Raw genomic sequence first — 72,089 nt, 5'->3', positions numbered from 1 at the left:
TTGATTGCAATGGCACAAACTTGGCTCACCGCAACCTCCACCTCCTGGGTTCAAGTGATTCTCCTGCCTCAGCCTCCCAAGTAGCTGAGATTACAGGCGCCTACCACCACACCTGGCTATTTCTGTATTTTTAGTGGAGACGGGATTTCACCATGTTGGTCAGGCTAGTCTTGAACTCCTGACTTTATGTGATCCTCCTCCCTGAGCTTCCCAAAATGCTGGGATTACAGGCATGAGCCACCGTGCCTGGCATGTTGTAACTAAAATTTAAACCTAGGATTGTTCAACTGAAAAGTCCATATACTTTTTACTGTACCATGTGTCCTCAAACATCTAAAAAAAAAAAAAACAAAAAAAGCTAAAAAGCCTAAATGCAGAGTGGAGTGGGAAAATAAGAATAGTCAAATAGTAGAAGACACTTCAACCAAAAAATAACATAAATTCTTCAGTTTTAAAAAAACCAACATAAGTCTAGCATATATTTCTATATTTAGAAATACAATAGCAAAAACTTATGCTATGTTTAAATTTCACTGGTTTTAACTTTCAAATTACAATATATTTAACAGGTTATTGATCTGTTCAGCGAGTTCACACACATTGATGATCATAACAGAGAAAACCTTGACTAACAAACTTAGTGTTCTCTCTATTAAAATTTTCAGATGCCTTAAAGTATTCATCTCAATGGTTATAATTAATTTCAATATCTTCTGCATTAATTCAGTCGTTGCAAATTCTGGTAAAGTGCAGCTGGTGATTCAGTAAATGAATAATTAGGTAAGATAGGAGACTAAAGCAGAGGCTGTGTATTGGCAGCCTCTAGTGTAACGTGTGGTTGTGAGAGAAATGTTGGGTAAGTTCATCTAGGTTGCACTGAATGTGTCTGATCAGAGCTTTAGCTCAACAGGTTGGAGAAAGTCACACTGTGCCCTGGGGAGAAATAAGTTAAACGGAACTGAATTAAAGTTTATTACATTGATCAGAGAGTATGCTAATAAGCAATCTACTTCCCAAGTCACACTGTCTGACTTGATTGAAATGGACATGGCTGACACCTGCAAATGAGTTTTAGACACTTGATGTATAGACATAGAATCTATTTGAGCAAATCCAAACCAAGCCAAAGTAGGTTAAACTGATGTGTAAGTCATGTTAATGTTATCTAGACCACATACAGAGAACAGAACTCAATGTGATAAATGCAGGCCTGTGTGATATATGCATCTTGCTAACAAACAAAAAAAAAGTCAAGTGTTTAGTTATTTATAAGTCAATAAACACTGTTGAACAATTATCACCAGGTCAAGTTGTAAGGAAAGACTGAACCAATGGAGAATTAAGCAAGAATGCTAAACATGAAAAATTGGAAATAATAAATGAGCACAATAAAATTGGGCAAGCCTGATCATAAAGTCTAACATCCCTTTCCAACCTAAAATTCTAATACCCCAGGGTTACACTTACTTTGATATTTGAAAGATAACTACTTATTATATATCCCTCTGCCTACAAAAAAAAAACAACTTGTAAATATGAGCAAAAAAAGTGAAAAAGAGAAATTAATAAAAACTTATTTCTGATTTCATAATATAGCTAGGCTTCTGTGACTAAATTGGAACATCATTCCCATTTTTGTATGTACAAAAACTGTTGTCTAAAAACAATGACCTTCCTCTGTTTTTGAAATAGACTTACTGAGGTATATAATTTGTAGACCATAAATACAATTGTACAATTCTATTTTTTTAGCAATGCACAACATTGTGCGATTATCACAATGATCAAGTTTTAGGGCATTTCTGTTACCCTAAAAAGACCCCTCATGCCCATTTACTATAAAATCCTGCTCCCACTCTTAGCCCCAGGTAACGTCTCTATACATTTACCTTTATTGAAAAGTTTACTTAAACAAAGTCAAAGAAGATATAGAAGATGGTAGTCTTTTGTGTCTGGCTTCTTTCACTGGGCATAATGCTCTTGAGGTAGATCTATATCGTAGCAAGTGTCAGCAGTTTTCGCCTTTTTGTGGCTGTATAGTATTCCATTATATGAGTACACCACATTTTGTTTATCCATTTATCACTTGATGGACATTTGAATGGTTTCCAATTTGGGGTTCTTACGAATAATGTTGCTATGAGTATTTGTGTATACAAGTCATGTGGACATATGTTTGCATTTCTCTGGGGTAGATATTAGGAGGAACATTTCTGGGACATAGAGTAAATTTGTGTTTAACTTTTTTAGAAACTACCAAATTGTTTTCCAAAGTGGCTGTACCATTTTTTATATTCCCACCATTGATGTGTGAGAGTTTCTTGACACTCTCACCAAAATTTGATATTGCCTTTTTAAGTACACCCACTTTAATGGGTAAATAGTGCGCTCTCATTGTGATTATAATTTGCATTTCCCTAATGAATCATGATTTTGAGAACCTTTTCATTTGCTTAGTAACTTTTGGATGTCTTCCTTGATGAAACAACTATTCAAATATTGCACCTATTTTTTATTTGGGTTGTCTGTCTTATCTTTGAATTGTAGGAGTTATTTATATATTCTGGTTGCAAATACTTTCTTAGACACATGCTTTCCAAATATTTTCTCCCAGTTATCATCTTGTCTTTTCACTCTTTCAAAGGTGTCTTTTGAGGAGCTAAAATTTTCTTTTTACAAAGTCCAGTCTATCAATATTATTTCTTTTATGGATCCTGCTCTTGGCATCACATCTAAGAAATGTTTGTCTAACCCAAGGTCACACAAAGATTCTCTACTTTTTTGACTTCTATCAGTTGTATTATGTTAGCTTGTACACTTACATTTATGGTTTTTGTTGTTGTTTTTCAGGTGGAGTCTCTGTCAGTCAGGCTGGAGCGCAGTGGCACCAGCTTAACTCACTGCAGGCTCTGCCTCCCGGGTTCAAGCGATTCCCCTGCTTCAACCTCTTGAGTAATTGGGATTGCAGGTGCACGCCACCACACCCATCTAATTTTTGTATTTTTAGCAGAGATGGGGTTTCACCATGTTGGTCAGGCTGGTCTCAAACTCCTGACATCAGGTGATCCACCTGCCTCGGTCTCCCAAAGTGCTTGGATTACAAGCGTGAGTCACCATGCCCAGCCTATGATTCATTTTTATTTCATTGTATATGTGAGTTAAGGCTTTATACTTGCTTTGTACATATGGATATACCATTGTCCCAGTACAATTTGTTGAAAAGGCTATCCTTTCTCCCTTGAATTAGCTTGGCATTTTTGTTAAAAATCAACTGACTATAAATGTAAGGACTTCTAGACTATCCATGCTGCTCCATTGATACATATGTTTATCCTTACACCAACACCATGCTGTCTTGATTACTGTTGCTTTAGAAAAAGTTTTAAAGTTGGGTACTCTAAGTCCTCCAATCTTTTTATTTTTTCAAAATTGTTTTGGTTATTTTAGGTTCTTTGCAGTTCTATATAAATTTGGGGTATTTGTTTTTCAGTTTTTGCAGAAAAAAACTTTCTGGGATTTTGACAGTGATTGTGTTATTATCTATAAATCAATTTGGGGATGATTGCCATCTTAACAATACTGAATCTTATAGTCCATTATGTAGTCTTTTTATTTATTTAAACATTCTTCATTTTCTGTTAGCAAAATTTTACAGTTTTTGTTGAATATGTCTTGCATCCCTTGGTTTATTTTTGAATGTTTTTATGCTATCGTGGATGGAATTGATTTCTTAATTTCATTTCTTAATTTTTTTCTTATATATAAAAATACAATTTTTTTTTTTTGTCCTGTGACCTTGCTGAACTTGCTTGTAAGTTCCAGGAGGTGTTTTGGGGTTTTTTGTTTTGCTTTGTTTTAGTTTTTGTATTTTTTTTAGGATTTTCTACATACTAGATCATGTTGCTTTTTGTTTTGTTTTGTTTTTCTTTTCAATAATTTGCCTGGACCCAATCTGGGTAATCTTTCTTCCTCCTGCAATGTAGGAACTGGTGCCTCTGCTCAATTTTTTTAACCTGGTTTCCCAGGGGTCACCCTGACTTCATAGCAGCCAACCAATACTTCAACCGAAAATGTGTTCAAACATCTTGAGCTAATAAAGTCTTCCGCTCTTTACTGATGGATCTGTGTGTGGGTTATAGAGCACTTTCTAAGCTTCCCTGGGCTTTTACTTTCAACTAAAATCTGGATTATAGCTCAAGTGAACAGCCTCTCAGTCAACCAGGGAGTGTGCAGAGCTTCTCTAGCCCCTGACTTGTCTCATTTCCAGGATCTCGTTATTAAACATTTTGCTTGTCAGCTGGTCTGTTTTTTTTGCCCTAAACAGGACTATAACATTAGCTCAGAAGATCTGTGGGCTTTCTTCATTCATTTTCTTCCAAGCTTGTTATTTTTACTGACACCACCACTGGGCTTAAATATTTTACCCTCCTCTCCATGTTAAGCCAGCCCTCTCTCACAGGGAAACTGATGTTTTCCACAGTTACTTCTGTCCTGACTTTACCGCTGCAGCCAGGCTGAGGAAAGAGGGCTGGAGAAGGAAACAGTCCCAGGCAAGACCACCACCAACTCCCACTGTTTATACCTGATATTCAGCAATTTTTATGAATAAACATTTCTCAATTTGTTGTTTGCCTTTGGTTGATTTCTAGAGGTTATTTTTTACAATTTTATCCAGTGTTACAGTCAGTTTTGAAGAGTACTTGCCAACCTCCTTCCCTCCACCATCAAGAAAAGTGCTGTCTCTACCTACCTCTCTTTTGTTCCTTCTGTGATGCTCCCTGCTTAATTTGGTTGAATCGTCTCAGCCTGTTTAGTGATTTTTCAAACTTTTTCTTCACTGTTTTTAGTCATTGATGTTATGCCTTTTTTTTCCAGAATGCATTGTTTTCATTTTTATACTTGTGACTTATTAGGCATATTTTTCCTTTCTTTCAAGCTACTTAGCCTTTGGAAATAATTTGCATCAGAATTTAACTTCGCATACAGGAATATAATGCACAGTTGTTTTCTTCTTTTAAAAAAATGGTAAGGTACCCATGTTTAATCTTTATCAGAATTTTATATATGCTCTTGTCATTTTGAAAAATTATCTGTAACCGTCTTATTTAAAAAATGGCAAACTCAAAGGAGTAATTGAAGAGATTTTAATAAAAGGATCATTTATAAGGTTATAGCATAGTGGCTCTTAACTGGGGTGGTGTTTTTCCACTTGGACATGTGGCAAAGTTTGGAGACATTTTTGGTTGTCATGCTGGGAAGTTCCACTGACTTCTAGTGAGTAAGGGCAAAAAAGATGGTGCTAAGTATTTTACACTACACAGGACAGCCGTCACCACAAAGAATTGTCTAACCAAAATATCAATAGCGCCAAGGTTGAGAAGCCATGATTTAAGGAAATCAACAATAAATTATAAATCTCTTAGGGCAGGGCTCCCCAGGGCAGGGCTCCCCAACCCCAGGTCCAAGGACTGGTACTAGTCCATAGCCTGTTAGGAATCAGGCCGCACAGCAGAAGGGGTGCAGGGTGGGCAAGCTAGCATTAACACCTGAGCTCTGCCTCCTGTCAGATGAAGTGAAACAGTTTCATCACAAAACCATCCCTACCCGCTCCCTCCGGTCTGTGAAATAATTGTCTTTCACAGAACGAGTCCCTGGTGCCAAAAAGGTTGGAGATTGCTGCCTTAAGGAGTCACAAAGGGAATTGTTACCCTCAGGCACAAAGGATCAAGGTAAGGGGGCTGTTACCAGATCCCAATTAGAGTCACAGTATAGAAAGAGGCCATAAGACAGGACTGATGCAGCTTGTATAGGGCTTAAGTTTATACAGTTTGGAGGATTCTCTTTAAGCAAAAGAATACAACATTATAAATATGAAATTAGCCATGAAGATAAATAATTTAAAGTAAAAAATCACAAATGTTTAAAATCTAACAAATACCACAAACAAAACAAAATCCAGGAAAATGGCATAATATCTCATTAACAGACATGGCTTTGGAATACTTTTTTCCTTACATTTTCACTTTTTGGTTGCATATCCTGATTACTTCTTTGGTTTTCTTTTGGTTTAGTTTGGTTTTTTTGGTTATTTTTGTTTTTGAGACAAGGTCTCCCCCTGTCAGCCAGGCTGAAGTGCAGTGAAACAATCACAGCTCACTGCAGCCTCTACCTCCCTGGGCTCAGGCAATCCTCCCACCTCAGCCTCCCAAGTAGCTGGAACCACAGACACACACCACCATGCTGGGCTAGCTTTGTATTTTTTGTAGAGATAAGATTTTAACCATGTTCCATCCATCTCTCTGTCTCTGTCTCTCTCTCTCTCTCTTTATTTTTTAATGATGTAGTCTCGCTCTGTTGCCAGACTGGAGTGCTGAGACACAATCTCAGCTCCCTGGTTCAAGCGATTCTCCTGCCTCAGCACCCACGTAGGTGGGATTACAGGCACGCATCACCATGCCCAGCTAATTTTGGTATTTTTGGTAGAGACAGTGTTTCACCATGTTGGCCAGGATGGTCTCGATCTCCTGACCTCATGATCTGCCCTCCTTGGCCTCCCTAACTGCTGGGATTACAGTTGTGATCCGAACCCGTCTACTATCCATCTATGTCTTGCTAAGTCACCCAGGCTGGAATGAAGCAGCCCAATCATAACTCACTGTAACCTCAAACATTATAAATTTAAATGTGTTTTTCATCATTGATAGTTTAGAAAAGTTTTTTACAGCTTTACAATTTATATTGCTGATATCATACATTTTTGTTTTGTTTTGTAGTCAAATTTAGGAAATCTTTCAGCAAATTTTTTTCACATATCAGCTGTAAGATTATAGGGCATTTCAAGCTTTCTTGTGTAGTGACTAATGTTCAATACCCTGAATTGAACATTAGTCACTACACAAGAAAACCAGTTTGTTCTAACTATCCTTGTTATATTGTATCTTATTGTGAGCTTTGTGGTATCTTCATCAATGTCAATAACTCATGACAAAGCACCAACAGATTTATGTCTTTCTCCAGTGAATCTATGTGATTCATTCCTGTTTGTTAATTTGATTATAAAACAATTAAAGAGTCTATTCATTCTTTCTATTCATAATTTACCTCTTCTTAACAAAATACAGCTTTTGGTATGATCTGAAATAAATTTTATTTCTCAATATCAGAATAGTTTATGTTAATTTAATTACTCAAATTGTCTCTTTTGCTTTATATTTTATTAATTCTTTAATACAAATTGTCTCTCAGGTGTTTTGTTTTGTTTGAAACAGAGGCTTGCTCTGACACACAGGCAGGACAGCAGAGGCATGATCTCAGTCCATTGCAGCCTCAACCTCCTGGACTCAAGCAATCTGCCCACCTCAGCCTCCCGAGTAGCTGGGACTACAAGTGTGCTCCATGACACCTGGCTAATTTTTGTATTTTTAGTAGAGACAGGGTTTCACCATGTTGCCCAGGCTGGTCTCAAATTCCTGGGCTCAAGCAAACCACCCACCTCAGCCTCCCAAACTGCTAGGGTGACAGGTGTGAGCCACTGTGTCCAACCTGTCACTTTTAAAATAAATATATAGAGAGATAATAAAAGCAAGTATCCTTCATTTATGCCCTAATCAGGAGTCTCAATTTTCTCACATGCTTTATTAAAATGCTTGAAAATGTCTTTTCAAATATACTTCTCAACTTCAGAATATTCTTTTTCTATTAACAAAAACATATAACCATGTGAACACATTGTTGGAAACTCTCTGTGGGCCTTGGATTGGCCTATACATGTGATGGGCTCTGACATGTAAATTTCATTCATTTCATGGAAATTCTCATCTAAATGCTGTCACTCCAAAATCTTGGTCCAGATAGGAAAAGTCAGGGAAATAAATACCTCAACCTCTCTCTATTGCTGCTGCCTTCTATTGGCCAGACCCAACCAGAATTCAGAGGGTAAGGAAGATTTAATGATGCAGTTTGTCTACAGCAGCCTCCTGGGTCATAGAGCAGGGCCAAGGATTAAAGAGCAAGTCTGGAGGGGTGAACAAAAAATAAGAAAAGCAGTTAATTGTCTTTAAATAATTACTGTCTTTTAAAACTTCTATTTTGCAGCATTTATGCCTTATTTCGGCCTTCTGTGCTTGTGTTCGTAGAGAAGAAAAGCAAAATAAAGAGCATGATTGGCACTTACTTACAGAAATCACTTCCTCAAGAAGCACCTGCTAGCCTAAGTATGCCTGTGAATACTGTACGATCTTGGTTCAGCAAAGCATATTCATCCCCTAATACATTCACATATCATAATCATTTTGAAAGCTTCAACACATGTCTTCTAATGGTGTCACTCTATATAATGAGATATGCAAATTAGAATGTTATAGAGAGTCTTAATTGCATTATATCATTCAGAGTTGTAAATGTTCAGCTAGTTACAGCCCAGGTAGGGCAATCAGAAGAAGAAAAGAAGAAAAGAAAGATTATTTTGGCTGTTTGACCCAAAAACGAAATAGACTTACATTGCTAATGGGCATATTAATATGCTTATCAGACATCTATTGTAACAGTGGGTTAACAGGGATGGCCTCAAGAGATGTATCAGCATTTCCTTATAAATGCTTTATGAACCCTGGCTTCAGTGTTTTGGGGCCCCCAGGCACTATTTCATATATTGTTTTAACGCTTATTATAAATCCAAAGGAATTAAAAAGAAAAACTTAAATCAAATATGGGTTGTCAGGTAGAGTATGGTAAGGTATAAGCATATCTGCTACAAAGAAAATGTGTTCCTTCATACACTTGACATGTAACTCAATTATTTATAAAATGTGATTTTCCAGAATTCTAAATTCTGACATGATTTGGGAAGATATGAAATTGATCTTGGGAACCTTTCTTCATGTGAAAATAGGTGGATTCTTTTAGGTATTACCAACTTCTAAGCAAGCAAGGAATCTCTAACAGATTGTCATACAAGACCACAGTCATATGTCAATCCATGTTTATATCTACATCTCTGCCATGCACTACTCTATGTCTGCAAGATCAGATTCTAAGAGCAGCAGAGTTTTGAAATAAATAATATCCCAGATATCTCTGTTCTTCATTTAAAAACCACTATCATCCTCTGCAATTACTCCCATCTCACTCCACCATCAAAGCCCCATCACAACCACCACTATTACTGTCCCTTTTACTAAGAAGCCACTGTGCTGGGGCCATGTTCTTTCAGGGTTGCCTTTTTCTTGTTTACTTACTGTAGTCTTTTGGATGCTCTCTGTCTGGAATAACTTGCTTTCAGTCTCACACAGGTCTATTCAGTCATGTTGGAATTAGTGAAATTTCCCCTAAGACGATACAGTTGCATGATTTGATACTTGAAAAAAAGCATGTATTTATTCACTTACCTAATGAGCAGTAACACTTGGTTGTTTCACCATTATTTCACATTGAATGCATTCAAAATGATCTCATTGGTTTTCCAAGACAAGACACCTGAATTGAGCTCTATATTTCTGTCAGTAGCATTATTTTCACATTTGTCAAATCTCTTAATTTGTTATTTGTTCTTTTTTCCATCTTATTCACGCTCCATAGCAAATTAATCCATAGGTTACATTGGAGTTTCTCTCTAAATGTTTCTCACATTCCATTCCCTTTGTTGTCATTCCCTATCAAAACCAGCACTCACCATTTCATGCCTAGTTTATTGTATGAGCTTCATAAATCACTTCCATTCAATCTAGTCTACAAATTTCTTCAAAATTAGTATTCCAAAAATACAATTTTTGTGCTACTCTTCTGCTGAAATTCTTTCGTGGATGTCCAATAACTGAAAACAGTAGTTCAAACGCCTCAGTTTAGAACATGTTTCACTTTATCAAAATCTATCCCATGTCAGAATTCTCTCATTCCCCCAACTGTCCCAGGATTGGCATGGGCAATCTGCACCAGAGGCAAGTCAGAGTACAACAAATAATGCACTCAAATTCAGAGAGGCAGGAATCAAAGCCGAAGACACGAAAATTTAGAGTTTAAACCTAGTGAAGAGACACCTACAAGTGGATCAGAATCAAGGAGCAGCTCCTAAGAATGAAAGACCTTATTGATTTACATGATCAAAACCAAGGAAGATGGCCCTAATCCAACCTTCAAATCTTCACTTGAATATACTACCCAATATAAGTTTTCCACTGAGGGCAGTAGTGGTTCTCAGACTACCTACAATACTTGTTAAAACAGATTTCTTGTTAAAACTACCTACCTATAATACTTGTGTCTCTGAACTACCTACAATACTTGTTAAAACACATTTCTTGTTAAAACTCCCAGTGTTTCTGATCCAGTAGTTGTGGGGTCAGAAAATTTGTATTTCATTTCCAAATAAGTTCCTAGGTAAGGCTGATAAAGCTAGTCTGGGGACCATACTAGCTTCAGTGTGAGAATCAGTGTCCTAGGTAAACACATTATCTGCTCTCTCTTAAATGTAAAGACGCATTCTGAACTCCTACAAACTGGCTAGGATGGCCACTCCACTTCAACCCAATATATGGCCTACTCAGACTACAATCTTACATGTAACTCTTCTTCTGGTGCTTACATCTTTATTGTCTGTGTCTAGAGCACTGTTTTGTTTTGTTTTGCATTTTAAGAGGCACACAGGGAGAGAGAGAGTTATTGAAAGTACACATGGTAAACTTGGATCTTAATGTTGCCTCCTTGGACTCTTATCGTGTCTCCAGTGGTGTGATTTTAACCAAATAATTTAAGCTCTCAAGGTCTCTTTTCTCATTTGTGAAACAAGGATAATAATATACTTTTGTTTTATGCAAAGATACCGAAATTTTGTCAGTTTTTCCACCTCTACTAGTTACTTTCCAGTTATAGAGTCTTGGTATTATGATTACCATTTAGAGCCTTTTCCTTGCCTTCTCAGTCCTGGAGGACAACATGGCCACAAAACATTTGTTTTACGGGACCTTATAAACTCTAGTTATAAAATTTCCAAGATAAAAATGCTCTGGTGATCATTAAATGTAACCCCTCCATTTGAACTCATTGTCAGAAATAACAAATTTGGTACATGATATATATCAGACTCAATGCACTTTTTTGATCCCACCTTCTCAGGTAAAAGCTTTTATTGAGGTTAAAATGTCGACATTTGTGTGAATTGGTGCAGTTAATGGAGAAGGGGATAATTTGGCTAAGAAAGTCAGAGAAACACCACACAGGAATTCTTATTTAAAAATATAAATTCTATCATTACTTAGTCCATTATTATATCTTTGCTTCTCTTAGTCTTAAAAGCCAGTGGCCCTGACAATCTATTGCTCAGTAGGAAACTAATTAACAATCATTTTATTATGCTTGTGATTCTGTGCATCAGGAAATCTGGGCAGGGCACAGCAGGAATGGTTCGTCTCTGTTCCATGATGTCTAGGATCTTACCTGGGATGGCTCAAATGCGTGTATTATAGATGGCTAGGATCATTCAACTAGGACTGTATGTCTGGGGCCTCATATTCTTAACGTGGCATCTGCTAGGGCTGGAATGTTTACAATAAGTTTCTTCACTCACACACCTGGCATTTGTGCTGGGGTCACTGAATCAACTGGGGACTGGTCCACATCTCTCTCTCTCTCCACACATCTCTCTGCGTGACTGGCTTGGGCTTCCTTCCAACATGGCTGTCCAGGGTTAACTTCAAACATTTCTGAGTAGCAACAATTCAGGTGAGTGGCAGGCCGGAGGTGGACACTGATTCTCTTCTTCAGTGGACACTTCTAGGACACTGATTCTCTTCTTTACTTATGATGCAAAGTTCTCACATGCTCCTATAAACTTTTCTTTAGTCCATGTTTTATTTTATATTATGCCTCTCACTTATTAACATCATATTAAATCCTACTTATATGGTCTGAATGTTTGCATACCCCTAAAATTCACATATGAAAACTTAATTCCCAATCCAATTGTATTAAGAAGTGGGGGTTTAGGAGGTGATTAGGTCATGAATGGGATTTGTGCCCTTATACAAGAGAGTTGAGAAAGCTTGTTGGCCCCTTCTGCAGTGTGAGGACACAGCAAGATGGTGTTATCTATGAAGCAAACGAGCAAGCCCTCACCAAATATTGATCTTGATCCTGGAATTTCCTGCCTCCAGAACTGTAAGCAATAAATCCCTGTCGTTTATGAGTTACCCAGCCTAAGGTATTTTGTTATAACAGACTAAGACATATACTCTGCATTGAATCCTAAAACCAGCTCTGACAAATAACATTGTAATATCGTAGTAAATATTTGATGAAAATTAGGCAGCACATCTATGATAAGTAATCATAGTAATTTCAGAGGCTCACACCTGTAATCCCAGCACTTTCAGAGGCTGAGATGGGAGGATCACTTGAGCTGGAAGTTCGAGGCCAGTCTGGGCAACAGAGGGAGACTTAATCTCTTCAAAAAATAAAAAATACAATTTTAAAAAATAAGACAGGCATAGTGGCACACACCTGTAGTCCCAGCTACTCAGGAGGCTGAAGTGGGAGGATGGCTTGAGCCTGGGAGGTCAAGGCTATAGTGAAATGACATCATGCCACTGCACTCTACCCTGAGTGACAGAGCAAGATCCTGCTTTTTTAATTAATTAATTAAAAAAAAAAAAACTGAAAAAGGGAGCAACCACTCTGGTGCCTAACTACCAAGTGCCAGTGTCAAATCCTGACTTCAGCAATTGTTAGCTGTGTTATTTGGGGCAAATTACTTAATCTCACAGTGCTTCAGTTTCCTCACCTCTAAAATGAAGAATATAAACATACCCTCTCTACAGGATTCTTTTGATGATTAAATGAGTGAATGCACATAAAGGATACATTGCGAGCTCTCCATCAATGATAGTTGTAAATAATTATTCATTGATTAATAACTGACCTGTTCTCAAAGAGTTTAAACAAGCCAACTGAATAAATAAGACATTGTATATGTAAACTAATTGCATACTTATGATGCTATTTTTCTAGGAATAGTAAACAAAGCAAGCATCTCCTGAACAAGGAAAAATGGTGATTCTCATCTGTAACTACTATCCACTAAAATGAAATTTTTTAAAGACTCACTACTGAGAGGTGACAGCTATTAGTGAGAAAAAAAAAATTCTACAACTAAAAAAATACATAACAGTGTGGATTCCCTGTTTAGTTGTCTATATTTTCCACTAGATGAGCAAGCACTATGTCTATCTTTTTCATTTTAATTTCCTGCTCTAGCATATTGCCTGGCACATACTAGGTGCTCAATTCACTGTTAAATGAAATAGCACTAAAGTCTTGAGTAGCAGAGTTGATTGTACAAAACAATAAACTCATATTTGCCTCAGCAATTTCTTTTGTGGGGTGATTTTTCAATATACTTATTATACACATCAAATTATATTACGTTCCGACATATGTTTTAGGCCAACCAAAGACAATGAAAGTAACAAGAGCATATATGCAATATTGTTTACAAGTTGGAAAAGGGTTGTACACCTTGTGAAGATTTCATACACACACAGGCAAAGACTACAAGTATTTTTAAATAACTTCTATAAGCTTCATTTGTCTGGAAAAAAATTATGTATCCAGATTTTTTCATTCTACAACAATGTGAAATAAATATGCCTCTCCCCTGTGCGTACTTCCTTGCAGGCACTGCTCATGATGCAGTGTCTCTGTTGATTTTTTCTGAATGCTTCATTGGACTAAGAGTCTATGTCTTTCATGTTTGTGTCTCCCGGTATCTGGTATACAGAAGAAATCTTTATGTTATTTGTTTAATTAATTTACTAATACCTTATTTTCTATATGAATTTCCCCTTAGGCATATTTCACCACAGAGAAAATCATATTTATCTAAATCAACATCTTCAAATAAGAATGAGAATGACTCGGTTTTCATTGTCAGTGATCACCATGGCCCTCCAGATAACGTTAACAATATTTACAGGATCTTGTCTGATTTGACTCCTGCTTCTGTCTCCATGCCCGTTTTGTGCCATTTTCTACCTCACGATGTCTCTCAGACTCCAAGTGGGATGTATTTCATAAGTTGGCTAACCAGGAATTCCTTGAATTGGATCAGAAAGAAAAACTTTAAGTCTCTAGCTAGCCTATTATTTTAAAAAGGAATTTGAGGTAATAATTTTTTTGCCTGTTAGGGATCAATAAGAAAGAATGCAGCTTACTCTACAAGGGCTTCAGTGATGGCTCCTTTCTCTGATTTTTGATTGTTCTAAACATGATATTATCTCATCCTTGAATTATAATTTATTTTGATTAGAGATTGATTCTTTCTTAGTAAATTATGTATAACCTTGAAATAGATACATGGACAGCTACAAATACATGATTTTTAAGCAATAGGCGTTACATTTGTTTTTTACCATAAGATTTCAATGAAATATAAATGGCATGATTTTCATGGACATGTTTGCTTTTTTCTAACCATAGTTCAGTGCTTTACACAACTTCATGCAATAGCAATTTACCTATCTTTGTTTTAAAGGATGAAATCTTCACTTTTGTTCAATCTATTGCATTGCCTAATTCTTTGAAAAACAAATGCTTATTTTTAATATGAGCTATATTTTCATATGTACCAACATTCATTTGCTCTTCCTCTTACATAAAAGATCATAGTTTAAATATATGAACATTTTTGTATAGCATTTTTGTTTTTCTTTTCTCTAAGAAAGACTGAGCATTTACATTATCCTGCTTGAAAAAGAATGGCATGAAATGGACACTTTTTGATGTATAAATAAATTAGCTTTGGAATAACAGTGACGTTTCTCTTTCAAAATTCCCTACCCCTGATTTTTCAGTTTACCTTTACAGAAACTTAAAATGAACAATTATGACATGCAATAATAATAATAATAATAACAATAAAGCCACATTCTACAAACATCTGCCTACAGAAAAATTCATAGCCTTCGAGTGGAGCATGGAATCTGATGCTCTGAAATGTGACCCAGACACACAAAAGCTGACTTTAAAACACAGACCGGGTGCAGTGGCTCATGCCTGTAATCCCAGCACTTTGGGAAGCCGAGACGGGTGCATCACAAGGTGAGGAAATAGAGACTATCCTGGCTAACACAGTGAAGCCTCGTCTCTACTAAAAATGCAAAAATAATAGCCAGGCATGGTGGCGGGCACCTGTAGTCCCAGCAACTCGGGAGTCTGAGGCAAGAGAATTGCTTGAACTTGGAAGGTGGAAGTTGCAGGTCGCACCAAGGCACTCCAGCCTGGGCAACAGAGCAAGACTCAGTCTCAAAAGTAAAATAAAATTTAAAAAAAATCGAAACATAGTAACACTTTGTGGATCCGGGTTATCTTTTGCAAAAGATTTGCCAGCAGCAAAATACATGGCGAATCTGAGTCTGAACTCAAGAGTCGGAAACTAAGAGGTGATACAGAGAACCCCAAATGGGCCTCTTCTTAAAGAAACCAGGGAGAAAATTTTTGCAATCTACCCATCTGACAAGGATCTAATACTTAGAATCTACAAGGAACTTAAACAAATATACAAGAAAAAAAAAAAAACATCAAAAAGTAGGTGAAGGATATGAACAGAAACTTCTCAAGAAAAGACATTTCCACAGCCAACAAACATATGAAAAAAAGCTCATCGTCACTGGTCATTAGGGAAATGCAAATCAAAACCACAATGAGATACTATCTCATGCCAGTTTGAATGGCAATTATTAAAGTCAGGAAACAATAGATGCTGGCGAGGTTGTGGAGAAATAGGGACGCTTTTACACTGTTGGTGGGAGTGTAAATTAGTTCAACCATTTTGGAAAGCAGCGTGGCAATTCTTCAAGGTTCTAGAGCCAGAAATACCATTTGACCCAGCAATCCCATTACTGAGTATATACCCAAAGGATTATAAATTATTCTACTATAAAGACACATGCACACATATGTTTATTGCAGCACTATTTACAACAGCAAAGCCTTGGAACCAACCCAAATGTCCATCAATGATAAAGAAAATGTGGCACAAATACACCATGGAATACTATGCAACCATAAAAGACGATGAGTTCATGTCCTTTGCAAGGACATGGATGAAGCTGGAAGCCATCATTCTCAGCAAATTAACACAGGAAAAGAAAAGCAAACACCACACGTTCGCACTCATAAGTGGGAGTTAAACAATGAGAACACATGGACACAGGGAGAAGAACATCACATACTGGGGCCTGTCAGGGGGTGAGGGATAAGCAGAAGGAGAGCATTAGGACAAGTACCTAATTCATGCAGGGCTTAAAACCTAGATGACAGGTTGATGGGTGCAGCAAACCACCATGGCACAAGTTTACCTATGTAACAAACCTGTACCCTGCACACTCTGCACATGTGTCCCAGAACTTAAAGAAAAGGAAGGAAGGAAGGAAGGAAGGAAGGAAGGAAGGAAGGATATCAAGGAAGGAAGGAAGAAGGAAGGAAGGAGGAAGAAGGAAGAAAGAAAGAAAGAAAGAAAGAAAGAAAGAAAGAAAGAAAGAAAGAAAGAAAGAGAAGGAAAGAAAGAAAGAAAAGAAAGGAAGAAATATGCAACATAAGGATATTTTCAAAGAACCAAATGTTATCAGCTACCAATTTGTGATGAGAGAAAAGAATATCAAAATCCTTTAAAACCTTTGTCTTCTCAACACAGGTCAGTAATGCACAAGTTGTTTGTTTGTTTGTTTGTTTTTACATGAACCATTGTTGAACAAGTTTGTATTCTTTACAGCAGTAGATATTTTTAGTTTCAGTATAATTCCTCTTTATATGAGTGAACTTTTCTCCATTTTAGAAAGTTTTCAAGGATTTAAAAAATTTAAAGTCTCATATACTATTTATTCTTCCACAATAGCATTAAAAAAAAAAAACTAAGTCATTCACATGGGAAAAACCGGAACTCTTGATCCTAGGTTGAGTCGCATGTGTCTTAGCTGATTTATTCCTGCTTCTCTCTTCTCACTAATCAAAACTGATTATTAGTCATTGCTTGAGACTTTCATAGCCAAAGGCTGTTGAACCAATCTTGATAGATTTTCTTTATACTCTGTACTTGATGTATTCTTCAAGAAAGGCAGAACGTATTAGAAAATAGTAAATGACAAATAAGTTTTCAATTAATACGTTATAAAACATTCAGCGATTCTTGTGCCTCAGCTTCCTGAGTAGTTGGGACTGAAAAAAAATGCTGCTTGTTGCATGATTATAAAACCAATTCTCATGCTAGGATGATCATAATTTTTAAAGTATGGATTACAGTGTTAAAAAATATTCAGAAGCCACGGCATTAAAATAAGGGATGAGTATCAAAGCTATCTATAGACTCAACGCAATCCCTATTAAAATCCCAATACCATTTCTTACAGAAACATAAAACATAATTCTAGGCCAGGCATGGTGGCAGGCTCCTGCAATCCCAGCTACTTGGGAGGCTGAGGCAGGAGAAATTGCTTGTACTCGGAAGGTGGAGGTTGCAGTGAGCTGAGATTGCACCACTTCACTCTAGTCGGGGTGACAGATACAGATTCCATCTCAAAAAAAAAAAATAAACAAACAATAAAAAATAAAACACAATTCTAAAGTTCACATGGAACCATAAAAGGCCCTGAATAGCCAAAAACATTTTGAGAAAGGAGAGAAAGCTAGAGACATCAAAATTCCTGATTTCAAAATATATTGCAAAGCTATAGTAATTAAAGTAGTATATGACCAGGGATGGTGGCTTGGCCAGGCACAGTGGATCACAACTATAATTCCAGCACTTTGGGAGGCCAAGGTGAGCGGATTACCTGAGGAGGTCAGAAGTCTGAGACCATCCTGGCCAACACGGGGAAACCCTATCTCTACTAAAAATACAAAAATTAGCTTAGCTTGGTGATGCATGCCTGCAGTCCCAGCTACTCAGGAAGCTGAGGCACGAGAATCACTTGAACATGGGAGGCTGAGGTTGCAGTGAGCTGAGATTGCATCACTGCACTCCAACCTGGGCAGCAGAGTAAGACTCCATCTCAAAAATAAAAAGCAAACAAAAGTAGTATAGTACTGGCATAATGCCAGACATATAGCCCAATGGAACAGAAAAGGTATCCCAGAAATAAATCTACACATACATACATACAACTCATCTTCCACAAGGGTGCCAAGATTACTCAGTAGTAAAAGGACAGTCTCTTCAACAAATGGTGTTAGGAAAACTGGATCTCCACATGCAAAAATTGAACCCTTATCTTACATTGACACAAAAGTCAACTATAAATGGATTAAATATTTCAACATAAGACCTGAAAGTATAAAACTTCTAGGAAAAATTTTAGAGAAAAACCTTCATGATATTGATCTTGGCGATTTTTTCATGGATATGACCCCAAAACCACAGGCAACAAAAGTAAAGATAGACAAATGGGACTAAATCAAACTAAGAAGCTTCTACACAGTAAATCAAAAAATCAACAGAGTGAAAAGGCAACCCACAGAACAAGAGGAAATATTTGCAAACATATACCTCATATACCTGATACAGGGTTAATTTCCAAAATATATAAGGAACTCTTACAATGCAATAGCAAAAGAAAAAAAAAAAAGACTGATAACCAATTAAAATGAACTGAAGACTTGAACAGACGTTCCAAAGAAGACATACAAATGGCCTACAGAAAACATAGTCAAGGTACTAATCATCAGAGAAATGTAAATGAAAACCACAATGAAATCCAATAGCCTCACACCTATTAGGATAGCTATTATCAAAGAAAAACAAGAGAAATGTTGGCAAGGATATGGAGAAATTGAAACCTGTACACTATAGGTGAGAAATCAAAATGGTGCAGCTGTACCTGGCACAGTGGCACACACCTGTAGTCTCAGCTGCTTGGGAAACTGGGGCAGGAGGATTACTTGAGCCCAGAAGTTCAAGGTTGCAGTGAGCTATGATGGAAGTACTGTACTCTAGCCTGGGTGGCAGAGCAAAATCATGCTAAAAAGAAAAGAGAAAAAGGAGAGGAGAGGGAGAGGGAGAGGGAGAAGGGAAGAGAGAGAAGAGAAGAGAAGAGGGGAGAGGAGGGGGAGGGGAGAGGGGAAAGGAGGGGAGGGAGAGGAGAGGGGAAAGGAGGGGAGGAGAGGAGAGGGGGAAGGGAGGGGAGGGAGAGGAGAGGGGAGGAAGGGGAGGGGGAAGAGGACAGGGGAGGGGAGGAGAGGAAGGAAGGGGAGAGGGGAAAGCAGGGGAGAGGAGGTGAGGAGGGGAGGATGGGGAGGGCAAGGGAGGGGACAGGGGAAGGGAAGGGAGAGGAGGGGGAGGGGAGGAGGAGGAGGAGGAGGGATGGGAGGAGGGGGAGGGGACAGGGGAAGGGAAGGGGAGGAGGGATGGGAGGAGGAGGGATGGGAGGAGGGGGGACGGGAGGAGGGGGGACGGGAGGGGGAGGGGATGAGGAAGGGAAGGGAGAGGAGGGGGAGGGGAGGGAGGGATGGGAGGAGGGAGAGGGGACTGATAAGGGAAGGGGAGGGGGGATGGGAGGAGGAGGGATGGGAGGAGGGGGGATGGGAGGAGGGGGAGGGGAGGAGGGGGAGGGGAGGAGGGGGAGGGGATGTGGAAGGGAAGAGAGAGGAGGGGGAGGGGAGAGGGGAGGGGAGAGGGGAGGGGAGGGGAGAGGGGGGGGAGGAAGGGGAGGGGAGGGGAGGAGGAGGGGAGGAGGAGGGAGAAGAGGGGAGAAGGGGAGGGGAGGGGAAGGGAGGGAAAAGGGGAGGGGAGGGTGAGCTACATTGAAAGGATGGAGGAAATTGAAATGAAAAGAAACAGTGGACAGTAGAAACAGTTTGGAAGAGAGCACATTTCTCAACTGTCATAATGAGAAGTCAATAAATAATGTCCAAAATTGAGAAATCAAGAAATAAAAATGTAATAAATATGTTTAGCAAAACCACTGAAAGTGATTCTTTCTAGGAAGAGAGACTAGGAAATGGGGAGAGGTAATGTCAAGAGACTCCTGTACTTATAAGCCTTTACAAATGATTTATTTAAATCATATAAATATATTGCTTTAATTAAAAATTAATTTCTATATTAGGAGAAAACTATATATTGTATGTATTGTAACAGGAGAAAGGAAAGGTTCTTAGGTTCTTGAAGTTCTTACATTGGCTGGTGCAGCACATAGGTGAAAAAACCAAGATGAGATATTTAGAGTTTCTAGTAATTGATCTGTCTCCATAGTGCCTATTGCCACCACCCTAATGCTCAAATCTAAAATTGAGAATCGAGTTATATTCCTCTCCTTTCCTTTATCTTTCACAGCTAGTCCATTTCTGAGTTGTTATCACGATTTCTGTAAAATGTCTCTTGTATTCATTCTTATTCCCTGTATCCCCACTGCTACTGCCTTAATTTATGTACCTATCTTTTCTCCAAATATCTACAACATTCTCCTAGGTCTTCTGTTTCTCAAATCAACTTCTCACTCTTCATCCATTTCCCATGTGTAGCCAGAGTGATTTTTATAAAAATGTAATCAGTTTTTTTCCCAATTTAAGGTTCATAAATTGCTTCCTATTGCCTATTGTCAAAATATAAAATAAACTCCTTTATATGGTGTCATAGTTTATTTTCTGTTGCTATAACAAGGTACCAGAGACTGGGTTACTTATGAAGAATAGAAGTTTGTTTTGGTTCGTGGTTCTGGAGGTTGAGAAATCCAAGGGAATGGCACTGGCAAGAGTCATCCTGTAATGGAAGGCATTACATGGTAACCTATCAAAAGAGACAAAGAGAGAAAATGGAGCCAAACTCATCCTTTCTATCAGAACACATTTACAAGTTAAATAATTCACTCCTCAGATAACAGCATTAATCCCTTCATGAAGGCAGAATTCTCATGGCCTAATCATCTCTTAAATGTCCCTTCTCTCAACACTGCTGCATTGAATTCAATTTCCAACACATAGACTTTTGGGGAACACATTTAATTTGCAACATATGGCTTGCAGAATCTAGATTCTTTATATCTGTCCAACTTCATTTTCCATTAATACCTCTTGAGTTTTACATACACCAGCATTTCCCAGAAAAATCCTAGATCTCATATCTTTATGCCTTCAATTTTTCATTTCCTTCTTATCTTAGAAGCAAACTCCTACCTTTACTACATCCAACATATGGCTCATAGGCCCCCATTAGAGTGTTTGTTTTCATGTATGTCTCCCTTACAAGATTGTAAGATGGCTCAGATAAGTGACTATGGATTTCCTTTGTCTTCCCAGTATCCCTACCCTCTCACACATACACAATTTGCCATCAAAATTGATCAGATAAATGAATCCAAAAGAGGATCTTTACATGGAATAGCAGTACAAACCACGAAGTACAATGGGAGAATCAACAAGGGGGGAAAGCAGAATTGAAATAGAAAGTAATTGTATTCTCAGAGCTCAATAAGATTGTAGTAATCAAAGTAATAATAGCTTACCAAGAATTAATCACTAATCAGGCATTGTTCTAAGCATTTCATACATTTAAACCTCGGAACTACCCTAAGAGATCTTATTTTTATTTCATTTACTGATGAAGAAACTGAAGCATAGATAGGATAGGAAAATTGCCCATGGTAACAGCTAGTAACTGGCAATGCTCAATAAACATAGATGTTTGGTCATTTACCAATTGTATTAGTCCACTCTCACACTACCTAAGACTGGGTAATTTATGAAGAAAATAGGTTTAAATGTCTCACAGTTTCACAGACTGTAGAGGAAGCATGGTTGGGGAGGTCCCAGGAAACTTAAAATCATGGCAGAAGGGAGGAGTAGAAGCAAGCACCTTCTTCACAGGAGGAGCGGGGAAGGGGGAGAGAAGAGGGAAGTGCTACAACACACTTTCAAATAACCAGATCTCATGAGGATGCTGTCATAAGAATAGCAAGGGAGAAGTCCACCCCCATGATTCAGTCACCTCCTACCAGGGCCCTCCTCCAACACTGGATTCAACATGATATTTGGGTTGGGACACGAACCAAGCCATATCACCAATGATGCCTAGTTTTACTTCAGTGCTCATACGAAGTGCCAAAAATCCCAACGTATCTTATAGGTGATACAATGCATTGCATTATTGAGTTATACAGTAACGACTATTTTGCATTTGGTCAACTTTCACATTCATATCCAAATCTTTGGAGCTGTTCCCCTAGTAATCCTAAAAGATTCTAAAGTTACCATTCCAGTGGAGGGTGCTTCTTTCATTCTTTTTTCTAAAATACGTAATTTTCAGCAAGGTAACTAATTGAATTCCCAAAGTGCTCCTAATATGAACACAAACTAGGCTGATCCTTCCCATGAACATTCCAAATTGATCAAGACAAAAGGGAGGAAGATACGTAAACAGAGTCTGGTATACACTTTTGGAAAATAAAAGCTCAAAGACAAGGATTCACCCTATTGAACATGCCAATTCCTATTTCCACATGCCTCAAGACCCTGGACCCTCAATGGGAGTTCAAAGTCCTCAGAATGATGCAAAGCTGGGCACTGTGGCTCTGTCTACTTGCTTATGTTTTACCTTTCTGACCTGGCCTGTTTTAAGCAGATGAACTTTGAACCTGCAAATAAAGTTTTAGTTTAATTACTAAACAAATGTTTTGCTTGTCTTTGGTTAGGTATATCAATATTTTTGCCCTAATTAGTGTCAGAGCAACTTAGTATCTGTATATGTAATAATAAATGTTGACTGCCTCAAGCATTTTTTCTGCATTGTGTTCATCTTTAGAACATAGTCAGTATTTATAAATCCACCAAGAAAGTGTTAAGCAACAAAGCTCACCATTGTCAAAAACTCTCACATTCATATCAACTTAAATATTTCTTATTCCTTGGAAAAAAATCAGTGGAAGTTATTCACATATGTTAAAGAATCATCTCAAAAAACTACTTTTTCTATAAATAAATACATTTTGTATAAGTAAGCCAAATGTACATAATGTAATTTAGCTACACTTGGCATCCTAAAACACTTGGGAGAGTATTCACTAAATCATTCACTAAATGCTATAATATTCTGTCACTGTATCATAATATTTTATATGCAAAATATGCCCTTCCTAAAGTGGGCCTAAAAACAGTCATTTCTGAGACGTTTATCTGGAATATAAATGTGTTAATGCACTACAGGGTAAAACACTGGAATGCCTAAGAATTTGCACTGAGCCCCAGAAATTTATCAAAAGATAAATCTTTCATTCCTTTTAATGGGATATTCAAAGTAGTTAGCATCTAAATATTAAAGTGCTCATAAAAATTGTTTTCAAATTCCTATCCCTTGACAGGTTACCCTTTGTTTAGTTGGAGTTAAAATGGAACATTGTCTTTGGCACCCAAGGGAAGCAAGACAATATTGGGCAAGAGAAAAAAGATAGCCTTAGTCAACCTGGTGAGATCACTTCAAGCTTTATCATTTTACAATTCAGGAAACAAACAAGTGCTTATCTTTCTAAGAAGATAACAAATGTTAACTGCTTCGAAAATGAATAAAATTCACAAAATAGACATTATAAATATTGCACAATGATAACAATAATCATAATAATGTTCTCATACCCAAAGAAAATTCAGATCTTGTGCAATGACGTCTTGAATTTGGAAGGATCTAGACAATTCACTCATACAATCCCATTGCATAATTATTAGTTTCCTTAATGTGGCCCCTCAGCCCTGGCTGAACTTGCCATGTGCTTTGAAATAGACGAAAAGGAACCACAAACAGCACAGGAAAAAAAAAAAAAAAAAAAAAAAGAAATTACATAATCACTTCAGGAAGTCTAGTAGTCAAAAACCTAGGCTCAAAATAACATAAAGTATAAACTGAATAAAAAGCTTAACATGCTAAGTGAAGGGTTGGGACTAAGACTCCACACTGAAGCCATGACACACTAGAAAATAAAAAGAAATTATTAATTATGTTAAAAACAGCTCAATATCACTTGCAACAAATTTCTGGTTATGGTATAAATTAGAATAATAAAAAGAATGTGCAGTTAAACATTCTAGAACCCGGGTATAAGCACTATACACAGAATAATCCAAAATTCATCATTCCTTTAAATGATTAGAAGAATTTTTAAATGTTTAGAATAAACTAATTATAAAACTGGAAACAAAAAGCAATACCCTCCTCTCTCCACGTTGGAAGTTTTAAATTTGCAAATAGTTATGTTTTGTGTTAGAAAAGTTTATAATTAGTCTTATAAGAAAAAGTCAGTGATTGCCGCTTTCTTTAATTAATTTTTTGTGCAAAAGTAAGGTCATTCTGACCGGGCACGGTGGCTCACGCCCGTAATCCCAGCACTTTGGTAGGCCGAGGTGGGCGGATGACGAGTTCAGGAGACCAAGACCGTCCTAGCTAACACGGTGAAACCCCGTCTCTACTAAAAATACAAAAAGAAATTAGCCAGGCGAGGTGGCGGCGCCTGTAGTCCCAGCTACTCGGGAGGCTGAGGCAGGAGAATGGCGTGAACCCGGGAGGCGGAGCTTGCAGCGAGCTGAGATCGCGCCACCGCGCTCCAGCCTGGGCGACAGAGGGAGACTCCGTCAGAAAAAAAAAAAAAAAAAAGTAAGGTCGTTTTTCTATCGAATCACTAAGATAGTAACACAAGTAAAGCAGTTTAACAATTATAAACGTTTGCTTACAGCATTGTCTACCTGTGTAATCTCTTCTCTATCACTTTTTAAGACGGAAATGATTAAATTAAATCTCTGGGCTGAAGAGAGTTTGCTAAAATAAAAACAGAAATTATAACCATTTACAAAATGAAAAAAATACATACTGAAATCTTACAGCATCTTCTCCACTCAATAAAGCTGTCTAGTAAATATCATTCATTGACTTTTATCAGGACAATGCAGTTTTTAAAACCGATCTTTCTTTAACAAATAATACTAATAAATAAAAACACTTGGGATATCTTACAGCAGAGTAAAAAGGTACCATGTAACATTTTGTCATCTTGAAACTAAAATTATGTGGAGAGTTTTGGTATAAAACAGACCTAATAGCAATTTAAAGATAGTACAAATAGAACCAGTTGGATATAACTGACCACAAACCGTCACATATGTACTGGCTATACACAACAACAACAATCCTTCAAAAAGAAAAAGCAAACGTTGGGATTTTTTTTCTTTTTTTCTTCCGATCAGTACAGTAAATGCACCATAATTCAACGTTCACTACCTAGCTTAAGAGAAAATATCTATGTGCACCTCCAAAATGATACCTCACTGTTAGAAGCTTAAATTATAAATACAGGAAATATCAGTTCAAATAAAGACAGACTATAAGTCAGTACTATCATGGAATCATACACAGGACCCTATCCAGAAATAATTACACTCAGCCTTCTGCAGCATGCATGCCCTGGAAGCCTGCATATGTTGGCTTCTCAGCAGCCTGACAGCAGGCAGTTTCCAATTGCATGGAGAAGTGGAGAGAGCTCATGTTAATGAGATTCTCCTTCTGCATCTCTCTACCTCACATACTGCATCTTCTAGCACAGGAAAATCACTCTTCTACTAAGACAGAGAAAGCAGGAGATCCTTATGGGCCTTCAGTTCACTTACATTTTTTATTTTTCTACCATTAATGTTTTTCAAAGCATGCATGTGCCTCCTTGACCCTAGAAGAAATCTTTTCCTTTGCTTGGCTTCTAATATAGAGTGCTTTGTAATATCCTTTCCCTCACTTCCATGTTTACATAACTTAAAGTGGCCACTTCATTTCATTCATTCTTTTTCCTTCCAAGTTGAGGCACGTTTCAGAAGGACATGACAGGAAAATTAGTAATCAAGGACAAATAAGAACACTTCTTAGTTCTTTTATCAATTTGATAGTGAAGGTTGTCCCATCAACATCATTATGAGGACAATTGTTTCATGAGGGGAATATTTTATTAAAAGAAAACATTAGAATCCTCTTATTACACTGACCAAGCTAAGATTATCCTACTATAGAATATATGGTCGAGAGTACATGTAATGCTAAGAAGAGCTGTGAAAGTAGGAATGGTCCTATTTTTAGGACAGCTTCATTTAACATTCACTCTGACCTTTATTGGAATGTGTCATATTTAATTTAAACTACATATGAAGCTCCTCACATTCTAAATTGAAGTAAACTATTGGGTTTTCCTTTCTTTTCCTCCTTCTCATTTAAAAGTTTTCCCAGTAGTGAATAAGCAGTTTCCTTTTGCATTTTGAAAAACAGAATAATAATAAAGCAATGCAGTTTACCAATTCCTCAAAATTGCTTTCATTATTTTATAAGTAACATTACTGCAAATTATGTTTTCATAATCTACCTAATTATTCTTTACTTATTTCTTTCCCTATACCTCAAAATTCTTGCCACCTTGGACCAATCTAAACAATTCATCTCCTACCTTGGTATTTACACTCTTCAAGTAATCATACATGGTTTTCTTGTCTCTCCTCCCCACTCTGCTGCCTGTCTTGTTTGGGTAAGCAATACGTAATTGGTTCTTTTAATCTGTCCTCACAAGTCAATTGCACCAGCCCCTTAATCATTTTTGTCGTGCTTCTCTGAAATCTGTCCAATTTGTCAACATCCTTCTGGTGCTGGGACATTCAGGACTGCATGCAAGATTCTGGTACTGCCTCATCAATGCTTTATACAGAAAAAAGATGATCACCTCTCTTGTTCTCTTGGTGAGAAGTCTCTGGGCATGCAGCTTCAAAAGTATATACGATTTTTTTGCTATAAATTTATACAAAATATTTCCAACTAATTTTTTTCTATAGCCTTCATTCCAAGCATTAGCATTTTACAAATATTTCTCTTGAGCTCATACTTTGTATTTCAAATTTGTACTGAGATGTGTATTAGATATATTTGCTTTCGTCTTTCTCAGCTGAGAAATGCTTTATTTTTTCCATGTATGCCTGACCTATCTTTGTGCCACTGTATTTCTCCAGCGTCACCAAGATCTCGATTCAGCTCCATTTATGAGTGTAATTAATATGATCTTTGCCCATTATAAGGGTTATTAATAATAAGGTTAAATAAAAACCTTATAACAGCACCCCCACTGAATCACTCCACACAAGTCAGCTTATTGCAGAATAACAGTTCATTTTATTTATGGTCTCTCAACCAATTTTCAGCACATGTGACAGTGCCCATGTTAATATGAGTAAGATTTCAAATAAGGTTTTCTGAAACTGTTTCATGTTCCTTTTAGTCACCAGTTTTGATCAAAAGGTTGTTAAGTTTGACTGCTGTGGTTCAGTCTTCAATTTTGGAAGTTACTGTTATTAGCTAGAGGAAAAAAAATTATTAGGCTATTCATAGTACCAGAAGATTGATTTCTCTAAGTAAAAGCCATAGGAATACAGACTTTTAAAAATAATAAGCATTCATTGTAAAATCATATACATTTAATAATATGCCTAGTTTCCATATTTATGGTCCTGTTCCACTAAGTTATCATCAAAATTTATGAATATGTCCACATAATGCAAGTATTTGTATTCAAGTAACAGAAAGGGGGAAAAGTGCTTATTTACAGCTTCTTGTTTATAGTACCTGCCTTTCTCTCATACATTGCTACTTGCAATCTAATGAATGATGCATTTCTTACCCACACCAACTTTCCTATAATCATCAAATTCTATAACTATTTTACATGATACTACATTGGAATGCTTATTTTGAATACATGTTAAGGGAAATTAACTCTAGGAAAGACAAGCACTTGATTTTCTTTTTCTTGCTTTTCAGTTAAGTACAGACAAGAAATGTAATGAATGAATCAACAGTACATATTTTGATGAAAGCAATGTTGAGCATACCAAACACTGCACATTCAAGAAAAGCCTTGCATTTTTCCTAACTCATAACATTGAAAATGAGATTCACAATCTTGTTAGTGTCAGACTATAATCATTCACATTGCTCTACAAATCAAAATAATATTTTAAAAGAGCAGCACTGCACTTTCAATGTTGAAGTTTTATGTTGTTTTGTGTTTTATGAATGAAATTTTGCTCCAGAATATCCTCAAAGGGATGTGAGAGACATCGAGGCTTTGTTAGTCAAGAACAGAACATGGGAAGGTACTCTTAGATAGTGCATGCAAGTTGGTCTCTTGATACCATTTGAATTGTAAGAAGCAACATTAAATACTTCTGCTTACTGAAAGTAAACTTATGCTATCCTGGTCAAACCCCAGGCCACAACTGCTACATGTGTCACAGAGGTGATGTGTTAGTCTCCAGGGAGAGGGTACAAAGGATAGTGCACATAAAACTTCCGCTCCAGAGGAAAAGAGCCCTGACACCCTGGACAAAGAAAGTTGCCCCTCTGTCCTCCCACCTGAAGGCACAGTGCTGTCCTGGCATGTGACAACAAATGGAGATTAAAAACAGGAGAAAGATCTGGGACAAAAAAAAAATGTCAAAGCCTTGGAGTCACTTACAGTCTTAAAGAGAATAACATTTAAAGGGAAGCCACATTATAAGTAACACGGGCTTTAAAGAGGGAAAAGGTAATTAGCAACATCTTAGTTCTGAATTATGAAACTTTCAGCCAAATCTATCATTAGTCAAGTTAGAATAGAAATTAGAATAGACTGTATAGCGTTCGGTTTTATCACAAAGGTAAAAATGTGATAGCAAAAGCTTTTCAATCAAAATTTTTGCCTTTTCTAATACTCAAAAAAAAGTAGGATGGTAGTCATAAATGTGAGAAATCCTTCACCAAGAGTTAGTTTTAAACTCACTTATTGAATTCAACCTAGAGAATTAATATAGAAGATGATACAAGAGGAGATGAGCACAGTAGCAAACATATATCCTATTGAGTGAATGCTATTGACATCTGATTCTACATATACTTAGGTATGTGTTTTTTACATTATATTTACCACTAGGTCACCCAGATTTTCAGTTCAATTGGCAGTTCTTTACTAGGGGCCCTTTTGTTCCTTCCAAATATAAGTGGAGGACAAATTTAAATGCTGCTCAGACTGATTTTTAAAGTCTATATTCATTACCCAAGATTCAGGCGCACAAATTTCTTGGCTCCAGAGAGCACAATCATTCCATAGAATTGCTTTACCTTATTTACTAATCCAGGACCACTGCAAGTTGGAGATATATGGCGTGTATCAAATATATTTTATCATATATTGCTTTTTTTTAAAATCAAAAGTATCTTTTTTATGAATTCCTCTTTTATGCTTGTAGTATAAAAATCAATAATAACCTAATTCATTAAAACATTATTTGCATAAGTAACGAGCAAATCATTCATCCAATAAGCAGACTTGGCGACCCCAAATATAAACACCAAAAGCTGCATTTTAGTAAGAAAATATGCACTATTGGGGGAAAAATGCAAGACAGACAGAGCAGTGCACCATACATAAAATGTCAAACATGTCAAAACACTCATGAATACCAACATCTCCCACCACACCACGACGAATTTTAAAGGTTATTTAGGGCTCACACATCTACAAGTGCAGATTTTACAGCAGCGGACTGTATTTTTCTCAGATATATTAAAAATAAGTCACTGATGTGTCAATTGTTTTCTATGTCATTTCCACATATGTGGCCCATGTAGAGAATTCTGCCCAGAATTTCTGAGAGCAGGACAATTACACAGAACACAGACTCCTGGCACCGAATAGATTCATTATGGATTTGTTAGAAGCTTGTTTTTAACTGTATCAATTCAGTATGCAGAGAGGATAATTAGTCAAAAGACCAAGAAAGCAAATGTAGCTATCTTCATTCCTCAAAAATAGAAACCCCTGTTAGGGTCTCCATAATTCAACTTTTCAGAACTTCATTTCAGAAAGACACTTTGAGAACATGTCACAAGGCTTCCTTGTCCCTAAATCACTGATTATGAATTATTTCCGGATAACCGCAGACAAGTAAGTCTTATAAAACAAGAAGCATAACACATGCAGAACATACTTATCCTACTTCTAGCTCTCAGATAAGTGAAGCTTAAATTAAATGTCAAAGACGAACAAAATCTATTGTATAAGCAAACAGCTGACCTAAATCCACTATATTTTGTTTGTCAAGTGTGTATATTCTAATAAATTTTATAATATAATAAGACTATTTTTGCCACCCTTTGACCACACCAAGTTAGATGCAGACAGTCTTCTGAATAAATATTGCTCTCTGCTTGACTGTCTAAACAAAATCTATTTATATCATTTGTTAGACTGTGAGAGTATCTCTTTAGAAAATGTTAATAACAGCTAAACACTGTCTACCACAAATATAGAAGAAGTAGAGAAAGAATAAAAGGTTCATGCATAGCCAGCTTTTCATTTTTACAAAGTGGCCTGTTCAGGACTGTGAATTAACTAATATGCAATTTGGTTTTCCCGATAGGAAACCTAGAAGCTTGCTGAAAACTCAAATGATTAATATAAGGAAATTCAAACAGCTTGAGGACGAAAAACAGTTTTCTTTTTTACTACCTTTAATATGACTTTCTCAATGACATAAACACATGCAGCAATAATTCCTACTCTTTTCTTGGGCAGCAAAGCAAGCAACTCAGAACTCCTTTGCCCATAAACTACAAAAAGCAATGAAAATAATCCCTTCTTTAAAATTTCGGTGAGAAGAACATTATGCTATTATCACTACCCCACTGTGGTTTCATGTCAATGCTCCCCTCCAGAAGTCTGAACATGCCTGAAGCAACATCCTCAACTCTCAGCAGGTGAGAAAATCTTTAGTTTCTGCAGAAGCATAAAGGAACAATCCTTCTGGGACAGGAAGTGCTAAAGTAAGGCACTTGTAAGTTCATGTCCTAGTTCTCAGTTCGAATTCCAATTCTTCCATGTACTTACAGGCCAAGATACTAAACAATACCTCTGAACCTCATCTCCTCATTTGTAAAATGGAAATAATAGTGCCAACGTCATATTTGGAGTTGAAAGGATTATATGATATGAGATCTGGCTTTGCAACATATAGTAGACAGAGTTATTGTAATGGAGGAACATCAGAAACCATGGAATGTGTCCTCTGTCTGCCACCTGCTTCTGCATTTCACAATGGCCCAAATCTTTGAAGGAGTCCACATCACCCCTGCCTAAAGATTGCAGCACCTCTTAGGAAACAAGCTCTCTGACTAGAATGGAATGATAGGAAATGCAAGTTTCCATGCCAATTATTTTGTTCCTTTTAACTCCTTTATGACATACCTTGAAACATCTGTGTGGTCCTCATTAGCCCAGAACTTCCCATACTTAGAGTCACACTCTCCTAACATAGTCCTGCTATGGCCTCTATATCCAACTTTCATCTTATACCTACCTGCCTGCCCAACACCCAGCATCCTCCATGTGCCCTTTTTATTCACTTCCATAGATCTCTTCTTACTTTAAACTCATTCACATTACTGTTGGCACCCTGGCCATTTTAGTCTTCTCCTTCTCATCTCTGCTTTCAACTCTAGGACTCTGATTAAATAAATCCTCTAAATTGCCTCTTCCTCTTCCAACTTATCAGTCCCTGCTCACCTGATCATTCACAGTATGGTTCATTATCTTTACCCATCCCTATTTTTCCCCATTTCCCCCAAAAGCTTTTGCTTCCTCCCTCATGTTTGGCAATAGCATATAAATGAGAGGGCCTATGACATGGACAATGGGACATTCACTACCGTCCCTTTTCTCTAGCTTTCCTCTATGCCTTTTTTTTTTTTTTTTTTTCTATTCACTCTCCTCCCAGGTACCAGGTTCCTGAGGAAGATGAAAAGGAGGTGGCTACATGTGCTTATGTGTTTGTCCTCCTGGCCCTTCCTCATGACACCCACCTGGCTTCAAGCGGATAACAGGCCAGAGGATGAGATACAAAAGTCCATTGGAGTGGTGACCAAAAATGAACAAACCAGAGCGAAGAAAGAGGACTGGCCAGAAAACTACAGTAGTAGGCCAGGTATGGTGGCTCATACCTGTAATCCCAGCACTTTGGGAGGCCGAGGCAGGTGGATCACCTGAGGTCAGGGGTTTGAGACCACCCTGGCTGACATTGTGAAACCCCCTCTCTACTAAAAATACAAAAAAAAAAAAAAAAATAGCTGGGTGGGATGCCAGCACCTGTCCAGGAGACGGAGACTACAGTGAGCTGAGAAAGCACCACTGCACTCCAGCCTGGGCAACAGAGCAAGGACTCCACCTCAATCTTAAAAAAAAAAAAAAGAAAAGAAAAGAAGAGAAAACCATAGTGCTGAGATTCCCTTATCAGTATCTCTCAATAAAGGCAGCCTTTTCTCTCACTTCCTGCACAATGTGATCCTCAGTAGAGACACTATCAACCTTTTTAACTGAGATCCCCCCCATAAACATATTTCACAGTGTCACCCAAGAAAAATTGCAGCAAACAATGCTTGGACCTCTTATATTTTTGCTATCCTGCAAAGCCCTCATAATTTCTATTCTGTTATTCTTTCATTTCTTTAGAAGAAAATTCTGATGGCAACCCAATATAATAGCTTTGAACACCACTAATGGGTCAGGACCCCAGTTTGAAAAACACTGGCCTACTTGCAGCTTATTGATGAGGAGTCCTCTCTCTGTCCTTACCCTTCTCAAAATCCTAATTTAATTTGAGTTTGTCAAAACAATCCTCTCATCCAAGCTTCCAGAGCCAAGAAATCCTGGTAGACTCAATCCCTCTGGAAGTTCCTCTAGTAACCGATGAAAGACTTCTCACACTCGCAGCAGCCGCCCTCTACTCTACCAGGGACGTCTCTAGCAAAAACTTGGGCTCTGTATCTGCTAGAATGGGTGACACATGTCCTGGACATCCTAGTTTATCTAAACACAGGTTGAGACAGAAATAAGAAAAAATAGGAGAGAGAAAGATTAAGTGTAGGAAGAAGAAATGAGGAGAAAAGCGTTGAAGTTGAGCTCTCCTACGATCCAGGTGCTGGCTCGGCGCTGTGTCCAGTTAAACTGAGCGCGACAGGGTTCAGCTAAGCCGAGAAGAGGGCAGCGAGCGACCCGCAGTCAGCATCTTGTAGAGAAGAAGGAGCGCTCCCAGCCGCGGGAAGATCAGCATACTGGCGGCCCCAAGGGCCCTACAGGCGCAGCACTGATCTGGCCACTTGACTAGACGCTTGCTCCAGCGCTCGCAGGCCTAGGGCTCATTACACGCGTTGCGACGAGACCTTAAAGCAGGGCGGGGACGCGCAATCTATCTTCAGAGCTTTGGGTCGTAAGCACACGCGTGGAGCATGGCTGTGGCATGGGCGTGTGGGTCCCTCTCCTAGATCTCCACTAGGTGCGGACGCTCCTCTGCCCAGCCCTTTTGTGCGCCCTCACCACAAGAAAAAGAGTTTTCCCCAGTGTCGCGTGGGAGGTCGCCCCAGCCCAGCTCAGCGCTCCAAGAGACCGGAGACTGATCCGGAATCGTTGGGTGCAGGGAGAAGCAGTACACGCGCTCCACTCCTGTGTTCGTGCCCTAGCGCACCTGACCAGACTTAGAGGCGACTGCAGCCTGTTGCGCCCTTCGCCCTGAGGGTGGGGGGCGCGGGGGTGTAGAACAGCTGAGAAGGACGCAGGGAGCAGCTGGGGAGGAAAGGGAGGGACACGGAGAAACAAAGTTCACCCAAGTGAATGCGTCCTAATTGCTCCAGGGCTCTCTCTGCAAAGTCTACGACTGCAAGCCGCAAAGTCAAACTATGCCTCCAAAACGCAGTGGGCAGAGCAGGAGGGCTTGTGTCTCCACTTTCGCCGCAGGGCGGATCGTGGACACAAGTCCTCGCCAGTAATTCCGGAGCCTCGAAATCAGACTGTGGTGGGAGGAGGGGTTGGGGGGTGACTAATAAGAAGGCGTAGAGGTGGGGGTGGGGAATACGCGGCAAGAACCCTGCTTTCCGGAGTTCTCCAGCCACTGTCGGCAGGGCCCAGAGCTCACGCCGCGGCTAGGGACCAAAATTGCGGCTCTCTTCGAGCGCCCCCAGCGTGGGGTGGGGCCCTGCTTTCCCGCGCCAGGACCGCTCCACCAGGCGCCCTCCGACGGAAACTGGACTTTTCCCAAGGAAAGGCAAAGACAAAGTCGGAGGAAAGATCCTTCTTGCGGCCCCAGCTGTCGCCCCTAATGGTCTCAGGGAACACACTAAAGGAAAGTGACTTTAAATGACAGTCTTGCCATCCTAAACAGTTATGTGCAATATTTTGGTTTCTAGCAAAATTTAAAAGTAAAATGGGGATTTCCATATGTTTATTTTATTATTAAAAACGAATTACTAAAAAGTGATGACCTATTTGGAATTCATATCTTGCTTTACCAGCAAAGTCAGCCAGTATCGACTGAACACAATAAATGCAGGGGTGCGAAACGTGATTGCTCAGGTTCTGTCGGATGCACCAATCTAAGCAGAACCTTTCCCGAAGACTTGGAATTGGGTGCGCTTTTTTTTAAAGTCTTGGCTGAGCCCTATGGGGAAGAAGGGTTAACTGGGCGCCGGCTGAGATCCCAAACCCTCTTCCTCCTCCATAAGACTCCGAAATTGAGTCAGTCCCGGCCTGTAGTTGCCTGGGAAGCTTGGAATCCTGAGAAATTCCGGGGTGCGCCCACGATGCAAGCGTTCCTATTCTGACAGCGGGGACAAGTGGGGAGGGGACCTTACAACCTCCTTTGGAGAAGAATGTATAAGAAACTCACTCCCAGACCTCTATTCAATAGTCAAAATAATACTGAAAAAAACTTTTTAAATCTCCAAGAATAGATACTCTCCTTTCCCCTTCCACCTTGAGGGAACCTGTCTCCATTTTTGACCTCGATTTGACAGCGTCGGGACTTGAGACAAGTGCCTCTTCCACAGAGAGAGGCGAGGCCCAGACGGGGAGCCCCCCAGCCTTTACTCTCGGCAGCCACCTCGGCGCTGCCGCGCGGCGGATACAAAAGGAAACGGACGAGCGTGCGAAGCGAGGCGGGGAGCTGGTGGCTCGAAGATGCGCAACACGCGCGATGCCTAGAAGTGCTCTGGTGTCACTCTCCTGTATAGGACCTGGCGAGATGGAAATGTATCCTGTACCGGAAGACTCTATGATCAAAATATTGCAATGAAATTAAACTTTTCCCTCACAGACCTGTTTGTATCTTGGAAACATTTCTGCAATGCCGACGCCTAGGTTTAAAATACAATTAGATAATTTGATATTCTCGTTGCCGCACTGACACCGAGAAAGCCAAGAGATTCTCAAGGCAAAGTGAAATTGAACCTTCAAATGACATTCTTAAGTTTGCAAGAATATCTATATCTCCCTGTTGTGCTCCTTGCATGCAGAGAACCAGTGGCCCGTAAGACTCATGACCGGTATTTTTAGGGGAGGAGGGACCTAAACTATCTAAGAATGGAGTCCAGTGCCAGAAAGAAATACACAAGATAAGGTCGTTGGGTGCCGCTGTCACTGCAGGGCACTATCGGCTCCCTGGGCCGTACATATCTCTCTTGTGAGAATCAGTGCCCCAAATACTCTCTCTCTCTCTCTCTCTCTCTCCTCTCTCTCTCTCTCTCTCTCTTTCTCTCTCTCTCTCTTTCTCTTTCTCTCTCTCTCTCTCTCTCTCTCTCTCATCCACCCATCCACAGCGGAAGGCCAGCAGGGCACCCAGAGAAATTGTGACCGTCCCCTGTACGGCAGAAAGGCAGACCTCAGGAAGGAGCAGGGGACACCGCTGCTCACTGCTCACTCGAGGTTTGAATTAAGGGCATCTTTCCATAAACTCAAAATGGGGCTAGATAGCAATGACTTAAAATTAGACCTTCCCTCAGAGCTGAGAACTGTATGGTCATGTCTTCGGAACAATGATCATGTATTTTCCATTGCTGGAATGATGCACAATAACTGAAATGCTTAAGAGGACGTGGGAAGACGAGGGCGGTATGAAGCCCTCATTATAAAGTTTAATCTCTTTCTGAAGAAGGTCATGCAACGTCTGGCTTTTGGCAATGCAGCATGTCTGTTGCTTCTTCTCACTTGACTCCTAGAAACATTAGGACAAGAAAAGCCCTCAGATGCATATGGAAAGATGCAGGCGCAATGCATGCGACGCTCTTTACCGGAGCAACTCGGTGCGCGGCCGCGAGTTTGACAGCGACTCTGTGAAACAGAAAAGGCACTAACCAATTTGCAATTTAGGAATCACAACGGAATGTTCGGCGAGCCGGTGTAGTGGGCATGCGGACCTGGTGGAGCGACGTCCCTGCCTCCTCTGACCCCAAATTCCCGGGAGGCGCACTACCCGACTCCCCCTTGGCCTTGGGTGATGCGCCGACGCTTCCTTAAGGGAGAACCAGTCACAGAGTTCGTTTCTGGGTTCAACTCTGGGGGATTGTGTGACGGAATGTCATTGTCCCGGGGCTGCAGACACCTGGGGGATGAGTGCTGAAGGCTCTGCAGATTCCCAGCATTTCTAAAGAGCCTTTCTCTTTCTCTTTACTTACTGCTTTGTGGCTTTACTTGGGCATAAGATGTGAAAATAAAATGATATGGCTAGTCTCATCTTTTCAAGAAAGTCAAGAAATTGAACATTTCGTTATTATTTAATCTCTTATGTGGCCACCCTATTTGTCCCTCAGTTACCCGGAGAAAAACGCATCTTGTAAAAATAACCTTATATTACCACCGAGACCTGCATTCTCTCTTTTTGCTGACCTGCAAAACGTGTCTTTTAAAAAGAGGAGAAACAAGCGAAAGAAAACGTGAGTGCTCTCGTGGCAATTTACAGTTCTAACTCTGCATTTTAAAAACAATAACACTCTTTGTAAATTTCAGTGACCCCCAAGGCCATCTGTAATTCACCAGGGTCAGCAAAGGAGACCATTCCCACCTTATGCTCACTATGAATTCACAGCTACCCTAAGGCGAAACTCCTTGGACCTCATCTGCCCAAGGACAAGGGTTCTGAGCGGAAGCAGCTTCTACAGCATCAGTTTCCTTTCTTTTTTGAAAGTTCGTGCTGGGTGGAATCCGAGAGGCCTGGTTACAATTTGCTTATACTAGGCCCAGGACCCAACACACAGATATTTTATCATGTACCTGAGAAAGTTATAAGGGATAAATTCTATTCTAAAACTACAAATTGCACCTCATCACCATCCACTGAATGAGGAAAATAAAGAATTGTAAGAAATACCTCTACTGAGTTCTGCTTTGTGCCAAAGTGACCCAAGGCCCAAAGGGCCTGAACTGCTTAGCCCTTTCTCCATGACCCAACAATTGTAAATTGAGAAATTGGAAAATTGGAGATTACGTACAACACTCCTCAAACCTGTGTTGACTTCTTGAGTCTTAAAAAGATACTTCCTAATCACTGTGCAAGACAAGTACTTGACAAGACTCTGACCTTGTTCAAGTTCAAAAGCTTTTGGGTCCCCAGAACATCTCTCCTGAAAGCTACACTTACTTGCAAAGTTAACAGAAGAGTTGAGATATTCTAAATTGACTCTAAAAATATTGGTCGCCAGACTGGAAAATTCTGGTTAAGAAAAAATATTTTACTGAATTATCTGGATAACTATTTTGGTTCACCTGATTTCTTTTGCCAGAATAGATTTAGGCTGTCAGTTTGAAATTCAGATACTGAATAAGTGACCTATCCCAAATTAATCTCCAACTGTGTATGTTATGTTGCCATTCAGTCATTATTTTTTCCTGATCCAGAAAGACGACAAAATTCTGTTCATTTACATGGTTTATTGTTGTAAACATTAAAATTGTCTTTCTCAAAGAAAGAATTTATCAGAAAAAAAATCAGCGTCTCTAACTGTCATACACCATAGAAAAAAAGGCAGTGACTCATATCATGTGCCATACTAGAAATATACAAAGAAAAATACTACAGAATATGGCAATATTAAAATTCTTACTCAAACAAAATAATAAATTAACTGACAATTTTAGACATAAAAAAATTCAAAGTGCTCAGTAATTTCCAGGGAGTTATGTATATTATAAGCACTCTGGAAACAGTCAAAAGCTGCTGCATGCAAGTTTTGTTTAGCTTTAGACAACAAAATAATCAAGATATAAACTTTCTTTTTATCAACATCAACGATACATACAACACTTACAAACAAGGAATGTTGGACGGTGTTACAAACACTATGTGTCCCTTTTGTCAGGATTTTCTGATGTGTAATACTTGTGCCCACCTATTTTACAATTGAGAAAATGTTTAAGCTCAGATAACTACCAATCTTTATAAAATCTAACAGACTACATAGTGTCTGAAATACTATTTATATAATATAGACATTACTGAAGTAGCAAGTGCCTATAACATTTTCAACCTAGAATCAACATGCTTGTCCCTTTTTATGTATTTATTTTCTTTTTTTTTTTTTTTGCAAACACACTTATCTTTTAGAATTTGTAATATTTATTCATAAATAGGCACAAAATAATTTAAAAAGCCAAACTGCATTGGGTAAATTTACAAGCCTTTGCCTTCTTCAACTCATGCCACCCACGCAACATTTAGTTTTACTATATATTACAGCTTTCTTTACAGCAGAAAACTTTTAAGTATTGTTAAAGGGCAATACTTGTGGGTCCCCTTAAGGGGTGTGTGTGTGTGTGTGTGTGTGTTACATTTGTCTGAACTGCAACAACCAAGCATGGCCAAACATTTCCCATTATACAGTATATCAATCTTTCTTCTGAACAATAAACTGATTTTTAAACTGATAATAAAAAGTTTATACCACTGTATTGTGTGTAGTTCATGTTCTAAATCCAGGATGCCCCGGAGCCAAAATGCCCTTTCAGGTTCTGCCTGCAGGTTAGGAAATAGCAACAGTTTTTGTTTGTTTGTTTTCTTTAGGGATCAAGGGGGCTGGGGGGGGTTACAGAAATGGGGGGCAGCTTGAGCTGAGACAGCTCACAGGCCTATCTCTGCCCATGTGACTTGCCCCCTCTGGACAGTTTCCGTTATCTTTCCAGTTCCTTTGAAGTGCTTGGGAGGAGGTCTTAGAAAGGTAAAGTGTCCAGGAAAAGTTTGTCAATTATTGCTGGCGGTGGCACCAAGTCTTCCAATTTCAGGTAGAAAATGCGCTGTAGCCCCTGTGTGCAAAGGGTACGAAGTTCTGGGAGCTTCCCCAACAGTTTGGACAAATAATTGGGGCGGTTCAACCCCCCATTGTTGAAAGTCACATGGTCTTTCAGACAATTTACAATCTTGTTTTGCAGTTCTTCCACTCTCTTGGGTTCCTTGAGCCCGTGTCTCTCTAAAGAAAATATAATCAGAAACAAAAGAAGAATGTACAAGACAGTTAGCTAGTTGGCAAAACCAAGGAGAATCTGTGACAAGGGCAAGCCAGGACAAATCCTGATAGGCAGTTCTGGAGGGGAAGCGCCCTGCACCTGCAGTACTGACCTGTGACCATAGCCAGGGCAGCAATGCAGGAGAAGGCAGAAATGTCGATGTTCATATTCTGCAAGTTGGAGGAGAATTCAACAATGGAATCAATCCATTCCCCAAAGCCACGAACGCATTGCAACCTGTGCAAGACCACCCCATTGCAAAAGATGAGTTTACCCTCCACTGGGTTGGACCTGCAATTAATACCAAAGAGAGAGAGGGGAGAAAAAGAGAGAGAGAAAAGCTAAACAACTAATTACTTGAAGAGCAATAAATGAGGGATTTAAGAGGCACCTAATTACTGAAGAGTTAATAAAATGTAGACCAGTGGACCTTGAAAGGGTTTAATTTCATAACAATCAAGAACGCCCCCTATCCCACCTCCATTCCATTCATCCAAGGCTTCTGGGCTCGTTCCTTCCCTTGTCTTTTTTTGTTTTCTTTCTTTTTCTTCCTTTCTCCGACTTTCATTTCCTATTCTTTTTCTCTACCCCACCCTCTGGTTTCCCTTCATCCCTTTCTTTTCCTTTCTTGATTTCTCTCACAGCCTCCCTGGATTGTCTCCTCCCTCCCTCATTACCTGTATGCTAATCGAAGGACAAACAGTTCTAAGAAAGCTGATTCAAAAAGCAGGTCCTGGTCGGCTTTGGGCAGGTCTGCGAAGCCAGGGATCTTCTCCGCCCAGCCCCGGATGATCTCCATGGAGCCAGTCAGGAGATCATAGAATTGCTGGATATGCTGGGTGTCATCTCCACTCATCTGATAGTCAGGGTTCGCCTGGAACTGGAATTTCATTTTAAAAAGCACTTAATGAGGTTCTCTAAAATATATAACCCGTGAAATTGCTAACCCCGTTTCTAGTAGGGGAGCCAGGTTTTTATAACAATTAAACCTCTCTCTGACCAGTAAGGAAATTAGATGTTCCGGGGCAATTAATTCAATTAGGGATGGTGCTACGAGGTCGCTGCTTTAAATATGTAAATTACCATTTCCATACAGACTAAATACAGTGCCATCCAGCCCTGGGAAACGCTCACTCTTATCTCCACAAAACAATTGACACGTTAGTATTCATGCTAGTCCCAGAGTGGGCCTCGAGCTGAGACGCCCTTTTGCAAATCTTAATAAAATTGCAGTCACTACCAGGTTTGCTCAACATACTTCCTCCAATTAAAGCCCGCATATTTTTCACAGCTGGAGTAAAAAAGATCTGACCACTTGATCCCCCACCCCACTGCCATTCTTCACACCCTCTCCTTCCCTTCCCTGACCCCCAGACAGGCCCTACATCCTTCCCCAGCACAGTGCCAGGAAGGATGAGGATTAAAGCATCTACCTCTATGGAGGACTGGGAATAAAGTAGATCGGGGAGAGGGGAGTTCCTACAGCCCCTGGATTTCATGGTAGAGGAGGCACTGGGGTATATGGAAGAGGAGGGGCGGAGGGGTAGTGGGGTAGTGGGAATTCACACAGCTTCAAACCCTGTGGCATGTCCCTCTTCTCCTTCCTCTGTCCTGTCCTCATGTCTATGCCCCCAGCTACAATCCCTGGCCAGAGCTGTGAGGCATATAGTCTTGCTTGCCTTCTTTACCCCATTGAATGTGAGGGTTAATGGTGGATGTGGGGGGGGGGTCCTGCCCATCTGTCGGTTTATCCACATGATTTCCCCCCACCAGCTTCTTACCCTGGAATAGTCCAGGCTGGTCATAGCCGGGTTGGAGTCGACATGGGCCCTGACGAGGGCACTGATCAGACTCACCGGGGGCGAAGGGGGAGAGGGCTCCTGTGGGCTCTTCGGTTTCGAGGGCAAACGACCTCTCCGGCCTTTTAAACTGTCTGTGCGAACCACTGCAAAGGAAGAGCCCTGTTAGCGCCGCTTTTCCGAGCCCAGGCCCAGCTGCTGCCTCGGTCCCTCCCCGGGGAAGGCCGCAGCCGCGGGGCACCAGGCTGAGCGGCTCAGGGCCCCACTGCTTGTAAAGCCTTTACTGACGAGAAGCATTAAAAAATGCGGGGTTATTTTATGTCTTCCTCCAAATGGGTCGTATAGTTAAAGGAGAGAAGGGCCTGGCGGCCTTCTCTAGGGGAAGCAGGGCAAGCAGGCAGCTGCTGGGTCCTGAAGGCCAGACTGAGGGGGAGCCGGAGAGCCCAGCACCGGGAAGTGGAACGTGATGCTGGAGTATGAGCAGTGGTTTCCTAAGGGCGCAAACTGGAGGGTCGGCAGCTCCCCTCTACCTACCTTCTTTGACCATCCCAACAGCCAGGCACTTCTGAAATCGGCAGTACTGACAGCGATTCCGGCGACGCTTGTCCACTGGGCAATTTTTATTTGCTAAACACACGTATTTTGCATTTTTTTGCACTGTGCGCTGCAAAAGGGGACAATATAGACCAAAAATTTTTTTCCTTCTTTTGAAAATCAGGCAACTCGGAGAAAATTTCTGATATGTGGCTGGGGTTTACGATTCCTGCCCACAAACAAACACATACACACAATTCCATTTTATTTTTTTCTCTTCCTTTTCTTTCTTTCTTTTCTTTTTCCTCCCCCAGGGCATTTAACAGAAGAAAATTGATAGCGTTAACATTTGAGCTAACCTTGCCGCTCCTTGCTGTGTTTTATATGCCAAGAGAAGGAGAAGGAGACGCTCAGTAAATACAAATCCGTGGGCATTCATATTATTTACATTCCTTGGAGACCTTCTCTATTTAAAATGATAAGATTATTCAATCAGGATGGCGAAATAAAGAGATCACTTAATTTGACCATAGGGAATTCTGTTCCACTTGGTTAGCTCAGACACGGTTCTCTGTCCTAACCAATTTCATTCTGAACAGGGAAGACAGCTCCTAGCACATGCAAATGACCCTCTTCCAACTCCGGCTCCAGCAACTTCGGGCGGGGGCCAGCCGGGTCAGCTCAGTGCGAGGGGGATGCGACCCTGGCCTCCCAGTCTTTCTGCTTCCCTTTCTCAGACACCCGGAAGTCCCCGCCGCAGCCCGTGGACTCCTGCAGGGTAGCTTCGGTGGACCCCGGAGAGCGGGGCAGTCCTGGGAGAGCTGGGGCTGGGCTGCCAGCACCAAGGCGGAGGCACTCCGGGGTCCCAGGCACTAGGGGCTCCCTACCTGCCTACTCCACTCAAGCCACCGCTCACCTTAAAGAAGCCTTTGCAGCCCTCACAGGTGCGCACGCCGTAGTGTTGGCAGGCCGCGTTGTCCCCACACACAGCGCACAGCCCCTCGTTGGAGGGGGAACCCCGCGACGGCGGCGAGGGCACCTGCGTGTCGAGCAGCTGCGACGCGTGGCCGATCTGCAGGCCCGGGAAGCCCATGGACGCGGGCTTGCGAATGGGGTTGGGTACAGCAAAGGTCTGCCCGTCCACCACGTGGTGGCTGCTGGCGGGCTCCGGGTTCATGGGAACGTGCAGGGGCCCGTCGAAGCGCATCTGGCAACTAGACACCGGGGTGCCAGGGGGCGATTGCTTAAAGGAGAAGAGGGAGAGGCGGGAAACTGGCGTTTTCCTCTGCTCGATCATGTGCGTAGTGGCCACGTAGTTCTGGTGGAAGTTGTGGAGAGACCCCGGGTCGTCCCACATGGGGCTGTGCTGCACCTGGAAGCCGGGGGTAGTGGGCGTCGGGGGCGAGGAGGGCTTGTAGTAAACCGAACCGGAGTGCGGCATCATCTCCTCAGACTGGGGGGGCAGGTGGCTGTGTTGCTGGTAGTTGTGCATCTGAATGTCTTCTACCTTAATGGAGGACTGCTGTCCGGACAGGGGCATTTGGTACAAGCAAGGTGGCTTGACGTCGTAGCCTGTGCTGTAGTTGTCCATAAAGGTACTGAAGCTGGGGAGAGAAGTGGTGGCAGTGATTTCAGTGTTGGTGAGGTCCATGCTAAACTTGACAAACTCTGGAGTTAAGAAATCGGAGCTGTATTCTCCCGAAGAGTGGTAACTGTAGCTCTGAGAAGCGGGGCTGGCTCCTTGAGGCGAGGACCCATACTGCGCCTGAACACAAGGCATGGCTGGAAATGAAACAGGGTGATACACACTCAGCCTGGTCAACTGAACACTTCCTCCCGGGCTCGGGTACACCTGGAGCTACACCGGCAGCCCGCGGCAGTCAGAGAGCGTATGGGGGAGCGAGAGGAAGGGCAGGAGAGGGAGAATGCTGCAGAACAACAGTGTAGGATGTGGAAAGACTGACCAAATAAAGACCCAGAGCTAAAAAGCTACTGAGGGTCCACACCCCTAGGTATTTCCAAACATCTCCTCCATACCACCCCCCACACCTTTTTACAGTCAATCCCACTCAGATGAGCCTCTTCTCTGAAGCTCAGATTCAGCAGTCTCTTTCTAGAAATGACCATCTAGAAATGAAGTTGAATTTCACGATGAGAAAGTTGTTCCCCAAGGCGATGGGTTGGGCAAACCTTAAGTTACAGAGTTTGCCAAGAAGATCGCCTTGTCCTGTTTCTTAATGTTTGGGGAACTCCGGAGAGTAAAGGAAAGAAATGAAGTTGCACTAACCTTCAGCCGAGTTACAGGCGTTTTCGAGGAAATTAAAGGTGGACAGTGTCGTAATTCAATGAAGGACAAAGTTTCCAAGATTTTTAGAAAAGCAATGGGGAGTCCAGCCTGTCCAATCTCCTCCCTGAAATACAGACACAGGAAGCTTCAGGGTATCTTCCTGACAGAGATTCAACTGGGCATATGTAGACTCACCAGGCAGGCCCTTCTATGCCTTCCCTGTTCATCTCATTGGAAGTGAGTGGGAAGCCATTACCAAACACAGCACTTAAAATGAATGTATAAAAGAAATGACTTGAAACAACAGAAAATACCACCCATTGCACTGTGTAAATCCTTGCAGAGAGAGGATCCTGCAAGAGGAAAGTTAGTCCATGAACTCATTTAACATTTATGATGTAATGAACTGGCCCCTTTGCTATAGTGTAGGTGGAGAGGTCATTTCCATCTTAGGTTAATTCAGGACCTCAGTTTGAAGACTAGAGTCTGAAAATACAGCATTGGAACCTTCTCTTGCATTTTTTTTTTTTTTTCATGTGGTGAAATTGCCTTTTCTTTTGGTAGAGGGGAAGAAAGTAGAAGTCAAGAATATAAAATGAGAAAACAATCTTCCCCCTTATAAAATGTTAGAAAGACCTTGACTGAGAAGGCAATTTGAGTGGAAGCATCCGCATTTCTAAGGTGCTTTTGACAGAGCACTGGGATTGGAGCTGCAGATAAATTGATGTTCACTTTTCCAGAAAACTTGTCTTTCAGCATCTTTAATGGCCACAAGGTGGGAAGAGGGGACCCTACTTTTCCAGGAGTATCTTAGGTCAATTGCAGAGAGAGGACATACTGCTTATATGGTATTGGCACCAATATTAGAAATGTTTCCCAGAACAGCAAGACGAACACCTTCCCCATAATGCCTTCCACGATCCGCCTTTCTGGAACAAGGCATTCTTGTGTCCTAGTAATTTTCAGATGTTCCCACTTAGAAGGCATTCTAGCGCACAGACAGTCTTACTACTAATGAAAAAGAAAGCCAGTATCCTCTCTTTCTATTCTTTCCCCTCCCCCACAATCTTGCTTCCTAGTGGGGGGGGGGGGTGATTACCCAGAAAAAGCAGAAAGGAGACTCGACCTCCACAGCCCTTAGAGATATTCCTGTGTTGGATATTAACTCCCTGGTAGCTCCACAGTTTCATAACTGTACTCTTTACATATTCATATTCTCTCTCTCTCTCTCTCTCTCTCTCTCTCTCTCTCTCTCTCTCTTTCTCTCTCTCTCTCCACATTCGCAAAGCCAAGGACAGCATATGTCAAAACCAGAAATTTCAGACAACTTAGTAACAGGACACTCTACCAATACCACCCTTACTCAACAATACCCGGGAAACATCGCGCGCTGGCCAGCCGCGGAGACACAGTTCCCAAGCAACGCATAAACTGAAGAACTTTCTCTCCCTTGTCAGTTTGTGGGCAGCTTCCCTCGTATACACAGGACTTGGAGTCTCCGTCTTCACAGGCCACAATCAATTCCTCACTAACAGCAAACTTTGCTCACATTTCCGCGGGCTAGTCCTCAGCTCCCAAACTGTGGAGTCTCCCTTCCACGTCCACCAATGAGAAGCCTGGAAGCCTCTGTCGGGAGCCAACTCCCCACTAGTGCCAAAGCCGGAGTTCGAACAAATGCCCCTCGGTAACTACGCGCACGCACTCCCCATCCTTCGGTCCCACTCTCACTAGAAGCCTCTGGCTCCCACTTCCAAAGAACCTATCCCACACAAGTGGAAAGAAGAGACGTGCAAAAGAAGGAAGAAGCATAAAAGAAGGCGAACTGCATGGGCTGCATCTACTCACTTAGGAGTTCTCCGCGTCTCTCTTCATTCATTCAACTCTGCCGAAGTGCAGTTCCCTCTGGGAGCCTGGGCGCAGGGGTCGGGGAGGGGTGGGCGAGCTGGGCGAAGGGAGCCCGGACACCTCACGCAGGGAGGGAGTAGGGACAGGCGGCCGGCTGGACAGGCAAAAGGGACCGCGGAGCTGTGCGCGAGCCGCCGGGAGGACTGGCCCTGGCCGCCAATGTGCCTTTGTTTATGTGGCTCGCGCTGCCGCTGCCAACATGCACCTAAAGTCTCCGCGCGTCAGCGCGCGTCAGCGGCCCGCGGCCCAATCGCGGCGCCGCCGCGCTCCCTGGACTCCTGGCCCGCGCTCGCTTTGGTATATTTCCGACCTGACGTCACGAGCAGGGCCGATTTTAAGGTGGGAACCGCTCCGCGTTCACCTTGGTAGCCAGCTTGGGTGGTTTTTGGTGTTTTCTTTTCTTTTTTTTTTTTTCCGAAAGAGGTGTGACCTCTCCCAGGTTTGCGCAGCCCGCAGTGCCGCGACACTTCACTTTCCCCCAAGCCCCCGCGCCCTCGCAGCGGCTCGGCCGCTCACATGTGGGGAGGGTGCAACAAAAGCCCAGGCGGAAGGGAAGGCCGGCGTGGGCCAGGTAGCACGCACCTGGAGCCGCACGGAATGGGATGTGCCTTGCAGCGCCCTAACCTCTCCCACCCACCTTCGTCACCCCCTTAGCGGAAGAGCGAACAGATGTCCCATGACACGAGACGCTCAGAGGGTTCACGCAGTTCGGGTGGGATTTCCCTACCCGGTTCATCCCTTTTACTCCCTTTTCCTGTCCCAGGCCTCCTCCTCTTCTGGCATATATTCATTCTCATTCTCTCTCTCTCTCTCCCTCCCTCCCTCCCCCCACTCCCACACTCCCATCTGAAAGGGAATGGGAGTGGGGGTAGGGCTTATTTTTCTGTTTCCTTATTTCCATGCAGTGCCCACGTTCGATGGAGGACGTGGTGCCTGGGGTTGGGGGTGGGGGGGAAGAGGAAGGGGAGAGAGAAGACAGTGACCGTGACCCAGCTCTTTAGAAACCCCAAAAGTCAGAGTGAAGCGTCGCGCCTTTTTCTTTCGCAGACAATGCAGCCGAGCAGCAGGCAACAGGTGCGCCTTCTGCAGAAAGGTATTCTGATTCCCACCTTCTGCAAACTCTAATACTTTCGATACTCCTCGGTGCCCACCAACTTGTACCCCTTCCACGAGTTTTAGAGAAATAAATCGACCTTCGTTTGAAACACAAGGTCTATCACAGCCTCAATCTTAGAGCCCAGAACGACTGGACAAGAAAAGCTAAGCGGGTGGGGATTGGAGACAGCGTCTCCGCAAAGCGTAATGTGTGAGCCTACAACCCAGCCAGGAGAGGGGCCCGAGCGGACTGTGGGAGCGTGTCCCACCCCCGCAGCCGTCCGAGTCGCCGCCGATTCTGCTTTGCAATTCATTTCCCCTCGCCAGGCCGCGGGCGCAGGGAGCTTTCTAGCAAAGACAACGCCGCGGCTCCGGAGGGCAAGCTCCCTCCCCCAGTCTCCCGGCCGGAGCTGGGCGGTCTTCCTAGGGCTTCTCCCGCGGGGCTGGAAGAGGCTGGACCTTGAGAGGGAGAGTTCGGAGCCGCCCCCGCTTTTCTACTCGCGCAGAGCGTCCCAGCCGCCCCTCCTTTCTCGGCGTGGCTCGCTTCCAGGCCGACGGGACCCTTTTGCAACTTGCCCCCCTACTCGTGTTCTCAGTACCGGCCGATGGCGCCGTGGAACTATTCGGGATCCCGGGCTGCTCAGCCCTAATCTGCAGCCCCGCCTTTGCCTACTCCCTGCTGCCCCCAGCTCGCCGGCGGCTGGGGAGGCGTTGCCAACAGATGCCCTGCGGCTGCCCCAGGAAGCCGCGGGCTCTTTCTGCGCCGCAGCCTCCGGGAAACCTACGTGACCACCTTAAGTTTCCCCCAGATGTTGCGGCTGCAGCTACTGCAGCCGCCGCCGCCGCTGCTCCGCGGTGCCCTAGCGGGCGCAAGAAAAAAATAAAACCAGGAAGTGGGTGGGGGGGCAGGTTGTGGTGGCGGGTAAGGGTGTGTGAGTAGGGGGATGAGGAGGGGAGGGCGAAGAATAGCATATTAGCATGAGCTCGGTAGCGTCAGCGCCCCGTGGGCAGAAGCGATTCCATGCGAACGAAAGGGAAAAAGTGAGAGTTTGGAGAGCCGGGGAGAAGGAAGGGGGTGGGGGTGGCGGTGACGCAGGGGCGCAGGCATTGACGCACCGGCCAGGCTGGGCCCAAAATAGCAGCAACACCAGCTCAGAGGCGCCCTCCCGGGTTCCCTTCCCCTTCCGCGAGGGAGCAGGGCGCGGCCACGGGGAGCTTTCCTTGATCCCCGCGGTGGGCCAGGCTCCCGGCCGCTCTTTTCAGGCAGTCGGAAACTCAAGCACAGGCACGCCGGGGTGGCAGTTATTATTTTTTAATATAGTCCTAGGAAAACGGGGGCCGGGAGAACTTTCAGGTTGGTTATAACCACCAGCCTCCATACACATACTCCCGTCTAAGTAGATGCATTCACTCTGCACGCTTCCCCCTCCCTCATTGCCATAAAAAACATTCAATTTAGATTGGGTTGAGCCTGGGACAATTTGAAAATGTCGTCCCAGAGAACTGAAAAGTGTCCTGGAGTTCTTCAAGTGAGCTCCAAGGAAGCCAAACATTGTAATGTGATGCGTTATTCTTTAACAGCAACCTGTCGAGTGCGGCTTCCTGATAACAGCCTTTGTCCAAGTCTTAATGCCACCAAGAATGAAGGGTCGCTTTCACAGCAGCTTATTATAAGAATTATTATTAACTGGGAATGGAGTGATTACATATAAAATTAAAATGAGAGAAAGGGGAGACCTTTCTTATCTATTCTATCATCTGTGTAAGAGTTCTCTCCTCTTCAAAGTCCTATTCTGGTTTCTGGGAAGCTTTTACTGTTTCTTAGGAAGACACGCCGGATGTAAGGCGTTAAACTCGTTTAAACCAATTTTGAATAAGCTACTTCTTAGGCTGGGGTTTCTGTAGGGCCCGGATGAGCTGGGTTGGAAAGGATTCAGCATATAGATCAGAAAGTGTTTAAAAAAAAAAAAAAAAAAGGCCACGCTCAAAACCCCAGACTACAGTTTTCCTCAGCAGATTCTGATGGGACGATGTCTCAGTAGCACCGCCAATGTGTGTGTAATTGACTGATCCAGTCAGTAGGGGGCCTGACTCCACAACGTTCAAGAGAATAACACACACACACACACACACACACGCACGCTATTAAGCTAAACCAAAGAGAAGGCTGCAGGCCCAAATATTCATATTGTACTGGAATTCATAAATAACTAAAAATCTTTGATTCTCTTCTGTTTTCTCCAAAAGGGAAACAGTTTTAACACATGGGATTAGGGTCACAAAAGATTTTCTTTATTTCCTCCTGCTCATGTTTAACTCACTATTAGGTCACAGAAGGAAAAAATCAAACTGGTAATAAAATCTCTCATTTTATCACCAGCAAGTTCAAACTGGCATACAGTTTGGAAAAATGAAACCATGTTTTAAAATCCTATGATTACATGTTTAAATAAATTATAGTTTAGAAGGAGATTCCTGTGGGTATATTTGCTAGTACATAAGAGAATGCTTTTGTGCACAGAGATTTAATTACACATATGGAATCAAAATGTAGAATTGAACAACCTTTCAGAAAATGTTAAAACGATGCTTTAGGCTAAAAGAAACTGAAATTCTGCATTTATATGACTGCAACCCTTCAAGATTCTTGAACATAAATAGTTCAAGTAAAGTATTTTATAACTCAATTAAAATGACAATAATGGTTTTTTCAGGACCCTGTAGCTGATATAACTTTAAACTATTGCCATGTATAAATGTGTAAAGTTATCCCACAATGAAGGTTATTTTCTTAATAATTTTTAAAATAAATGGGATTAAAAATTGCTCCTATCTTCTTTTGAAACCAACTGCAATAAATTAAAAAGCATTACTATTAAGAAATACTATTGGATGACCACAGAAAACATTTAGGGAGGTAATGTTACTATATTATCTTTTATGATATTAACCAATATTAAGTAGAACATATTGGTACATGTAAACATATTTTCATTAAAAATCAACATAAATAATAAATATACTCACATCTAAACCAAAGTATTTTATTTTATGCATGGCTAGGCAGATTATACTTAATAAAACTGAGCTTTTGGCATAATTTAGAAAGCAAACATGAATGTAATCCCATAGGATTTTCTATTTTAATGCATGGGAAAGAGGCCTTTAGGGATTTCTTTCACCATTCTTCCCAAATGACTTCAGAATAGACCTTACAATGCAGGTATAGTGAAACAGACATACCTGTTATGCTGTAAGAGTGGAGGCAACTTTAAGATTTTTCATAATAAAATTACTTAGTAGGACCTATTTTTAGCATTAAAAGACATTTTAAATTACATTTGGACAAACTCATTCACAGCATTCGTTGCCATTGGGCACTAAGTCACATTACTGATAGAAGAAATAAATTTTCACTTTGAAAAAAATCTGTTTCTGAAAATACAAATTGAGTTTTTACTTCTGAAAGTTTTTTTATTATTTTGCTTTTGCCATTTCATTTGCATTGACAGGATATTAATTGACCAAATTGTTTGTTCCTTTCTCATAGGATGGTTAAAGAACAAGTCTACTGCTTTGTTAATATTCACATTTTGGGTAGTTGTAGATTTTATTCAGTATTTCTCAGCCGATTTTTACCAAAAAGCACTTAAAACAAATACTTTTAAAATTATTTCTTACTTTGATACAGAACTCAGTACAAGAAATGTGTAAAGATGTGCAGAAAAAAACACAGCATTCTTTTTTCTAGAAGCATCTTCTTGTAAATTAAAATTATGAAACTGAACATATGGTAAAACCTCATGCCACTCAAACAGTATTTTGCATAATAAAAATCCTTCATTTTTTTGTTAATACTTGACACACAGTTCCCATCTCCTAAATACTTGCTTTAAAATTAACCACTTACTATTTTCTTATTTAAGAACTATTTTTTATTAGGCAAAGAAGAATAACTTTGGTTTTAGATTTCATTGCTAATTTTAGTAAACATGGGCATCACTAAAATGTACAAAGTCCTAACAGACAGTGTAAAGATTCTGAAAATAAGTTGCTACATGCTAAGAAAATATCAAATATCTGCAAATTCTAAAAGTAGTTAATAACATTAGTAACACTACCAGTATTAGATAGCATTTATTTAAACTTAGATAAAATACATATATATGTAAATCACAGCTGGCTAGTTTTTGTTCTATCTTTAATGATAAAATAACCACTTTTGATTTTTTCCTTAGACTAATTGGTGGTTAGAATGTCTCAATTTAATTTACAAAATGAAGGTATTGATAATATTGCAACAGAGACATATATGCCCTTTTCCTCATCATAATTCTGCAATTATCAAGCCTACAATTTTAACACTACAAAAGTAACTTAAAGCAAGGACCCTTATAGTGATAAGTAATAAATCTAATTACCATATCCTTTGAATAGATGTAATATAAATTTCATTGCTCACTTAAAAGTTCTAAAGTTAACAGCATAAACTTGAAGTTGAGTAATTAAGTAATCCTTATATAGACACTTATTAAAGTATTTATACATATTATCTTAAATCTACATCTATCATTTTGCCAATTAAAATTAGGACTTTAATTGCAATTAAGTAATTTAATTGCCAATTGAACAGCAAAATTGCTAAGTGACTAATTTTAATGCCTATTTTAATTACCAATCATGACTGGGGAGGGAGCTAATCAAGTTACATCAAGCAGTACCAGAGTAATGATGTGAAAAAAAAAAAAGGTAGAACAAACATTCAAGGCTACATGCTTCAAAAAAAAGAAACATAAATTAAATAAATGCAAACACAATCCTATAACTGCATAAAATACTGTATTTCAGTATCTCAATACAGAACATGAAACAAGATTAATTAAAGAAGCCCCTGTCAATCTTCAAAGTAAGGACAACCAAAGTCAAATTTTATATGGTATTTACATGGCACCCATGCTAACCCAGATAAAAACAAAAGCTGTATACAGCCGAGAATAAAGTTTCCTGCTTGGCTGGTTAAACATTTGCAGACTGGTAGTTAAAAAATAAATCTTAAATGAAATACCATAAAAGAGAGAAACAAGTTTCCCAATGCAACAACGTGGATTTTGCATTTGAAAAGCCAACAGGGCAAGTGCAACGGGGCACTAGACTCTTTCCTGGTTGTTCCTCTCAGCCACAATCGCTTGAGTGAAGACTTCTAGGAGAGGCCTAATGCCTGTCCATAGCTGTCCCATGTTACCTTGAGAAAAACAGACTCCTGGCCCATCTTAAATACTTAGCATGGGGAATATACCTAATTCTAATAGTCTTTCTTCATTCAGTTAGAATAAACATGCACACTCAAGATAAAGGCTGAAAACCAGCAGGCAACCAGAATCACTGGTGAAAATTTTCTTGGACAACACAAACATATTTTCAAAAGTTTTCATATTCAGACTAATTCTCAGATTAGCAATATGGAAGGGCACTATTGAAAGGAGGAGGTGAAGCTGAGAACTCAAAAAACAGAAAGTGATTCCCTGTAGGCAGTAACAATTCTAGTACTTTCTGACTATAGGGTTTCCCTTGGCAGCCAGCCACCTCATTTAGAGTAACAATGGACATCCATCAAATCTTCATTTAAAATAAAAGTCATGCTCAAGATACATATTTTATTTTTGTTGTCATATATATATATACACACCAAAAGTATACCTACCTATGTCTACAAAAGGGTCCAAGATTATTAATGAAATATATGTAAGCCTATAACTTGATGAAAAGCATATCGTGCAGCTCGGCATTTTATTTACTAATGGACTTCAATTCTGAAATGAAGCACAGCAGGACTTTCGGCCTGGCTTTTGAAGAAGGAACACTTTAATAATCACTGGTCCTGACAAAAGACTGCAATATCTGTTCATGACAATAACAGCTTTATAAAGCAAGTTCTGTGTGACTGATTAAAGGACACACTCACCGCCTATTCACAAGTCATGGAGATGGAGTCATTATTGACAAGCTCACCATCACTACTGATCATGTTTAAAACACATCGAGTGCTGGTGCTACAAAAAGAAATAAAACCTCAGCCATTAGAAGATTTTAAAAACAGCCCCAGAAAACAGGATTGCCATAACTTATGTATATCTTAATGTGTTCTGTATAAGATTTTCTCCTATATACACACACAAAAGATCTTATTTGATAATAATTATCAAAGTTATCGAACTAACTCAAGCACTAGGTAACAAATCAGCCACTACAAAAGGGGGGGGGGGAGGAGAAGCATCGTCTTATAATTTCACAATAATTCTGAAAGAACATGATATATAGACAAACTTTCAAAATGTTAACACTTTCCGAAACTTGACATGACTGAAAGTAAATACTTTTTCAGACTGTTCATGCCTATTTTGGGCATTCTGCTAGTCATTAGTTTACATGAATTAATGTTTACATAGTGCCAGAAGCGAAAAGTTTTAAAAGTGTGTCTCTACCTTTCAAATATCCTTTAGTAGGTAAAAGTAAACATAAAGTTTAGAAATTCTAGTAAGTTATTTTACTTTTTTGCCCTTAAAGTATTGTCTTTCTATGTGATCCATCTGTATTAGTGAATAGAAAAAGGATACAGTAAAATACAACCAAAGACAACCACGTTTATAAGCTGAAAGGCAATCAAAACATTTTATTAGTCACCAGGATATTTAAAAATCACACCTGTGAAATATTGCAGAATCAATCCAGTAGGAGAGAAACAGCAATTTAAGTATGCTGTCACTGACATGTTGGGAGGAAAAAGCAAACTACCAGTACCACCATGTACATGATTCAAGTTAAGCTACATAAATAGTGAGTGCATGGGGTTGTGGATACAGAAACTGGTTCGCTGAGGAGGTGCTACTTACATTTCCTGTATTTCATATTTCTGAGAACTGTCTTCTGTAATTTCCAAAGTGTAGGAATGGTTGAAGTTTGAAAATAAATGGAGAATTTCAAATAGTTAATGAATAGATTTAGGAGCTATACTGAAACAAACTAACAGAAAATACGTTTTCCGGAGTCCTTTAATTTTGTATGCTTAAAAGTATGGTGTTCCTGAAAATGGCTAATTCTTGTTGAAGTAACTAGCTCTGGAAGTCCTAGTTTCCATTTCTCCATACTTCATCTATTAATCGGTTGGCTGGCAATTTCCGACACCCCCGTTTTGCTAAACTTTATAAATTTTGCTTTGTCCAGAGGTAGGAGGGGGAGGGAGATGGGCAATACAGAAACAGATTTTACAGCCAGAATATGACATGGCCCCTCAAACTACAAATAGATGTTGTAGAATTTGAAATGTAGCTCTGTAGCTCAATTTATACCACAGAAATTGCGAGATGCTATCTTCCTGTTGTTATAACGTATCAGGTCAAGGGATATAAATTGTACCAGGTAATTCATTTTGCTGTTCAGAGAGTCATTAAGTTCCTCCCAGAATATATGTGATTGATATCCCTGGAGGTGAAAGGCTAAAGGAACCATATGGCAACATGTTGCATTCCGTATGCTATCTGCCCATCCGTGCTTAAGCTGTCATTAGCAACATCTGTACCTTACGGAAATCCAGCTGCGCCGACGACGGCTGACAGAATTGTACTTGGGGGGGGGAAATCTAGCTTAGCGCCATTAACTTGAGACTTAGAGTCTATCTACCAGGACGGATGGAAGCTTTCACAATTAGACGAGACGACACAAATGCTTTATTAAAGTTTAATTTTGAACTCTCAATTAGCGAAAGTGCATTACAAATCGATTGTAATTTCCTAGAAGGTACAGCAAGTTCTCTGCCTGCCTGCCACGTGAGAGACGCTCCAGAGCAAGCTTCCCCAGCTCCCAGCAGCAGAAAGGGGATGGTTCAGAGCCGGTCTCCTCATCCCAGGAAGTCCCTAAAATCTGCGCCAGCCCCTCCTCCCGCAGGGCGGGGGCGTCCACGGCGCGAACCCGCCAGAGATGTAGGGGGAAGTGTAGGGGGCTGGTCCGCAGCCTTGGAGGGGTGGGGCGACAGGAGGGAGCGGCCGGGGGAGGAGAGGCAGGCAGGCAGGCGGGCGGCGGGAGAGGGGCCTCTATTATCTCGGCTTCTCGGGAGGAGCCTCATCTAGTCAGTCACGCAGGAGAAGTTTCTCTTTCGCTCTTCGCGCTACACACCCAGGTTGGCTTCCAGCGCGCAGGCGAGGGGGGCGAAGAGGGGGGACCGGAGTCCCGGAAGGGCAGCCCGGCGTTCACACCCATCCCTACTCCCCTCCTCCCGACCCAAACAAAGCCCCCCGACTCTAAGTCCAGGATACGTTACCTGCCCGGCGCTCCCGGCCCCTCGGTCACCGCATCCCCAGCTGGACGCGCGTGGTACGGGTCCCGCTCCCCGGGGCTCACAAAGTGGTCGCCCCCGGCTGGATAGATCCCCCTCTCTCGACATACTGGGGCGGTTTTTGGGATAGAGGGAACACGGGAAGTGAAACCGGAGGCTGGGGCAAGGAGAACTTACTGATAAAATAGAAAAAAAAAAAAAAAAAAGCCCACAGGGCCCGGGTCCTGACCAGGGGCGAAAGAGGCCTGTTACCTTTCGGGGGCTCGCGGCCGACAGAGAGGCGAGCCGGGGAGTCGCCCGCCCCCCTCCCCCGGCCCCCGGCCCCCGGCGGCGACAGCAGCTGCACACACAGAAGCCCATTGTCGCCGGCGTCCGGCGCGCAGCCCCGCGGACTCGGCCCCGCGGCCAAGCGCGTCAGCGGCCCCGTCAGCCGGGCCGGGCTCCGTGACGCGCGCGCAGCCCGCGCTATAAATAACCAGCCGCCGGGCGGCTCGGGCGGCTTTCCAGTGACGCCGGGGCCGAGGCGCGGGAGGAGGAGGGCGAAAGGAAACAATAAAACCGCCCGCCAGCCTCCCAAGCCTCCCTCCTCCCTTCCCGGGCCGCCCGCGGCCCTTCGCGCCGCGCTTCTCTTTCCCCGCCCCGGCCCGCCCTGCGGGGAGCGCCGCTCGCGGGTGGGAAGGAGCCAGGCGTGCCGGCATCCCCGAGTGCTGCCGGGGCCCCGGGCGGGAGGGGGTTTTCCACGCACCCCGCGATGGCGAAGTGGGAACTTAGCGACAAGTTTAGCGAGGGCATCGCTGTGTTCCTTTCTAGTCGAGTTGAAATGACCCGATGCTTTTCCCGCTCCGCCACACACCTATTCCAGTACAGGTCTGATGTGTTTTTGTGGTATTAAGTCCTCAACCGAAAATAAAAGTGAAAAACCTGTCGTCTTCAACGTCAGCATTATCTAGGTTTTTGTGGGGCCAGGCTTGCATTAGTGTTTTCATTCGGGATGTTGGATTATATAGAAAGGGTGCCCCGTAGAAACAGCGCGGGCATGGGTTCCAGGACCCAGGATGTCAGCTGCGGTGCATTTTACAGGTCTTATTGCCGTAGAACTTAGCGTAGGCCTGAAACATGGCATAAATGAACTTTCTAAAAGTCGATTTTCTCAACGTTAAAGAGATTACGTTTTAACTATGGACTTTAATAAAGGCTCCCACTTGAAGGGGGCAAGCCTCTCTGTAGGAAAGTATTAATATTTTTGTGGAGACTTTCATTGCTATCTTCCATACTCAGGCAATTGTGTCACACACCCTGACACTTGTCCTATTCATTAAGGTACCCATATACAACTGGAGACAGTCTGTTTTCTTGGGACCATCAATTAGTAGACTATAAAACTGTATTTCGTCTTAAGCAAAATGTCTCAGCTATATGAACATGTTTTCTGAGGTGCTGATATAGATACAAATTTGCAGATGCAAGCAAGCTGTTGCAGTGACTTTCATGGGTAGAGTGAGTTACTAGTGTTGGGGGAAATAGTTCTTAGTTTTCTAGTGAGGCAAAGTGATACAGTAGAAGGTTCTCTGAGCTGGGGTTTAGAAAATCAAGAAATTTGAGTTTTAATTATGTCTTCACTGTACTTTTCTGTGCCACCTTGCAGAAACCATGGCCTTTCTCTGCCGCACTTTCTTCATTAAAATTAAGGACTGATAGTTCCTTTTCTACGCTAACATTCTAGGATGTTAAAGGATGTTGTGTCCAGGGATAAAGTTTTATCAAACAAACATAAGCACCCAGTGTCTCATGGGAGACAGGTAACAAATGTAGATAAATTTGGTATTCTGACATTTTAAAATTTTGTACATCTTAAAATATATTAGGGCCACTTCAGGAAAAGAATGAATTAAAATATACCATTAATACTATTTTAAAAGGAAAAAATAGTTGTCACAGTCTGCCTCATTTACAGGACAGCAGACATATTTACAATCTAATGATGTCACAGGCCCTTTCCAACACCACGTTTTCTCATGTGAGCAAATGGATTATGGGTAGCAAAATGCAATGAGACCACTTTCTCCAATTTTGCTCCATTTCTGGTTTGTGTAGTTTTTAGAAGGAATGTTTCCGTTGAAAGACACTGAATTGTTCATCACTAAGTGGTGTTATTGAGACAAGGGAAAGTTTTCTGATTTACTTTATCAGTCAGAATATGCTTTATTCTTTTTTCTTCAGGTTGGTGAACGCAGAAAACATAAAAGTGGCAACAACAAGTTTAGAGCCAAAACATTTGCTTCACATAGACACCACTAAAGTGTGATCACAACGAAAAGTTGACCAATATTTTTCCAGTTCAAAAGCACATCTGTCTCTCTTTCCCATAAAATGTTTGATATGTCTAATTTAACTTAGCCTTAAGGTTCTTTCTTCTGCTCTTTATAAAGAGGTATTTTTCTTTCACTGCTATTTCCCTGAAACACTGAACTTCTCTCATAATTTTAAATTAAAGCCTTTTTGCTTACTTCTTATCCCTTTTTAACATGATCAGTTCCATTTTCCATTATCCCTGCCCTTAAAAATTTAATAGAATGAGAACTAGCATACATTGGCAAAATTTGAAACATGCCCAATTTTAGAGGGGAGGGAGGAAACAAGATTAGCTTTAGAACCAGTAGAAATACAGTAAAACAACCAGTTTCCTCAAAACAAACAAAAACAAAAAAATCATAACGAAATTTGTGAAATAGGGGACTGAAAATATGGACAATTTTTTTCTGGATCTCATTGATAACATAAAGCTTGTTACAATTTTTCAAACATAGTCAATGTTTTAGAACGTGAACATTTCCCAATCTTCTGAAGTTTCTGTCTACCTGAGGTTAAATCCTTTGAAAGACTCCTCTACAGCAACAGTATTGAAGAATTTATTAGAGAAACTACAGTGAACTCCTGCCTTATTACTCAGTTAATCCTGATCTATATTTAGAGAGTGGTGCCAGCCAGGTTGAGGCTTCAAAGGAATGAGCACAAATATTTACTGTATCCTGTGCAGTAGAGTTTTGGTGATTGAAATGAAAATTCATCTTGGAAAATATCACTGAAGTTATAGTATAAGCAAATCTCAGCAACCTTCAAACGGATAAATAGAAGGTTAACAAGAAAAGTGATGAGGGATTCTCAGTATTCCAAATGAAAGAAAAGGGACAACTCAGCTTTAGGGGTAGGAGCCTTCTTCATTTAAAAGGCCAATACATTCAGGCAGGCAGTGTCTTAAAAAGAAGGTTGACTAAATTCAGGAAAATTACAGGGCTCCCAACATCAGTTAAAAATGTGGACATGTACACATATAACCGGCCCTTCTGACAAGGCTGTCCTGATTTTAATGGGTAAATGCCTCAAGCTGCCCAGACTTTGGTATCCCATTGATGAGAGTCACTGCAAACAACTTTGTTGTTCTAGTATAAATTATAAACCTCCAACTAGGATTTGTTAACTATGAATTTTTAAAAATCCTTTGTGTGGGTTTAGGGTCCTAGACTTGTTTGCCCTGGAGTTCATTTCTGGTTCTTCTTTCCCCTCCTCTGGTCCATATCACAGGGACGCTAATCCCTGCAAGCTGCATTTCCAAGCTTCCTTGCGAGCTGGTTGCCAGCTGGGTTTGAATGGTAAGCTGGAGGAGGACAGTGGAGAGCTGGAGGGTGGGAAAAGCCAGGATGTTCCCCACCACACTGCCACACTCCAGCTCCGGCCAAGTGACCCATGACCTTTGACCCTGTGCCCTGGTATCACAGCCTCTTTCCTTTTATGTTCTATTTTGGAGTCATAGTGGGTTCATCCTTTTGAAAAATAACTGTCCCTTTTTTGGTTTCTTAGCTCTGTTCTCACCTGTTTTACAAATTTATAGAATTAAATTATCCCTATGTTAAATACTCAGAGCAGTTTCTGATCTGGTTGGAGCCTGAATCCATATATCCCTTTGACAGGCATTACTGGACTGCATACATGGAAAATTCAGTCATTCCTTGAATTCCTTTTGCTAGGAATTCTTTTTTAAAACGTGCTACTTAGAAGTGCTAATAAAGGGTTCAGTCCTTAGAAAAGCAGGATAAAACCTAATACACTTTAAAAAATCAATTTCTCATGAGCATAATATTAAAACTATAAACACAAAATATTACATAACTTCATGTAAGTCAGAACAGGGCAAATACATAGCTGAGGCTGAGACATAAATTTCATGCCAATAAGAAGGGTGGCATATAATACCTGTCAAGGCTTAATTTACATCACACATTTGTGAGGCCTACTCATTCACTAGCTTGTTTGCCAATGGTCTCCGCCTCCTCAGATCTTACAAGAGAGAAGGAGAGAGAGAGAAAGAAAAAAACACCTACATTACTAATTTGAAACCTTATTATATATGTGATTCCTTGGAATAATATTTTGAAATCTACATCATGTCTGTATTTTTCTTCTCCCTATATTTTCTGCTATTGCTTCTCTCCTCCGTCTCTACCCCTGTAAGCAGATCTCCTGCTGCGTGTTCACTGTCCCAAGAAGAGGTAAAAGTAAGTGCATACAAAAATGGTCTATGAATATTTCTGGCTTTGTTTTATAAAATCCTAAATTCTTGAGAAAAAAAACCCAAAGTGTCTGGAAGAAGCTTCAAAGGGGAAAATATTTTTCTGAAACTGTAAAAAGGATCTCCATGGGCACGTACAAGGGGACAGAGACAGAATGATTAGGTTTCCTGAGGGAGAAACAAGGAACTAGAAGCTGATATTGGGGAAGTAGCCCAAGAAAGAAGAGGCCCGGGGTAGACTTGACAAAGGAATCCCAAGAGCTTGTGGTTTTAGCCCAGGTGTGTCACGGGAAGACAAATCATCACACAAATACTACCTAGACCTCACTCATCTGTCCTAGAGATTGCACTAGTTCTTCTTTCCATTGACCGGTCTTCACCCCAGGGAGCCAAAGTGACTGGTCAGGACTTGTACAGGAGCCATCAGGAGGGATCTCTGTATTTCTTTGTTCTCTGTACTTGAACAAATGTAAATTGCCACCACAGGGCACGAGCCTGCTGGAGAACAGTGCCAACACAGAGAAAACGGATCCAAGAGATGAAGATGGAGAAGCTGGGTGCTGAAGACCTTTGAGCTATTTTGGAACTAGACTGATCACTGGACTCTCAAATCATATGAGTAAATTTGTTCTCTTTTAGGTGAAGTTAGCTTGGATTGAATTCTCTGTCATTTGAAATGGAAAGAATCCTAAATAATACACTCGTCTCCAATACCTGTTCAAAGCCTTAGTGGGGCATAGTAAGTACAGAACTTACTTGTTGACCAATATCAGTGCATACACATATGATACCAATTTATTAACTTACTGCTACTGGGCCAAGGAAACGGAGTTGTAATATTATCACACATGTAGCATGTCAGAATCAAATTGGAGTACCCACTTTTGTTTAAACTTCCAGGGAGGATGGAACTCTTCTTACCACAGACATATTAAACCCTCTTATCACCACTACAGAAAATTCAGCAGTCAAAGCAGGAGACATGAAACATAAAAGGCTTTGTTCCCTGTATATCTTCCACTGTTTTATTGCTGCACCCCCACCTCCAGCTTTTACTCCTAGTTAACTAATAGTTGTCCGTGCTGCTTCATGTGTTAGTACCTCTTCTCTAGCTCTTTTCTTAGGCTGGAATGTACTTCCTAGTACTGTCTACCCTTCTAGGCCCAGCTCAAGTGCCCCAGCCTTTTTGAAATGTCTTGTGTTTTGTTTTCTGTTTTTTGTTTTTTGAGACAGGGTCTGGTTCTGTCACCCAAGTTGGAGTGCAGTGGTGCAATCTAGGCTCACCACAACTTCTGCCTCCCAGGCTGAAGCCATCCTCCCACCTCAGCCTCCTGAGTAACTGGGACTACAGGCACTTGCCACCACACCCAGCTAATTTTCGTATACTTTGTGGTGATGCGGGGTGTCTCACCATGTTGCCCAGGCTGCTCTCAAGCTCCTGGGCTGAAGTGATTCACCCACTTTGGTCTCGCAGAGTGCTGGGATTACAGGCATGATCCACCATGTCCGGCCCCCTCTTCTATGAGACTTTTCGTTTTACCTAACAATGACACAATCCTGTACTTCATACTTCCCACGCAAGTACTCTAAAATGGATCATTTACTTGTGTCACACTCTGTACATCCTCCTATTTCCAATTTTTTCTTGTTTATTTCTCTAGCTCTTCTACTACTAGACTGAGCTCCACAAGGGCAGGAATTCTCTCCAACTCATCTTGGAATTTTTAGGGACCTGGCCATTAAGTTATAAATAATTATGCCTAGTGGAAATAAATAATCAAATACGTTAAATGAATGGCTGTGGAAGCAGAGAGATTCATACATTCTTATAGCTGGGAACTTAGAATTCACCTTATCCTGTGAGGTAAAATATGTTTCGCAGGAATAGCAAAATTATAGATTCTACAAGAATAAATATTTTAATTTCTTCATCACATGATAGCATTCTGTATTTTATACTTGTATAAGTATACTAATATATCACAAAGTTTAAGAATCCTTATTCTTTAAATTTGTCTATCTTCTTTTTCTAAGTTAAAGACCTTCTTTCTATTCTCTTTAAGCATTTTATTCTCTAAATATGTCAGATTGCTCCCCAGACCTACACACTATTTATGATTACATAATATTTTATTATAGCCAAGAACCCAAACATTAGTTCAAATAGTAAATAAATTCAGATACCTTAAAGAGCCAAGCTAAATATAACTGAAAAAAATGACTCTCCACTGATTTTATACGAACCCACACACGTACATACACACACATTCATATCCACGATCTCCTAGTAATCCCACAATTTCGACATCTTTGTGTAGGAAGGCAGTTGCTGTCGCATGTAAAGGTTACAGATGGATCCTATTTCTTATAGACCTGAAGGAATCTGGGTACGCTGAGAAGCAGGAGAATGAATATTGTGGAAATAGACAATAATCTGCAGGAAAATGTATCCAGTTATCTCCATTTAGGATGGACTCAGTACAGAATATGTTATATTTGGAGAGATATTTTTCTTCTTTAGTGTGAATTGTCTTTGGTGATAATTATTTGCCCTTGAGATATATATGTAAGTAGAATCCCACAGATGATCAAGAAGAATTAGGTGGCAAATCTTCATTGCTACCAATGGGCAAGAAATGGAATGAAAACTCTACAGAGACTGTGCTATGAGAGAGTTTTTCTGTAGCATTATTTTAGACTGCCTACCTAAGACTTTGGGAAAGGTATTGCTAAACATAATGTCCTGTGGGTTGCGCTGACTGAGAAAGGGGGCTGGACCCTCCATGAGATAAACTGCCATAAAGTTGTAAAGATACATACCATAAAGAAAAGAGGAAAGATGCTTTTGAAGAGGAAAGTACATACACAATAGTGGACTTGAGACAAGGAAGCCTGACTAGCAATCGGAGTATACTTTTAAGGGTATCTCTGTGAAAATCTTCAGTTTTTTGCTGTTCTTTAACTACGGGGAAAGTTTTATTTAGTGCAAGGGTCCCCAACCCCCAGGCCACAGACCAAGGCCTAACAGTCCGTGGTCTATTAGGAACCAGGCTGCACAGCAGGAAGTGAGCAGCAGGGAAGCCAGCAAAGCTTCATTTGTATTTACAGCCACTCTCCATTGTTGGCAGTAAGGCCTGAGCTTCACCTCCTGTCAGATCAGCAGCAGCATTAGACTCTCATAGGAGCACAAGCCCTATTGTGAACTGTGCATGCGAGAGATCTAGGTTGTGCACTGCTCATGAGATTCTAATGCCTGATGATCTGTCACTGTCTCCCATCATCCCCACATGAGACCATCTAGTTGGAGAAAAACAAGCTCAGGGCTCCCACTGATTCTACATTATGGTGAGTTGTATAATTATTTCATTATATATTACAGTGTAATAGTAGAAATGAAGTGCATGATAAATGTAATGTGCTTGAATCATATGAAACCATCCCCCCGACCCCAGGTCCGTGGAAAAATTGTCGTCCATGAAACCAGTCCCTGGTGCCAAAAAGGTGGGGGACTGTTGATTTAGTGGACAGTTTTTACCAACATAGGGAAGTGTAACCTTCTGCACAATGTTGTGACCCCAATGTCCTACTGGGGAGAATTCTGGCAAGTAGCAGGGAAATCTGCAGCAGCCTGCAGAGGAGCATGGAGGAAAATGTGGACTATAATTGAGCTATGGATGATCAGATAACTCAGGAGCAGGTGGGGAAAACAAAACATAACAAAACAAAACAAAAAACTTTGTTCTCAAGGGTATCAGAGCTTCCTGTCAATTCTACCTTTAAACACCACCCACACCTGCCACTTCTACCAAAGGGAAAAAAAGTGGCCATTTCTTTCCTCTTCCTTTAACTTTCTTTGTTTCTTACCTGGACTTTGGCAACAATACCTATGTTGCCTCTTTTTTTGTTTTGTTTTGTTTTGTTTTGTTTTTTGAGACGGAGTCTTGCTCTGTCGCCCAGGCTAGAGTGCAGTGGCACGATATTGGCTCACTGCAAACTCCACCTCCGTGTTCATGCCATTCTCCTGCCTCAGCCTCTCAAATAGCTGGGACTACAAGGCGCCCACCACCACGGCTGGCTAATTTTTTGTATTTTTAGAGAGACAGGGTTTCACCGTGTTAGCCAGGATGGTCTCGATCTCCTGACCTCGTGATCCTCCCTCCTCAGCCTCCCAAAGTGCTGGGATTACAGGCGTGAGCCACCACTCCCGGCCCCAACCTATGTTGCCTCTTATCATCAGTCTCTCCCTCCTTGCCCTGGCCTGTGCCTACCGAACACCTTCTTCATGGTTGTCTTTCTAAAGAGCCCTGAGGCCAGTTGCACTGGCTCATACTTATAAATCCCAGCAGTTTGAGGGGCTTAGGAGGGCAGATCGCTTGAGCAAGGAATTCTAGATCAGCCTGGGCAACATGGAGAAACCCTCATTTCTACAAAAAGTACAAAAATTAGCTGGGCATGATGGCATGTGCCTGTAGTCCCATTTACATGCTGATGTAGGAGGACTGCTTGAGCCTGGGGTCAAGGCTGCAGTCAGCCATGATCTCACCACTGCACTCCAGTCTAAGCAACAGAGCAAGACCTTGTCTCAAAAACAAAACAAAACGAAACAAAAACAAAGAGTCCTGGCTCATTTCCCTTCCCAGTGTTCTGCCAATACCACCTGAAAAAACCTTTCTGCCTGTTTATTGGCCTCAGTATTTCTACTGAAAGCTGCTCCTCTCATTTGAAGATTTAGGTATTCAAAGCTAGTGAATTAGGCCTTTTGTAGAACCATTAAAAATGTGTTATTTTGTTCAATTAAGAAGTGCCATTAAAGTCATTTGTCATGCTAAGAGGATTCCATTTAAAGATTTACCCGTCTAAAAATTACCCAAGTTTTCAGTATTGAGACAGATGGTACCACAGTAAAAGCAGTGATGTCCTTGAAAAGCTGTCAATTTTGTTTGGGAAAGTAAATGTTCATATAGTGATCAATAAGGCTTGTACGATATGCATCTTTAATAATTCTGTAATTCCATCAGATATTTCTGGTCCTAGACGAATCTGGTTGAGGAGAGATGGTGATATGGCATCTGATAGACAGCATGGTGAGGTTCATGAATGCAAATTTTGGATATAAATGATTTGTCCTGACACATTAGTTGTAGAATTCATGGGCAGGGCTCTTCATCTCTGCACCATATCATCATAGTTACATCACGGTCTTTATGGCACACACAGCCCACTTAATTTTCTGAAAAGTAGTTATTTATGGCATTTCCAAAAATATTCTATGAAGTTAAGTTTATGCCTGAATTTCTAATATACATAATGGACAGAGTTATGAATACATAGAAGAGAAATGAAGAACCTAACAACATCGCCTGTATCCATGCCATTGTAAAGGGACCCAGACATAGCTTTGAAATCTAATTGGAATTCCTATTACCCCTCTTTTTTCGTATCTCTGGTCTACGTTGATCGAATGGATAGCGTAAGGCTGGTATATAGAGTCTTGTCCTCATCTGTATCATAGAGAACTACATGACAGATGTCTTCATAAATATCATTGATATAAGATTTCTCCTATATCAACAATGACTTTTAATACATTCAACTTTGGTATTTAGTTTACATGCCTTACATTCAAGAGCTCTTCACCCACTGCTGCCCACATATGCTGACAACTGTTCTGATCCCAGCAGGAGTAACAGATTTTATTTCTTAAGCATTGCAGAACTACGACCAGAGTGTTATTATTAGATGAAAGATCCTCATACTGGCTTTGCAATAGAGAAAAAAGAAAGAATTGAGATGAAAATAATCTAGGCTATTTAAAAATGCCCCACATTTTCAAAATTGTAACTGAATTTGATTTTCAAAGGCAACATATTCAAATGCTCAAAATTCAAATGATACAAAATTGTATACAGAGAATAATTTTTTTCCAGGTGTAAATCTATCTATCTATCTATCTATCTATCTATCTATCTATCTATCTATATACTTTAAGTTCTAGGGTACATGTGCACAACGTGCAGGTTTGTTACGTATGTATACTTGTGCCATGTTGGTGTACTGCACCCATCAACTCGTCAGCACCCACCAACTCGTCATTTACTTCAGGTATAACTCCCAGTGCAATCCCTCCCCCCGCCCCCCTCCCCATAATAGGCCCTGGTGTGTGATGTTCCCCTTCCAGAGTCCAGGTGATCTCATTGTTCAATTCCTACCTATGAGTGAGAACATGCGGTGTTTGGTTTTCTGTTCTTGTGATAGTTTGCTGAGAATGATGGTTTCCAGCTTCAACCATGTCCCTACAAAGGACACTAATTCATCCTTTTTTATGGCTGCATAGTATTCTATGGTGTATATGTGCCACATTTTCTTAATCCAGTCTGTCACTGATGGACATTTGGGTTGATTCCAAGTCTTTGCTATTGTGATTAGTGCCGCAATAAACATACATGTGCATGTGTCTTTATAGCAGCATGATTTATAACCCTTTGGGTATATACCCAGTAATGGGATGGCTGGGTCATATGGCATTTCTAGTTCTAGATCCTCGAGGAATCTCCATACTGTTTTCCACAATGGTTGAACCAGTTTACAATCCCACCAACAGTGTTAAAGTGTTCCTATTTCTCCACATCCTCTCCAGCACCTGTTGTTTCCTGACTTTTTAATGATTGTCATTCTAACTGGTGTGAGATGGTATCTCATTGTGGTTTTGATTTGCATTTCTCTGATGGCCAGTGATGATGAGCATTTTTTCATGTGTCTGTTGGCTGTATGGATGTCTTCTTTTGAGAAATGTCTATTCATATCTTTTTCCCACTTTTTGATGGGATTGTTTGTTTTCTTCTCGTAAATTTGTTTGAGTTCTTTGTAGGTTCTGGATATTAGCCCTTTGTCAGATGAGTAGATTGCAAAAATTTTCTCCCATTCTGTAGGTTGCCTGTTCACTCTGATGGTAGTTTCTTTTGCCAGGCAGAAGCTCTTTAGTTTAATTAGATTCCATTTGTCAATTATGGCTTTTGTTGCTGTTGCTTTTGGTGTTTTAGACATGAAGTCCTTGCCCATGCCTATGTCCTGAATGGTATTACCTAGGTTTTCTTCTAGGGTTTTTATGGTTTTAGGTCTAACATTTAAGTCTCTAATCCATCTTGAATTAATTTTCGTATAAGGAGTAAGGAAAGGATCCAGTTTCAGCTTTCTACTTATGACTAGCCAATTTTCCCAGCACCATTTATTAAATAGGGAATCCTTTCCCCATTTCTTGTTTTTGTCAAGTTTGTCAAAGATCAGATGACTGTAGATGTGTGGTATTATTTCTGAGGACTCTGTTCTGTTCCATTGGTCTATATCTCTGTTTTGGTACCAGTACCATGCTGTTTTGGTTACTGTAGCCTTGTAGTATAGTTTGAAGTCAGGTAGCATGATGCCTCCAGCTTTGTTCTTTTGACTCAGGATTGTCTTGGCAATGCAGGCTCTTTTTTGGTTCCATATGAACTTTAAAGCAGTTTTTTCCAATTCTGTGAAGAAAGTCATTGGTAGCTTAATGGGGATGGCATTGAACCTATAGATTACCTTGGGCAGTATGGCCATTTTCACTATATTGATTCTTCCTATCCATGAGCATGGAATGTTCTTCCATTTGTTTGTGTCCTCTTTTATTTCACTGAGCAGTGGTTTATAGTTCTCCTTGAAGAGGTCCTTTACATCCCTTGTAAGTTGGATTCCTAGGTATTTTATTCTCTTTGAAGCAATTGTGAATGGAAGTTCATTTATGATTTGGCTCTCTGTTTGTTTGTTACTGGTGTATAAGAATGCTTGTGATTTTTGCACATTGACTTTGTATCCTGAGACTTCACTGAAGTTGCTTATCAGCTTAAGGAGATTTTGGGCTGAGATGATGGGGTTTTCTAAATATACAATCATGTCACCTGCAAACAGGGGCAATTTGACTTCTTCTTTTCCTAATTGAATACCCTTTATTTCTTTCTCTTGCCTGATTGCCCTAGCCCGAACTTCCAACACTATGTTGAATAGGAGTGCTGAGAGAGGGCATCCCTGTCTTGTGCTAGTTTTCAAAGGGAATGCTTCCAGTTTTTGCCCATTCAGTGTGATATTGGCTATGGGTTTGTCATAAATAGCTCTTATTATTTTGAGGTATGTTCCATCAATACCGAATTTATTGAGAGTTTTTAGCATGAAGGGCTGTTGAATTTTTTCAAAGGCCTTTTCTGCATCTATTGAGATAATCATGTGGTTTTTGTCTTTGGTTCTGTTTATATGCTGGATTACGTTTATTGATTTGCGTATGTTGAACCAGCCTTGCATCCCAGGGATGAAACCCACTTGATCATGGTGTATAAGCTTTTTGATATGCTGCTGGATTCGGTTTGCCAGTATTTTATTGAGGATTTTTGCATCGATGTACATCAGGGATATTGGTCTAAAATTCTCTTTTTTTGTGTGTCTCTGCAAGGCTTTGGTATCAGGATGATGTTGGCCTCATAAAATGAGTTAGGGAGGATTCCCTCTTTTTCTATTGATTGGAATAGTTTCAGAAGGAATGGTACCAGCTCCTCTTTGTACCTCCAGTAGAATTTGGCTGTGAATCTGTCTGGTCCTGGACTTTTTTTGGTTGGTAGACTTTAATTATTGCCTCAATTTCAGAGCCTGTTATTGGTCTATTCAGGGATTCAACTTCTTCCTAGTTTAGTCTTGGGAGAGTGTAAGTGTCCAGGAAATTATCCATTTCTTCTAGGTTTTCTAGTTTATTTGCGTAGAGGTGTTTATAGTATTCTACAGAGAATAATTTCTATGGTATCTTTGTTCCGCTGCCATCCAACTCTTTCCAGTCTAAACCAATGTTATAAAATGCTTGTATTTTCTCACAGAGATAGTCTGTGTATATAGAAGCACATATATGCTTGAGTATGTATCTTGTCTATTTTCTTTTAAAACTTCTCTTGGGGATAGTATAAGCACATAAAGAGCTTTTAAATTTTTTTCTGATTACATACTCTTCCATTGCAAGAATGTACATAATATATTTCAGTACCAAGTAGATGGACACTTAAGTTGTTTTCAATCTTTTGCTAGGACAAAGGTATCTTTGCACCTATATCATTTTGCTTATGGGTAGGTATGTTTTTGGAATACCTTCTTAGAAGTAAAATATGTTATTAGTTACGTATTATCATTTTTAGGGAAAGTCTTTTATTCCTTTTTAACTGTGATTTTGAAAATTCAGAGAGAGAAAAGGATAACGTTTGGAAAAATCAGTCTTCCTCATACTCCTTTTGCCCAACTACACTTTTACTTTCCCCAGGAACAAATATGTTACCACTTCATATATATCCTTTCAGAGATTTTATACACACATACACAGACACACAAGCTTACACATATGCCCATGTGCACACATGAAAGTTCGCATAGGATAATTTAATTTGTTTGTGCAAATTTGTGTTTTCTTCTGCATCGTAGTCTACAAAAATCAGAAGGTTCTTCCCAAGTTGCTGGCTGAAATGGTTCATTGTAACCACTTAAGATAGAAATATACTTATTGCTTCATGTGTCATCATCATTTAACGTGATAAAATAAATTCCACCAATTTTCTCCATACACATCTGTTCTGTGTGGAGGAAAGGGAGCTGTAGAAAAATAGCCGTGCACTGTACTTATCCCCCAAATTTCTAACAAGATCCAATCTAGATTTTCTCCTGTATGCCTGGTAAAGAACAGGCGCCCTGTAATCCTAACCTTCCTCTAAGGATTCGCTTCCCCTTTCTCTTGTGAGGGATATCTTGTTTCCTCCAACCCATGTAACCCTCTTTTTCTTCATGTTCTTTCTGTCTCTCTGTCTCCCTACACCCCCTTACATGCATTCTCACTTTCAGAATGTATCTTCCAATAACCTCAAAGTAAGCAAGAGTGTCTGTGAAGTACATTTTTTGAGATCTTGCATTGCTGAAAATCCCTTTCTTCTCCCAACCCACCACGCCCGCCCCCCAACCGCCATCTGATTAATAATTTGGCCAATAATAAGAGTTCTAGGTTGGAAATGTATAGGCATTGCTCCAGTCTTACTGTCAAATCCAATGACATTGTGATCTGTGATCTCCTTCTTCTTTTTTTCAGTTTGTCACCCAGGCTGGAGTGCAGTGGCATGATCATGTCTCACTGCAGCTTGACCTCCTGGGATCAAGCAATGCGTCTACCTCAGCCTCCTGGGTAGCAGGGACTACAGCCCTGCATCACCATGCTTGGCAATTTTTTGCATTATTTGTAGAGACAAGGTTTCTCATGTTGCCCAGGCTGGTCTTGAACTCCTGACCTCAAGTGATCTGCCCACCTCAGCCTCCCAGAATACTGACATTGCAGATGGGAGCCACCCTACCTGGCCCTCATTGTGATTTCTGACTCAATATTTTTCTCTCTGGAAAATTTCATGATCTTCTCTTTGTTCCCAGTGTCCTAAAAATTTCCAGTGATTTGCCTTAGTGTGATTTTATTTTTATCCATTGGTCTTTCAATCTGGAAACTAGAGTTTGGGGAATTTTCTGAAATCACTTCACTAATAATTTCCTTCTGTATATTTTATTTTTTTCCCTTTCTGAAATTCCTGTTTTTTTTTTTTTTTAAAATGATCGACCTCCTGGACTGGGCCTCCAGTTTTTCTGTTTCTTCTCTATTCTTTTTCATCTCATTTTGTTTTTGCTAGAAATTTTCTCAATTTTATTTTCCAATTTATATTCTTAATATATTCAAAATTTTATTTATTTTTAATGTGACAAACTACACATAAAATTTACCATTTTAATCATTTTTTATTCAATTGGTAAACAGTTTCAGTTTGCGAAGATTAAAAATTCCGGAGATGCATGGTAGGGATGGTTGCACAACAATGTGAGTGTAATCTTCCCAAACTGAAACTGTTTACCAATTGAACAAAAACTTCAAATTCCCCTCTTCCTCAGCCCCTGGCAACCAACATTTTATTTTCTGTCTCTATGAATTTGATTATTACTCTATATAACTCATGAAAGTGAAATCATATACTTTTTGCCCTCCTGCAACTGGCTCATTTCATTTAGCATAATGTCTTTAAGATGCATCCATGTTGTCACATGTGTCAGAATTTTCTGCCTTTTTAAAGGCTGAATAATATTCCACTGTGTGTATAGTTGGGCTTCCATATCTGTGGGTTGCACATCTAGATTCAACCAACCCCAGGTAAAAAATATTCAAAAAACAATGACATCTGTACTGAACATGTAAAGACTTTTTTCTTGTCTCTCTTCCCTAAACAATACAATATAGTGACTAATTACATAGCATTTACATTGTATTAGGCATCATAAGTAATCTAGAAATTGTTTAAAGTATATTGGAAGGTTGTGTAGTTTATATGCAAATACTTTTATTTTAATTTTTATTTACTTATTTGTTTTTTAGAAATGAGGTCTCTCTCTGTTGCCCAGGCTGGAGCACAGTTTAACAATCATATTAATAGCTTACTATAGGCCGGGCACAGTGGCTCAAGCCTGTAATCCCAGCACTTTGGGAGGCAGGTGGATTGCCTGAGGTCAGAAGTTTGAGACCAGTCTGGCCAACATGGTGAAACCCCGTCTCTACTAAAAATATAAAAAAAGAAAAAAATAGCCAGGCATGGTGGCATGTGCCTGTAATCCCAGCTACTCGGGAGGCTGAGGCAGGGGAATTGCTTGAACCAGGGAAGTGGAGGTTGCGGTGAGCTGAGATCACACCACTGCACTCCAGCCTGGGCAACAGAATGAGATTCAGTCTCAAAAAAAAAAAAATAAAAAAGTTTACTGTAGCCTCAACTCTTAGGCTCAAGTGATCCTCCAGCCTCGGCCTCCAGTCCAAGTAGCTGTATCTACAGGTGTGTACCACTGCATTTGACTTATACCATTTTATATAAAGGACTTGGGAAACCATGGACTTTGGAATCCTTGAGAGATCCCTGGTAACCAATTCCCCCATGGATACCAAGGGGCAAGTGTATCACATTTTTTTATTCATTCATTTGTCGATAGACACTTGGGTGACTTCTGCATTTTGGCTGTTGTAAATAATGCTGCAATTAACATTGATGTATCATAGTTTTATTTGTACTATTATATATATTTTTTTATTTTTTGAGAGTTCTTTTGTTCTGTGTTCCATTTTTATACTTTTTTATCAAAGCTGCAATATATTTTCTTAGTTCTCTAAGGATATGAATGG

The 72,089-nt window shown here is 40.7% G+C and overlaps 2 protein-coding genes across 5 annotated transcripts; both read right to left on the bottom strand.

The window, feature by feature from the left end:
• Positions 1-37,746: 37,746 nt before the first annotated feature.
• Positions 37,747-48,001, bottom strand: NR4A2 (nuclear receptor subfamily 4 group A member 2). 3 transcript variants are annotated; one of them, XR_004441763.1, is made up of 8 exons: positions 45,801-48,001; positions 43,956-44,079; positions 42,585-43,450; positions 41,669-41,798; positions 41,117-41,280; positions 40,013-40,215; positions 39,448-39,505; positions 37,747-39,298 (listed from the first exon to the last, which is right to left on the bottom strand). XR_004441763.1 is itself a non-coding variant. In XM_033231443.1 (8 exons), the coding sequence occupies exons 3-8, from the start codon at positions 43,446-43,448 to the stop codon at positions 39,042-39,044; spliced, it is 1,797 nt and encodes a 598-aa protein (XP_033087334.1). In that variant the 5' UTR covers positions 43,449-43,450; positions 43,956-44,079; positions 45,801-48,001; the 3' UTR covers positions 37,747-39,041. The 3 variants fall into 3 exon arrangements, 2 of the variants coding, with proteins under 2 accessions (XP_033087334.1, XP_033087335.1); XM_033231443.1 differs by having other exon boundaries at positions 39,448-39,626; XM_033231444.1 differs by having other exon boundaries at positions 38,402-39,298; positions 39,448-39,626; positions 42,585-43,272.
• Positions 48,002-49,859: 1,858 nt separating this feature from the next.
• LOC117094988 (translation initiation factor IF-2-like) lies at positions 49,860-56,092 on the bottom strand. 2 transcript variants are annotated; one of them, XM_033231445.1, is made up of 2 exons: positions 55,537-56,092; positions 49,860-55,441 (listed from the first exon to the last, which is right to left on the bottom strand). In XM_033231445.1, exons 1-2 carry the CDS (start codon positions 55,980-55,982, stop codon positions 55,117-55,119), a joined length of 771 nt encoding a protein of 256 aa, XP_033087336.1. In that variant the 5' UTR covers positions 55,983-56,092; the 3' UTR covers positions 49,860-55,116. The 2 variants fall into 2 exon arrangements, with proteins under 2 accessions (XP_033087336.1, XP_033087337.1); XM_033231446.1 differs by having other exon boundaries at positions 49,860-55,393; positions 55,537-56,066.
• Positions 56,093-72,089: the final 15,997 nt, after the last annotated feature.

Source organism: Trachypithecus francoisi, unplaced genomic scaffold (genome assembly GCF_009764315.1).
Source record: "Trachypithecus francoisi isolate TF-2019V2 unplaced genomic scaffold, Tfra_2.0 Lachesis_group13, whole genome shotgun sequence".
In the NCBI taxonomy this organism is placed as follows: Eukaryota; Metazoa; Chordata; class Mammalia; order Primates; family Cercopithecidae; genus Trachypithecus; species Trachypithecus francoisi.
This window is presented reverse-complemented; position numbering and strand designations above follow the sequence as displayed.

Bases quoted from the DNA above. Each gene is read 5' to 3' on its own strand.
- NR4A2 (XM_033231443.1), bottom strand. From the start codon at position 43,448: ATGCCTTGTGTTCAGGCGCAGTATGGGTCCTCGCCTCAAGGAGCCAGC. The intron at 41,281-41,668 runs GTAGGTAGAGGG...CTTCCTTTGCAG, and splicing joins TGTTGGGATGGTCAAAGAAG to TGGTTCGCACAGACAGTTTA. The intron at 40,216-41,116 runs GTAAGAAGCTGG...ATGAAATTCCAG, and splicing joins CCAGCCTGGACTATTCCAGG to TTCCAGGCGAACCCTGACTA.
- LOC117094988 (XM_033231445.1), bottom strand. From the start codon at position 55,982: ATGCCGGCACGCCTGGCTCCTTCCCACCCGCGAGCGGCGCTCCCCGCA. The intron at 55,442-55,536 runs GTAACAGGCCTC...TCCTTGCCCCAG, and splicing joins CGGCCGCGAGCCCCCGAAAG to CCTCCGGTTTCACTTCCCGT.